Source organism: Somniosus microcephalus, unplaced genomic scaffold (assembly GCF_052327205.1).
Source record: "Somniosus microcephalus isolate GS21.2 unplaced genomic scaffold, FLI_Smic_1.0 unresolved_chr1, whole genome shotgun sequence".
Taxonomy (NCBI): Eukaryota; Metazoa; Chordata; class Chondrichthyes; order Squaliformes; family Somniosidae; genus Somniosus; species Somniosus microcephalus.
Genome location: NW_028225179.1, coordinates 147,652,247 through 147,723,758, shown reverse-complemented (window position 1 = coordinate 147,723,758; position 71,512 = coordinate 147,652,247). Strand labels below are relative to the sequence as shown.

At 51.3% G+C, this 71,512-nt stretch overlaps 1 protein-coding gene across 1 annotated transcript; it reads left to right on the top strand.

The window, feature by feature from the left end:
- Positions 1-13,729: 13,729 nt before the first annotated feature.
- Positions 13,730-63,825, top strand: LOC147096223 (lymphotoxin-alpha-like). Its single transcript, XM_085973797.1, has 5 exons — positions 13,730-13,843; positions 30,498-30,546; positions 54,670-54,756; positions 58,839-58,898; positions 63,416-63,825. The coding sequence occupies exons 1-5, from the start codon at positions 13,730-13,732 to the stop codon at positions 63,823-63,825; spliced, it is 720 nt and encodes a 239-aa protein (XP_085829923.1).
- The last annotated feature ends 7,687 nt before the right edge of the window (positions 63,826-71,512 follow it).

The following is a 71,512-nucleotide window of genomic DNA, read 5'->3' as shown; positions in this document are numbered from 1 at the left end:
ATAAGAAGTAGGAGCAGGAGTAGGCCATACGGCCCCTCTGGCCTGCTCTGCCATTCAATAGGATCATGGCTGATCTGAACCTAGACTCACATCTAATTCCCTGCCCTCTCCCCTTAACCCCTTATTCCCTTATCAGCTAGGAAACTGTCTATCTCCGTTTTAAATTTATTTAATGTTGCAGCTTCCACAGCTCTCTGGGGTAGCAAATTCCATAGATTTACTACCCTCTGAGTGAAGAAGTTTCTCCTCATCTCAGTTTTGAAAGGGCAGCCCCTTATTCTAAGATTATGCCCCCTAGTTCTTATTAAATCCGTGTGTTAATGGAGACACGGAATGCAGGAGATGGTTTAACAAGTCTTTACTGAATGGAGACAATCTGGAAACTGAAACTACAGAAGCCTGCCAGGGCCTTTTATACAGGGATGGTCTCTGCCGGTACTGCAGTCTGAGACCAGTTATTCCCTTAAAGGTACATACACAACAATTCCTCCCCTTTTAGATAAACAGTACATAACATTCATTTAACAACTAAATAATAACTAATTACAATTACAATTACGGTTGCTAGATACATTAGTTGAAGTTAAGCAATTATAAGTTCAGTCTTTGAGGAGGCTTCCTGATTCTGTCTGGATAACGCCTCTTTGGGATATCAGGTTCTTCTGGCAAGGTTGAGTCGGGATCAATGTTGTTGTTTAGTTCATCTGCTTCCAATATCACCGATTCTGCGGTAGATGCATTTGGTACGTCGGTTTCATCGCCAGGTGTATCAGATCGTGGTGTGGAGTTGACGTTTTCCAGTGACTCTAGAATCTGGTCAGCATGGCGTCTTACAATGTTCTCTCCAACGTCCACGGTATACATGAGAGGTCCTTGTCGTGTACAAATCGTTCCTGGCTGCCATTTCTCTGTGCGGTAGTCCCGGGCCAAAACTGGTTGACCTATCTTAAAACTCCTGGTCGGTCTTTCATTCATACTCTGAAACTGCCTGTTCTCCACATCTCTTCTGATGTTCGGCTTAACCAAATCCAAGCGGCATCGTAGTCTTCGATTGAAGAACATCATGGCAGGAGTTTGGTTGGTAACCGCATGTGTCGCATTCCGGTAGGCAAACAAGAAGTTGTCCACCTTTTGTTGTAGGGGTATATCTTCATTACACATTGCCTTGATAGACTTCTTGAATGTTTGAACAAACCTCTCGGCCAATCCATTAGTGGCTGGATGATATGGGGCAGATGTGTAATGCTTAACACCATTGTTCTTTAAGAACCTCCGGAACTCTTCAGACACAAACTGTGGTCCATTGTCAGAGCAAATCTGTTCAGGCAGCCCATTCCTGGCGAATATGGTTCGTAAGACTGTGATAGTTTTTTCTGTGGTGGTTGAGGACATTTTTATTACCTCTGGCCACTTTGAATGTGCATCCACCGCAATTAAAAACATCGAGTCCATGAAGGGACCAGCAAAATCAATGTGCACCCTTTGCCATGGAGACGAGGGCCACTCCCATGGATGTAGAGGGGCTTGTGGTGGGGCGTTTTGGACCTTCTGGCATCCTGTACAGCTCTTGGTCATCTCTTCGATTTCTCTATCGATTCCCGGCCACCACACAAATGCTCTGGCTAAGTTCTTCATTTTGACCCCTCCCAGATGACCCTCATGAAGCTCATTGAGCACTCTATCTTCAATTTGGGTGGAATTACTACTCTGGATCCACACATCAAGGTTCCTCTGCACACTGACAGCTGTTCTCTTCTCGGCGAGAATGCTGGCAGCAGTGGTTCGCCATGTGCTGGCCATCCCTTCACCGTTAAATCATAGACCCGGGATAGTGTCGGGTCAGTTCGTGTTTCCTTTTCTATGTTTGCATTCGTCACAGGGAGACATTCGACTATGGTCGAGTGGAATATCTCCATTGGATCCACTGCAAGTTCTTCTTCCACCGTCGGCAACGGTAGGTGCGACAATCCATCAGCATTCCCATGCTGTTTAGTTCCTTTGTACTCGATGTCATATTGGTGTGCCCCTAGGAAAAGGGACCACCTCTGTAGCCGTTGTGCTGTCATTATCGGTACGCCCTTCTGAGGGTTGAAAATGGAGACAAGAGGTTGATGATCAGTTAGTAGAGTAAATTTTTGACCGTGCAGGTAGTGATTGAACTTCTTCACCCCCCACACTAGGCTGAGGGCCTCTCTGTCAATCTGGGCGTAGTTACGCTCGGCTGAAGTTAACGAGCGTGACGCAAAAGCTATCGGCCTCTCTAAACCATCAAGGAATTTATGTGACAGTACCGCCCCAATGCCATAGGGAGACGCATCACACGCCAGTCTTATCGGTAGTGATGGATTGTGGTGAGCCAATACTTCTCTTGAAGTGATTAAGTCCTTACTCTTCTGAAAGGCCTGCTTACAGTCATTGCTCCATTTCCATGCTACTCCCGTTCATAGTAGGGCGTTCAGTGGGTGCAGAATTGTGGACAAATTCGGTAAAAACTTATGGTAGTAATTCACCAATCCGAGGAGTGACCTCAGTTGCGTCACATTTTCAGGCGCTGGGGCCTTAACAACCGCTTCAATTTTGTCAGGGGACTTATGTAACCCCTCTTCATCAATCACGTGGCCACAATACGATATCTGTATCTTAAAAAACTCGCACTTGGGGCGGTTGGCTCGGAGCCTATGTTCACGTAGTCTAGTGAGCACCTGTTCTAGGTTGTTAAGGTGTTCATTGTCATCTTCACCTGTCACTAGGATGTCGTCCAAGTAACACTGAGTCCCCGGAATCCCTTGCAGGACGTGTTCCATCGCTCTTTGCCATATCGCCGGAGCTGATGCTACTCCGAATACCAATCGATGATACTGGTAAAGACCTTTGTGAGTGTTTATTGTGAGATACTTCCTAGAGGATTCTTCAACCTCCATCTGCAAATACGCTTGTGCTAGGTCAATTTTTGTAAAACGCTTCCCTCCACATAGTGAGGCGAAGATGTCTTCTATCCTTGGAAGAGGATATTGTACTGTGTGAAGGACTGGGTTCACCGTCACCTTGAAGTCCCCACAGATGCGAACCTTCCTTGGCTCCTCAGACTTATTGTTTAACGTTTTCTTCATGACAGGAACGATGGGTGTTGCCCACTCGCTCCAGTCTACCTTAGACAACATGCCTGCATTCTCCAGATTCTCCAGCTCTGCCTCGATGGCTGGGCGAATTGCATATGGTACCAGTCTTGCTTTGAAAAACTTGGGAATTGCATTCTCTTCTATTTTTATCGAGGCGGTTACGCCTTTAAGAGTGCCCATTTCTTGTTGAAATACCTCTTCGGCGTCAGCTAAGATTGTTGACAATCGTCCAGGAGTGACGTCGTCATCCTTTTTACCAGCCACCGTCAGTGCCTGAATGGAGTGCCAGTCTAAACTTATCTTTCTGATCCATTCACGTCCCAAAAACGGTGGTCCACCATCTTGCAGAATGTAGAGATACAATTTCCGTATTTTCTTGCCGTTGTATTCGACAGGCACCCTTATTTTTCCTCTGGGGTATACTTTTTGCCCCGTATACGTCCTCAAGACAATGGATGTCTCTCTCAAGGGTATGTGTGAGAATAGCCGCTCGTAGTCTCGTCGATTCATGACGGTTAGAGCTGATCCTGTATCCAATTCCATTTTGACTTGAGACCCTGCTATCGTGAGGGTGACCCAAATGGTTCGGTGATCCTCTTTTGCGATTACATTGTGAAGTTTGAGACAGCTTAGTCTCTTGTTTCCGGATTCACTATCGCTCATCTGGTCTTCGGAACTACTGTCCGTCATCTTTTGTACTTTCCTGTACGGTTCCTTAGTAGCCTTTTTGTTGTCGCTGGTCTTCTTCTCAGACCTGCAAACTCGTGCAATGTGTCCCATCTTTCCGCATTGCCTGCATATTTTGTCCTTGGACCAACAGTCCTTCTGGTCATGGGTTGTTCTGCCGCAGCGATAACGTTTTGCAAATCTCCGTGTCATTTCATGGGTGCCGTATTCCTGTGGCTTTTGTTGTTTCACACAGAATCACAGAAACCCCACAGTGCAGATAGAGGCCATTTCGGCCCATCGAGCCTGCACCGACACATATCCCACCCGATCCCCGTAACCCCTACACCAACACATATCCCACCCTATCTCCGTAACCCCACGTATTTAATCCCCCTAACACTAAGGGTCAATTTATCATAGCCAATCATCCTAACCCGCACATCTTTGGACTGTGGGAGGAAACCGGAGCACCCGGAGGAAACCCACGCAAACACGGGGAGAATGTGCAAACTCCACACAGTCACCCGAGGCCGGATTCGAACCCAGGTCCCTGGCTGCTGCTTCGTACGACACTGCCATGCTGAAAGCCTTATCTAGCGTCAGCTCTTTCTCTGAGAGTAACTTCTTCAGGGTTCCTTCACTCAGGAGTCCACAGACAAATTTGTCCCGTAGGGTATCTGCCAGTCCTGCTCCGAACTGGCAGTGCTTTGATAGCTTGCATAGTTCTGTAAGGTAATCAGCATTGCTCTCATCTTTATGCAGAGTTCTCCTGTGGAATTTAAATCTTTCTGCTATCAGCAGCGGTGCAGGGTTTAGGTGTTCCTGTAGGGTAGCAACAATTTCATTAAAACTCTTCGCCTTCAGTTTGGCTGGAGTAATCAGGTCCCGCAATAGGCCGTACGTTCTTGCACCCATTAAGTTTAGCAGTACCGATGCCTTTTTTTCATCGGCTATTTTGTTTGCCTCGCAATATACCTCGACTCTTTCCACATACGTGGTCCAGTCTTCTATTGCATTATCAAAGACAGTGATATAGCCAGTCTTCGGCATCTTGGAAATCTAAAATGGCGCCTCCCGCGCTTTGCCTTCTTCCACGATTTAACAAAATGGCGCCTCCCACGCTTTGCCTTCTTCCCCACTGGATTATGATGGCGACTCCCGTGCTTTGCCTTCTTCCCCGCTGTTGCTAGCGCTGCTTTCCGCGGTTTCCGTGGCAACCTGCAGCTCCTCGCGGCTTTCTGCACGTTTAATATTTTTTTTATTTTATTATTTTCCCGTTGTGGAACAACCCTGTGGGACTCTTGCCTCCCTCTTCTCGGGTCTGTACGTTGCCCGGCTTCGTAGCACCGGCCGCGCCCTGTGTGCTCCACCATCTCTCTCTCTCCTCTTCCCGACAACGCTGCTCGGCCCCGTTGCAAGCCACCCGCTCGAGTTCTAGACCGCCGCAGCCCAGGAAGGATCAGTGTACTACCTGCCACCAGCCCGATTAGCTGAAGCACCATCGACAGGAACCAAGCCCCGCTCTCGACAGCCTCTCCTGCAAATCTTCAACTCCGCTGACTCAGGGGCGGATGCCCACGGTCGACGCCCGTTTCTGCTGCTTCTTTCTTCCTTCTGGCCTCGACCTCTGCTCACTTCGCTTCAGGGATGGATCCCATGAGGTGGTGCAGACTGTAGGTAAGTTCGTATCTGCTCGTCGCCAATATTATGTCCGTGTATAATTGAGACATGGACAGCAGGAGTTGATTATAACAAGCCTTTACTGAATGGAGACAATCGGGATCTGAAACTACAGAAGGCTGCTAGCGCCTTTTATACAGGGGTGGTCACTGCCGGTACTGCAGTCTGAGACCAGTTATTCCCTTAAAGGTACATACACAACAATATCGTCCTCAATATAAACTGGCAGGTTCAAGAGTGAGACCACCACCTCTTCCGAATATAGCAGAGATACCTCCAAGAACTTATCTCCAACCTTCAAACTCAGTAAAAGTCACAGAATCACAGAATCACAGAAACCCCACAGTGCAGATAGAGGCCATTTCGGCCCATCGAGCCTGCACCGTCACATATCCCACCCGATCCCCATAACCCCTACACCAACACATATCCCACCCTATCCCCGTAACCCCACATATTTTAATCCCCCTAACACTAAGGGTCAATTTATCATAGCCAATCAACCTAACCCGCACATCTTTGGTCTTTCCATCTCCTCTTGGCCACTGACCATCACCTCGAACCCAACATTTGGCTTTGGTCGGCAGGCAAAGCAGCTTCCCTCGCTGCAGTCCTCATGTACCGCCTGGATATTATCTCAGGCTCGTATCTCCTTATCCTCGCACTGAACCACCACCGTGTTTTTTTTTCCAAACCTCCTGGGGTCCCGGTCCAAATCTTTGGGCCTTTTTCTCTCCCTTCCCCCAACATTTTCTCCCCTGATTAAATTCATCCTGGGGACATTGTCCTCTGAGGGGCCCAGCACTCCGAGCCCCTCAGCAGCCATGTGGCTGCTGTTTAAGGACCAAAAAGGCCATAAAACCTGAAAAGAAAACCACCAACATTTTACAAACTCACTCCAACTCCATCCAGTAACCAAGCACCCAGCAGCACCTGCTCACTTCTCACCTCTCCCACCTGGAGAGTGCTACCCACTGAGCCACTGGCTGACACTGTGGGGGTGACTTTCACTCAGAAGTCAGGAAGGAGGTGGGACGACAACTTTCGGGGTTGTAGTCCCGCCTCCATCGAGATGCGGCCAATCCACGCGATTTTGACTTGATTGACCTTGTTGAGCCCGCCCAGTGGGCTCAGCAGGCCAATTAAGGGCCACCTGGCAATAGGTGATGTCACAGACTGAAATTTCATCTGTCAAGATGTTTTGACAGATGAAATATCAGCGTTTCACAGCTGTTTGAAGCTGTCAAACACTGACAGTCTTACTTCTAGCCTGAGTCCTTCTACACAGACTCAGTTAGAAATCTCTCCGGCACAGAAAGCTGCAGGCTGTCACTTTTAACAGTTCGCAGCCATTCTGCTTTCTGTGCCGGTTACATGATGGACTCCCGAAACCTAGAGGAAGGAAGGCTGAAAAGGTACGTACAGGTAATTTAAACTTCTTTACACACTTTAGACACACCAAACACACTTACCTTTGCACTCATGTACCCATCACTCACCTGAACACCGACATCTCGACCCCTCCAAGTCCTTCAAACCGACGGCCCGACTCCTCTAACTTGCCGTGGTTTGGAGCTGTCGGGAATCCCACACTTGAAGCTTTAAAATAGGGATTAGGCTAAAAACTGCCTGTTAACTACCTGTTAACAGGCAGTTAATTGTCACAAATCCCTTCCTGCCTCGGGTAGGCGGGTCCCAGTGCGGGGCGGGTACCCGCCTACCTTGAAACTTACACGGAGGCGGGTTGGGGGCGGGATGAGGTCGGGACGAGGTCGGGACCCCCGAATTTGGGACTTTAACCCCCCCGCACACCTCCAATCCCACTGCATGGGTCAGTTAAAATCGAGGCCTATGTGACTGTGACCGTGGTAAACTATCACAAATTGGCTGCCGCATTTCCAACATTACAACAGTGGCTACACTCGGGAACAGAAAGTAATTCATTGGATGTGAGGGATGTGAAGGACACTACATGAAGGCAAGGTCTTCCTTTCCCCCCTGGAAGGTGCATGTTTATGGCTGTTGTGTAATGACAGGGTCCGCGGTGGGTGGCGGGGGGCGGGGGGGGGGGGGTGGTGGAACAGGGTGGGGGCGATATCACCCCATGGCGGAATAGCTTGGCAAAATATGATTGCCCAGGCTTTCAAATAAAGATGTACAAAGTAGAGGAGAGTGACGAGGCTGGGTGGATCTGGACCCCAGCAGCAAGCAGCGAGGAGGGGGTGGGCGGTGGAAACTTGACAAACCATTCGTCAGCTGGCTCCATGCTAGGCCACTGGGCTGCCAGGGGAGAAGGTGAGGCAGTGGTTTCTGCTGACAGGCGCGATGCGTTCTTTACTTTTCATGTGGTCTGTGGTGGGACCGATTGACTCTGCTGGAACTTCCACTTGTGAGGTGCAAAAGCTAACGATGATGCTTAAACGAGAAAATTGAAAGTGGTCGTCATTTTAGTAATCTCTCGCAGAAGCAATTTTAGTTGCAACTTTTCAGTGTTTTGGTGAAATCAACATAGCAGAAAGAGACAGGGTAATTACAGGTCAATATAGGGATTTATACACAGAAACAGGAATAATTACAGTCAATATAGGGATTTATACACAGAGACAGGGAATAATTACAGTCAATATAGGGATTTATACACAGAGACAGGGAATAATTACAATCAATAGAAACATAGAAACATAGAAGATAGGAGCAGGAGTAGGCCATTCGGCCCCTCGAGCCTGCGCCACCATTCAACGAGATCATGGCTGATCATCCAAATTCAGTACCCTGTCCCTACCTTCTCCCCATATCCCTTAATCCCTTTAGCCTTAAGAAATATATCCAACTCCTTCTTGAATATATTTAATGAATTGGCCTCCACTGCCTTCTGTGGTAGAGAATTCCACAGGTTCACCACTCTCTGGGTGAAGAAATTCCTCCTAATCTCTGTCCTAAATGGCTTACCCCTTATCCTTAGACTGTGACCCCTGGTTCTGGACTCCCCGGCCATCGGGAACATCCTTCCTGCATCTAGTCTGTCTAGTCATGTTCGAATTTTATAAGTTTCAATGATATAGGGATTTATACAGAGACGGGAATAATAAAAAATAAGTTGTATTTTTACAGCACCTTTCATGACCTCAGGATGTCCCAAAGCGCTTTACTGCCAATGAAGTACTTTTGAAGTATGGTCACTGTTATAATGTAGGAAACGCAGCTGCCAATTTGCACACAGCAAGCTCCCACAAACTGCATTGTGATAAATGACCGGAAAATCAGTCTTTAGTGATGCCTGTTGAAGGATAGATACTGTCCAGGACAACGGGGATACCTCCCCTGCTCCTCTTCTCAAATAGTGACCGTGGGATCTTTTCCGTCCACCTGAGAGGGCAGACGGGGGCCTCGGTTTAACATCTCATCCGAAAGACGACACCTCCGACAGTGCAGAGCATTCCCTCAGCACTGGCACTGGGAGCGTCGGCCTGGATTTTGTGCTCAGATGCCCAGAGGGCGATTTGAACCCGCAACCGTCTGATTCAGAGGCAGAAGAAGTGCTTAGTCATGATGCTCTGGCTATCGTGGTGTGTGAGGCGGGCTTGATGGATCAGTTGATCTTCTCCTGCCCGTCAATTTTATATGTTCGTGGTGTGTGCAGTGCCCTGGGGTGCCGTAGGCTTGGCATACAGGAAATAGGCCTCATGATCTCCAAGCTGCAGCCATTCACCATCTCCTAATTTATTTCAAGCTAACTTCCTTTTAACAGTTCTAGCCACGGTTTGAAAAATAACTTTTCCTGGTCCTCTGGATTTTTTTTTGAAGAAGGTTTCTCTGTTTCCTGCAGTACTTTTTAAAAAATTCCAAGAAAGTTTTCAGCACACGATCCACATATTTAAATGAAACAGTAGGATTTCCCCATGGTTTTAGCAGAAGAGCGGGGGAGCTCTGCTTTTGAGGCTTACTGCACGCAACCTTGTGGAGGGAGCTGATTGTCCGGTCCCTGGGACTATTGGAGCGCCCGGGTGCAAAGAAGGAAAAAGAAAGACTTCCAAAGTGCATGAACATGTTGTCGCCTCCTAAATCCGTGCCCATCTTTCCCGCAACACCGAGTTTGAATCCCTCCAATCGGGTTTCTGCCCCTGCCACAGTACTCGTCGTACGTGTCTTCACACTGTTCCCTTTGGGGAACTGTATGAAGTGGTGGAAGGATTTCTGGCCGCGATTAACGCTCCTTCCGTGACCGTAACCATCTTTGTACCAGCCATTAGGGTGGTTAGTCCTATGGCGGGAGGGTTTTACGGGCTCCCACAACCCATACGAGGGGGGGGGGGCCACCCACACCCACGGATGCAAGTATCCCGCTGGATGTCAACCCAGAATTTAGAGCCGGAGCTCCGACTCCACTTGCCGGGACTGTCTGGAGCGGGGTTCGAAACCCTACGCCTTCTGGCCCAGCGGCGGGGATGCTACCGCTACGCCAAAGGCCCACTCCGCCACAGTACTGAAACAGCCCTTATCGAACTCACAAATAAAAGAATGTACTTGCATTTATATAGCACCTCAGGATGCCCCAAAGCACTTTACAGCCAATGAAGTACTTTTGAAGTGGAGTCACTGTTGTAATGTGGGAAACGCGGCAGCCAATTTGTGCACAGCAAGCTCCCACAGACAGTAATGTGATGATGACCAGATAATCTGTTTCAGTGATGTTGATTGAGGGATAAATATTGGTCAGGACACCGGGGATAACTCCCCCTGCTCTTCTGCGAAATAGTGTCGCGGGATCTTTTACGTCCACCTGAGAGAGCAGACGGGGGCCTCGGTTTCACGTCTCATTCAAAAGACGGCACCTCCGACAGTGCAGCACTCCTTCAGTGCTGAACTGGGAGCGTCAGGCTGGATTTTTGTGCTCAAGTCCCTGGAGTGGGACTATGAACCCACGACCTTCGAGACTCGCAGAGGTGAGAGTGCTGCCCACTGAGCCACAGCTGAGACTGCCGCACAAGCAAGAGAAGCAGGCAGCTGGGGGATTGCACTCCCTTCAGCAGACCTGCCTGATTTTCCGTGCTTTCGAATTAGCGGGTAGAGTAATGTGCGAGCTCCGTTAGGGGCGCGGGCTTCCCCCCCCCGTCCACCCCTCCGCTCGATATTCCTGTATCCACTGCGCCTTTAACGCAGAAAGGAGATTCTTAAAGCTGGCAAGCGAGGCGGAGAGGATGAGGGAAGGGGATTCCAGAGCTTAGGGCCCAGGCGGCTGAAGGCGCGACGGCCGATGGTGGAGCCATTAAAATCGGGGACGCGCGAGAGACCAGAATTGGAGGAGCGCAGAGATCTCGGAGGGGTGTTGAGCTGGAGGAGGTTACAATAGATGGGGAGGGGGGGGCAAGGCCATGGAGGGTTTTGAACACAAGGATGAGAATTTTAAAACTGAGGCATTGCCGGACTGGGAGCCAATGTAGGTCAGCGAGCACAGCGGGTGGGGGTGTGGGGGTGGTGTTGATGGACAAACAGGACTCGGTGCGAGCTCGGACACGGGCAGCAGAGTTTCGGATGAGCTCGAGTTTACGGAGGGTGGAAGCTGGGATGCCGGCCTAGGAGAGCGTTGTCCCAGTGGATCAATGACCTACTGGCTCTGACTGCCGAGGCTCACACCTCAGTAATGGCCACAGGTGGGGGCGAAGGGGGGAGGTACCCAGATTGAGAAAATCCTCTAGGAGAGGTGTCATGGTCACGGGATAAAACAGGACTTGCCATCCCGAATTGGATAGGCGGCGAACCCTAACTTGGCGGGCGCTGCCGGTCCTTGATCCTGGTGCACAGTACGTGGCCTGCGTCACCAGTGCAGGTGGTGTTGAAAACACCTGTTGCCATGCCAACCAATATTACAACAACAACAGCTTGCATTCATACGGCGCCTTTAATGTAGCAAAACGTCCCGATGTGCTTTACAGGGGCGGAGTCAATCAAAATTTGACACCGAGACACATAAGGAGCTATTTGGCAGGTGCCCAAAAGCTTGATCAAAGAGGTAGGTTTTAAGGAGCATCTTAAAGGAGGAGAGAGCGTTAGAGAGGTTTAGGGAGGGAATTCCAGAGCTTAGGGCCAAAACCGAGGGTAAGTTATTGGGTTAAATTTCGGGAGGCCGCCGTGCCATCATCTGGTGCTTGGCACCGGGCCAACGCATCATCAGAAACGAGCGGGCAGCTCACCCCCTGTTATCCAGAATGCATTGGCCACACCCGAGACTCCCACTGTTTGCAAAGTCTCTCCATTATCCCTGCCCGTCTAGTGAAATCCCTGCCGAGGGCATGACAGAAAAGGGATTTATCGTTCCGCCAGCCTTGGGAGAGACCAACTACTTCTGAAATTTGGGGGGGTAAATTTAACCTAACCTTACTTGTTCCTACCCATCAAGTCCCAAGCCTGTTTTACACCTTCCCCTGCGCCCCCCCCGTTTTTACAGTCCGCTGACTAACGGAGTGTGAGGGTGGGTGGGGTGTAAAGCAGGCATCTGACACGAACCCACTGGGTGGATTAGTTTAAAATGACCTCCCCTCTACCCCCTCCCCCCCCCCCCGCCCCACTGTGTGGGTAATTTTCACCCAACTCCCCAGGCGGGAATCCCACGGGATCGGATTTATATCACTCTCCGTTGAGAGTAAAATTGGGGCGGGGGTTGGGGGAGGGTCAAACCAGATCCCATCAGTTTTCCGAGGGGCGGAATAGGTTAAAATTGTGCCCAATATTGATTTCAGTGGAGATAAAATTCGGGGGACGGCAGGTTTCTACAGCGGGCGGACAATCCGCAGGGCCAAGGTGGCGATGTGATCATTTCCCTCAAGTCTTTCCACAAAGGCAGATTGCCATATCTACCAACAGGGTGCGCTGGTTTGGGAGCGGGAGCTGGAGCCCTGGGTGAACTAGCTCTTGAGGTGCCGACAGCAAAGCTCAGCTGGGTCGACACAGGCCAGGGATGGCGCCTTGGTTGTAGGCCTCAGGACGACACTAGGCTATACACAGAGTACACCCAGCCTTTTATAATAAATAATTTTTGGAGGGGATTTACCCTTTTCTTTCCCCTCTGCCAGCGAGTGTGGCAGTGAGTCATGTCAATGGGTTCAAAGTGGTGAAGGGTCAGTTTTGGAATGACATCAGTAATCCTTCACATAAAGAGCGCGCAACACATGGAACGGACCTTTGAAGTGTGGTCGCTGTTGTAATGTAGGGAAGCTGCGGCAGCCGATTTGTGCACCGCAAGATCCCACAAGCAGCAACGTAATAATGACCTGATCATCTGATTTTTTTTTCACTGCCGTTGATTGAGGGATAAATTTGGCCCCAGGATACCGGGGCGAATCCCCCCCCCTCTCCCCCCTGCTCTTCTAGGAAATTGGGATTTTTTACGTCCACCTGAGAGGGCAGACGGGGGGCCTCGGTTTAACATCTGGTCCGAAAGGCGGCACCTCCGACAGCGCGGCGCTCCCTCAGCACTGGCACTGGGAGTGTCATGCATGGATTACGTGCTCGAGTCTCTGGATTGGGGCTTGAACCCCCGGCCTTCTGACTCCGAGGCAAGACTCTGCAAAAATGGTACGCAGAGGGTTAACAAAACAATTTGATAAAAAACCTCCCTGCAGCAAGTGACAGGAGTATGTGTGTGTGTGTGTTTTTTTTACTAGTGATTTATAATACTTTTCCTCTACCGCTTGCGTGGGCACGTACCTACCTTCCCCTCTACTAGCTTCAAAGCATTCGATCAATTATTCAAATCGTCGAGACCGCATTTGACCCAACACTTCACCCACATGCGAGGGAGAGGCCGGCACTGAGTTAACTTTTTTGTTTAAATGGGCTGGTGTCAAACAAATAAATGTCAAAACAAGGGACCGACTGTCTGCTTGTTAGAGAACATCCACGGCCCACTTTGAACTAGTCCCCTCCTACTGGGGAAATCCATAGCTCGGTTTAACTGGGGGAATTCAGTACAGACAGCAGCGCTTGTGTGCTCAGGAACATCATTACTGCCACAGGCTAGCTGGACCGGGAGCTTCTTCTCAAACTCTCTGTCAGTCCTGTCGAGCAATCCTCTGAGCCGTGGCTGGCGGGGGAGTTGGGGGGGGACGGGGGGCACGCTCGGGTCAGCGGGGCGGTGCCCGGTGTACGTGAGGAGAGTTGACACCCGCAACCGCTTTCCTCCCCCCTCCCAAACTCCCCTCTCTCCCTCTGCCCCCTCCCTCCCTCTCCCGCCAGCCTCTTGCCGCCCTGGCACCCTTGGTGTAATGGCGCAGCCCAGGTCGAAGACGGTGGTGGCGCTGAGCCTGTGGTGTGCCGGGCTGACCGTGGGTATTCTCGGGATCGCCTGTTACCTCGTGGCCACCAGCAGCTGGAGAAAGGTAAGCGGACTTTCTGTTACTTTTCTCTTCGGGTGAAAGCGTTCCCCCCCACTTTATTCCCCCACCACCCCCTTCTCCCCACTCTTCGCCCAACTGGATAAAAGGCCATCCGCCAGAGTCCCCCGCCACCAAATTATTTCCACCTCCACTTCCAAGTGAATCCCGGGAAAGGGAAGGCTTGCATTTCTATCGCGCCTTTCCCGACCTCAGGACGTCCCAGAGCGCTTTACAGCCAATGAAGTCGTTTATTTGAAGTGCGGTCACTGTTGTAATATAGGAAACGCACAGCAAGATCCCACAAACGGCAATGTGATAACGACCAGATAATCTGTTTTAGTGATGTTGATTGAGGGATAAATATTGGTCACAGGACATCAGGGAGAACTCCTCCTGCTCTTCTCCGCAAATAGTGGCCGCGGGATCTTTCACATCCCACCTTAGAGGGCAGGCGGGGGCCTCGAGGTTTAACATCTCATCCGAAAGACAGTGCAGCACTCCCTCAGTACTGCACCTGGAATGGCAGCCTAGATTTTGCCCTTGAAGCTCTAGGAGTGGGACTATGAACCCACGACCTTCTGACTCACAGAGGTGAGAGTGCTACCCACTGAGCCACAGCCGACGCCGTAAGGTGCGAGTCTGGGCTGCATGGGGGGGATGATCGAAGCTTCACCGGCTCGCCGGAAGGCGGACAGCTGAATACTATGGGATGGGTCAGGTGCCTCTGCCCTGGCCTGTATGATGAGGTGAGGGAGGTGGCGGGGGGTGGGGGGGAATTGCGAGGGAACAACGCTACAGATGTAGAGCGGGACCTCATGACGCCCCGTGCCACTGTGTGCTAGACGTGTCGGAAAATGGCAGTTGCGTTGTGCGCGGTTTTCCATGGGGAGGCTGCTTCAGAAAATTCCATTCGTACAATCCACCTGGCGCCGGAACTGAACACCACGTGGAGCGCAGGATTCCCCACTCTGGCTGGACGTGTTCCTGGAGGATTCATTGCAGAACCCCGTCCAGTCAAACAGCCTTTATTCCCCATCGCCCATGTTGTGAAAAATAATAAACAAAATATTTATAGAAGATTTTTCTTTTCTTTAAAAAAATTCTCAGCCTTGTTTTCAAATCCCTCCATGGCCTCGCCCCTCCCTATCTCTGTAACCTCCCTTCAGCCCCACAACCCCCCGGGATATCTGCGCTCCTCTAATTCTGCCCTCTTGAGCATCCCTGATTATAATCGCTCCACCATTGGTGGCCGTGCCTTCTGCTGCCTGGGCCCTAAGTTGTGGAATTCCCTCCCTAAACCTCTCCGCCTCTCTACCTCTCTTTAAGACGCTCCTTAAAACCTACCTCTTTGTCCAAGCTTTTCCTCATCTGTCCTACTATTTCCTCACGTGGCTCGGTGTCAAATCATGCCTGATAATCGCTCCTGTGAGGTGCCTCGAGACGTTTCACTACGTTAAAGGCGCTGTATAAATGCAAGTTGTTGTTGTTGCAAATGATGCAAACGCACATTTTGTTTAAGGCCCCCGTGAATTTTCTCACAGCAGTGTCCAGGAGATTAATTCCTGGGGGGTTGGAAACCCTCTAATGGAGTCGAGTTTTTGCACAGAGTAATGGTCCTGGTGTGTGTATAAGGCCTTAGTTACACTGCAGCTAGCAGTCTGAGAAGGAGCCTCGGCAGATCCTAGTTATACTGCAGGCCGGCCCGAAACTGCCCACTGAGGTGGCACAGCGGCCACTCCGAGTTCCACAATCTGGCACCTAGCCATTAACACCAGCAGAGGACTGGGTGCTGTCTCTCTCTCTCTCACACACGCAAATTCCTGAAAGTCTCCGGGTGAAACAAAAAAGTTTTTTAAAAATTCCCAGCATCTGCAATGAGCTTCACCCATAAGCTGCAGGCTGATCTCGAGTTACTCCCCAGCCTGTATGAACTCAAAGTGCGAGATTAACTCCTGGAGTGGGGAGGCCCTCGGCATGTTTTCTTTATTGTGTTCGGGCGTTAGATCAGGATCGGAGGACTGAGCTATTCCACTCTTTTAAGCATCAACCTTTTAATCTATTTCTTTGTCGATCTATCTATCATCTATCTATCTATCTATCTATCTGTCTATCATCTATCTATCTATCTATCTATCTATCTATCTATATATCCATCTATCTCTCTATCTATCTATTGCTCTCTTTATCCATCTCTATCTATCTATCTATCATCTATCTATCTATCTATATATCCATCTTTCTATCTATCTATTGCTCTCTCTATCCATCTCTCTCTCTATCCATCTCTCTATCTCTCTATCTATCCATCTCTATCTATCTATCTATATCTATCTACTATCTATCTATCGCTCTCTCTATCCATCTCTCTCTCTAGCTCTCTGTCTATCTCTCTATCTATCCATCTATCTCTCTATCTATCCATCTATCTATCTAGTTATCTATCTATCTAGCTATCTATCTCTACCTATCTCTATCTCTCTATCTATCTATCTATCCATCTCTATCTATCGCTCTATCTATCTATATCTATCGCTCTATCTATATATCTCTCTATATCTCTCTCTATCTATTGGTCTATCTCTCTATCTATCTATCGCTCTATCTATCTATCTCTATCTATCTATCTATCGCTCTATCTACCTATCTCTCACTCTCTCTCTACCGATCAATCTATCTATCTATCTATATATCTATCTATCTATCCATCCATCCATTCATCCATCTATCTATCTCTCTATATCTCTCTCCATCTATCTATCTATCTATCTATCTATCTATCTATCTATCTATCTATCTATCGCTCTCTCTATCTATCTATCGCTCTCTCTATCCATCTCTCTCTCTATCCATCTATCTCTCTATCTCTCTATCTATCTCTCTATCTCTCTATCTATCCATCTCTATCTATCTATCTATCGCTCTCTATCTATCGCTCTCTCTATCGCTCTCTCTATCCATCTCTCTCTCTATCTCGCTATCTATCTATCCATCTATCTCTCTATCGCTCTATCTATCCATCTATCTATCAAGCTATCTATCTATCTAGCTATCTCTCTATCTATCTCTCTATCTATCTATCCATCTCTATCTAACTATCGCTCTATCTATCGCTCTATCTATATATATCTCTAGATCTCTCTTTCTATCTCTCTATCTATCTATTGCTCTATCTATCGCTCTATCTATCTATCTCTCACTCTCTCTCTACCTATCAATCTATCTCTCTCTCTATCTATCTATATATCTATCTATCCATCCATTCATCCATCTATCTATCTCTCTATATCTCTCTCCATCTATCTATCTATCTCTCTATCTATCTATCTATCTATGCATCCATCTATCTATCTCTCTATATCTCTCCATCTATCTATCTATCTATCCATTATCCATCTATCTATCTATATCTCTCTCCATCTATCTATCTATCTATCTATCTATCTATCTATCTATCTATCTATCTATCTATCTATCTATCTATCTATCTATCCATTATCCATCTATCTATCTCTCTATATCTCTCTCTATCTATCTATCTATCTATCCCTCTACCTATCTATCTTAGTGTCTGTACTTGTCTATCTACCTTTCTCTCCCTCGCACTCTAACTCTAATCTTTCTATTAGTGTGACCTACATTTAACCCAGTTTTGGTGCCTGTGATTATTGTTACATAATGAAGTGTAACTACTTCCTAATATGTGGCCTGTAAAGTGACACAGCCAGGAGAGAGGGGAGATGATGAAAAGCAAGGGGAAGTCTGATTTTCACACAGATAATAACCGTGTGTGTCATCAGCCTCAGTGACACGGGTAACAGGCAGGCTACAGCTAGAGGCTCACGTACGGACTGCTGCTGCAGGTATGGCAGGTCTGTCCAATATGCAGTCTCCTTTCCACTTGGGTGATGTCTAAGTGGCATAACTGAATGTTACTGCTGTACAGACCCCCCAGCTGGAGCACTGTGTTCAGTTCTGGGAACCGCACCTCAGGAAGGATAGATTGGCCTTGGAGGCCGTGCAGAGCAGATTCACCAGAACGATACCGGGGATAAAAGGGTTAAATGATGAGGAACGGTTGCTTAGGCTAGGCTCGTATTCCCTCGATTGTAGAAGATTAAGGAGTGATCTAATTGAGCTGTTTATGATGATTAAAGCAGTTGATAGGGTGGATAGAGAGAAACTATTTCCTCTGGAAGGGGAAGTCCAGAACAAGTGGGCAGAACCTTAAAATTAGAGCCTGGCCGTTCAGGGGTGATGTCAGGAAGCACGTCTTCACACAAAGGGTAGTGGAAATCTGGGACTCTCGCCCCCAAACAGCTGTGGGGGCTGGGGGGTCAATTGAAAATTTCAAAACTGAGATTGATAGATTTTTGTTGGGTAAGGGTATTAATAGATATGGAACCAAGGCGGGTAAATGGAGTTAAGATACAGATCAACCGTGATCTCATTGAAGGGACAGACTCGAGGGGCTGAATGGCCTCCTCCTGTTCCTATGTTGTAATGACGCAAAGTGAGTACCCCCTTATCTGTTGTATTTTCCGGTACCTTTTAGTGTTTTTTTTATTGTTGGGTTGAGGTACTTGAGGGAAAATAATGCATTTTTGACTCCATTGTTGGCACCCAGTGTCAGTTTTGCACACTCCCAGGTCAGGTACAACCCAGTAAGATGCAGCATGAAGTTTAGTCTGGGCAATTTACTCACCCTGCAGCATGCCACGAGACTAAACAGGATATTAATACATATCCTTTATATCCGAGGGAGGAAACTAAAGATAGAAAGAAGCAGAATGAGAGAGAGAGAGAGAGAGGAAACTGGGGACAGCAGGAAAGAGAAAGTGTGTAGAGAGCGTAAAACAGACCAGTGAAAGGGTGAGAGAGCGAAACAGAGAAAGAAGAGTGGAAGTGACGTGCTGGGGTAAAGCAGAGAAGAGAGAGGCGGAGAGTGAAAAACAGAAAGGAGAGTGGGAAGAAGCAACGTGCTGCAGTAAACAGAGAGAAGAGAGAGAGGCGTAGCTCGAGAGGCAGAGAAAGGAGAGCGGGCAGAAGCAGGTAGAAAGAGAGGAGAAAGAGAGCAAGGAGGGGCTAGGCAAATAAACAAGAAGACAGAGGGGGAGCCACAGAGAGAGAGAAGAAAGAACGGCGAGAGGAAAGAGAGATTGAGGGGTGAGCGAGGAGAGAGAGAGCGAGAAAGGCACTTGTCTGGTGGGAGGGTCCCGATTCCCGTCTCTCCCAATCCCTCGCTGTTCCACTTCCCACCCCCATCCCATGCTGGGTCAAGGGACAACGGTTAATTCTACCAAGGAAAGATGGCTCCCAATTATTTCCCATCAGGCGGTTGAGACATGCTATTCCTTGAAGGCAGCGAATAATACACAAATCTCTCCAGACTTTGATGTGCTCCGTTTTTTTTTTAAGTTTAGTGTCTGTAAGATTTGAAAAGCTTTATTTCAACACCACTGGATCTGCACGAAACCAGTCTTACAGCCTCGACAAATCGCCCAACCTCCTTCAAACACCTCTAGAGGATATTGTGGTTTTACTGCCTCACAACATCCCCCTGAAGCACATAAAAACAGTCAAGGAATGAGTGTAGGCCATTCAGCCCATCAAAACACTGCCTCCCACTACTCGAACTCTCTCAGTCCAGGATCAAACTCTCATTTGAACACCCCTATGGCATAGGAACAGAGGAACAGAAGGAGGCCATTCAGCTCCTCGAGCCTGTTCCAACATCCGTCGCTGACCTGTGACATAGCTCCATCTATCCACCTTAGCTCCATGTCCCTCAATACCCTTGGCTCGCAAAAAATCGATCGCTCTCAGATTTAGAACTATGAATTGAGCTAGCATCTATTGCTTTTTGTGAGTGAGTGTTCCACACTTCTACCACCCTTTGTGTGAAGAAGTTTTTCAATGTGCTGGATTAGTAATATAGAATGAGCACAAAAGTAGAGGTGTAGAGAATGTTACCTGGGCTGGAGCGCTTCAGCTATGTAGAGAAACTGGACAGGCTGGGGTTGTTTTCCTCGGAGCAGAGAAGGCTGAGGGGGGACCTGATTGAGGTTTCCAAAATTATGAGGGGCATATATAGGGTAGATAGAAAGGAACTTTTCCCCTTAGTAGAGGGGTCAATATCCAGGGGGCATAGTTTCAAGGTAAGGGGCAGGAGGTTTAGAGGGATTTGAGGGAACACTTTTTCACCCAGAGGGTGGTTGGAATCTGGAACTCACTGCCTGAAAGGGTGGCAGAGGCAGGAACCCTCACAACATTCAAGGAGCATTTAGACGAGCACTTGAAACGCCAGAGCATACAAGGCTACGGACCAAGTGCTGGAAAATGGGATTAGAATAGACAGGGCTTGATGGCCGGCGTGGACACGATGGGCCGAAGGGCCTCTTTCTGTGCTGTATAACTCTATGACTCTAAGTTATGTTGAACCTTTATAAAGCACTGGTTAGGCCACAACTGGAGTATTGCATCCAGTTCTGGTCACCACACTTTAGGAAGGATGTGAAAGCCCTTGAGAGGGTGCAGAGGAGATTTGCAAGAATGGTTCCGGGGATGGGGGATCTTAGCTACAAGGACAGGTTGGAGATGCTGGATTTGTTTTCATTAGAGCAAAGAAGGTTGAGGGGTGATTTGATAGAGGTGTACAAGATTATGACGGGTTTGGATAGGCTAGACGGGGAAAGGCTGTTCCCACTAGTTGATGGTACAAGGACTAGGGGACACAGATTTAAGGTTTAGGGCAAGAGATACCAGCTAAAGTAATTTCCAGCTAAAGTAATGCACCAGGGAGTTTTATGTGGATGTTGTGGATTCCCTGCAGAGGAGCTTTACACTATGAGGGACACCTGACTCATCACTGCGTGCCGTGCTCCAGTAAGCAAAGCCGGGTCCCCACTCCTCCTACATGAGAGGGCGCTGTTGGAATTAAAGCAGGCCTCCAGCAATGGGCCGGTTCCGTGTCTGGGAGAAATGAGCCGTTTTCAGCCTTGAGTTCCAGCCCCTCCCCCCGCACCCCCCCGCAAGCCTGATCCCTGTTCCTGGGACTAGGGACAGGGTCACTGGCAAGGCTTGGAAGCTAAACAGAGCCAGGCCTGGTTAGTACCTGGAGGGGTGACCATCAGGGAAGACCAGGTGCAGAAGGTCACGGAAGGAGCCCCGAGGAGGGGCGGTTGGTGAGAAGGTCACGGAAGGAGCCCCGGGAGGGGCGGCTGGTGAGCAGGCCCGGGCGTTGGGCTGATGATTGTCGGACAGGAGGAATAGTGGAAATGGAATGGCGGCGCGCACAGACGCAGCGGCTTTGCTTCTCCCAAGACGGTGCTATTTACGTTTAATGTTAATGTTATTTGTACTGGACTTATGGGAGCTTGCAAGATCACATTTCGTTGTTCATGTACTTGTGCATTGTACAATGAAAATAAAGTTGAATTATTATTATTAGTTGGTAACTTAATACATCTGAGGCTCCAGAGGGAGCAGCCTGCCTTCCTGATCCTGGCACTGTCAAGATAGGGAGAGAGGGGAACCTTTGTAAAGTACATTCCCGTCTCTGTCTCTCCACTGGTCTTTGTGTCTCCTTCTCTTCACCTTTATTTCTTCTTCTCGATCTTTCTCTCCGGGTCTGTCCTTCCCTCTGTCTCCCTTGCCATGTATTTCGCTGTCGCTGTTGCCGCCCTTTGTCAGCCTCTGTTTTTAATCCCTGCATTCTGTCTGTCCCTGTCTCTGTCATAGGAACAGAGGAACAGGAGGAGGCCATCAGCCCCCCGAGCCTGTTCCACCATTCAATGAGATCATGGCTGATTTGTGACCTAACTCCATATACCCACCTTTAGCCCATATTCCTTAATAGCTTTGGTTAACAAAAATCTATCAATCTTCGATTTAAAATTAACAACTGATCTAGCATCAATCGCTGTGTGTGAAAAAGAGTTCCAAACTTCTACCACCCTTTGTGTGTAGAAACATAGAAGATAGGAGCAGGAGTAGGCCATTCGGCCCCTCGAGCCTGCTCCGCCATTCAGTGAGATCATGGCTGATCATCCAAATTCAGTACCCGGTCCCTGCTTTCTCCCCATATCCCTTGATTCCCTTTAGCCTTAAGAAATATATCCAACTCCTTCTTGAATATATTTAATGAATTGGCCTCCACTGCCTTCTGTGGTAGAAAATTCCACAGGTTCACCACTCTCTGGGTGAAGAAATTCCTCCTCATCTCTGTCCTAAATGGCTTACCCCTTATCCTTAGACTGTGACCCCTGGTTATGATGGGGGATGGGGGATTTTAGCTACAAGGACAGGTTGGAGAAGCTGGATTTGTTTTCATTAGAGCAAAGGAGGTTGAGGGTAGATTTGATAGAAGTGTACAAGATTATGACGGGTTTGGATAGACTAGACGAGGAAAGGCAGTTACCACTAGTTGATGGTACAAGGACTAGGGGACAAAGATTTAGGCCTGGAAATTCACTATAGCCCCATCTGGGGCGCCAGCCTCGCCAGGGCGCTAAAAGTAGCGCCCCGGACGCAGTCGCAGTTGCCCAGCGGAAATTCAGTTTGAGCGCCCCAGAGGGAAGCGCGGCGCTATGGGAGGCGCCCCGCATCCCTCTTGGGGCGCTGCAACTGAATATCGCTGCGCAACGTGCCGCAGTGCCACACGCTGCGGCACGGCGCTCTGCGGTACTGCAGGCCTTCCTCCCCTTCTTAAAGGGGAGGGGCCTTGTGCAGCGCGATCGAGGATCGCGAGTGCCAGCAAAAGAGGCCGGCACCGAGGAGAAGTGCCGGGCTCTTGGAACACAGCCGGCACTCCGCGGGGGGTGGGGGGGGCTCAGGAGGCCGGGGCCGGCACCTCTCCTTTAATTAGTGCCTCTACCGCCGCAGGTAGGCCCCCTGAACCGGTCGCACATTGCGTCCGGCGTTAAAGCAGGGGGCGCAACTAAATATGATGTCATCGGTGGCGGTGCAGCGCTAACGGCTAGCGCCGCCATTAGCGTCCTGTTGAATGTAGCGGGAGGCGTGGCCAGTGGCTTCCAACCCACTTAGCGCCCTCTTAAGGTGCTAATGGGTGGCGCAGCCCACTGAATTTCTAGGCCTTAAGGTTTAGGGCAAAAGATACAGGGGGAACGTGAGGAAAAACTTCTTTACACAGCAAGTGGTGAGGACCTGGAACTCACTGCTGACGGAAGTGGTGGAAGTGGAGACACTCAATGTTTTCAAGGGGAGACTGGATAGGCACTGGAGGGAAATAAACTTACAGGGCTACGGGGATAGAGCGGGGGAATGGGACTGACTGGATTGCTCTACAGAGAGCCGGCACGAACTCACGAAGGCTGTTATGACTCTATGACATGTTAAAAATATTTGGATATAATTCCTCTGCTAACTATAAGTGTTAACCATTGAATTAAGCATAGCTCTGCTTAAATTAGCAGGCAAGGGAATTTCCTACAAGTGAGGTAACACATTGATTAGAACGGTGGTGGATGCTTACAGCACAGAGTAGGCCACTCAGCCCATCGGGTTGGTGCTGGCTCTTTACTTGAGCGATCCACAATTAATCACATCGCCCTGGCCTCTCCCTCAAGCCCCTGCATGTTAAACGTTTATCCGCATGCCCCTTCACAGATTCTGTTGTGCCTGTATTGACTGCTCCATGTGGCAAACTTTTCTACACCCTTAATTACTCTCTGGGCAGACAGTGGCAATTTAAATTAATGGATGGGAAACCATGTCGCTTTCACTCATCCCTTCCCGATTTCCCTGAATTCCCTGCACCCAATCTATCCAATAGCCCCAGGGCAAGACCAGTACATTTGGGCCTAGTGTCTTAGGCTCTCGACTAGGACATTCAGGCCCAGTGTGTTAGGCTGTAGACTAGGAGATTCAGACCTAGTGTCTTAGGCTCTAGACTAGGACATTCAGGCCCAGTGTCTTAGGCTCTAGACTAGGACTTCAAGCCTATTGCCTTAGGCTGTAGATTGGAGGATCAGGCCCAGTGTCTTAGGCTCTAGACTAGGAGGTTCTGGTCTAATGCCTTAGGCTGTAGACTAGGAGATTTGGGCCTAGTGTCTTAGGCTCTAGACTAGGAGGTTCGGGCCTAGTGTCTTAGGCTCTAGACTAGGAGGTGCGGGCCTAGTGTCTTCGGCTCTGCCACCTTAACTTTGCAGCTTATTGCGATCGCCGCCATTATCTTTTCTTTTCTTCGAGGTAAGCGGCTCTTGGGTCGAGATGAGGCAGATGAGGGGCGAGTGCAGAACATTCGCTGCATTTAACTGGGAGCCAAGGTTTGCTTGGAGCCCATACACCATCGACCAGTTTGACAGGCTCCTCCCAGTGCCAATGCGGGGCGGTGGATGCACAGCTCACCCTGTCTTGTCTGCCGTAGTTCTGTGGTTACAATGGGCAGCTGTCCAAGTTCAAACTGCGCTGCGGGGATGATGCTGTGGCTGTTACCAGCCCACTGCAGGCCTTCAGCCTTCATGAAAAGCATCTACACTTTGCAGAAGAGGTTCTCAGTCCCCACTGGTTCATTTCCTGCATTTTATTTAATCTATCTTTATCTCTCTTTTATCTGTCAAGGCCTTGGCGAGGGTGCAGAAGAGGTTTACTAGAAAGGCACTAGGGACGAAAAACTTCAGTTACGTGGAGAGACTGGAGAAGCTGAGGTTGTTCTCCTTAGAGCAGAGAAGGTTAAGAGGAGATTTGACAGACGTGTTCAAAACCCTGAAGGCTTTTGATAGAGTAAATAAGGAGAAACTGTTTCCTGTGGCGGAAGGGTTGGTCACCAAAGGTGATTGATAAAAGAACCAGAGGCGAAATGAGGAAACATTTTTTACACAGCGAGTTGTTGTGATCTGGAATGCGCTGCCTGAAAGGGCGGTGGAAGCAGATTCAATGGTAACATTCCAAAGAGAATTGGATAAATACTTGAAAGGGAAAAATTGCCCATCTATGGGGAACAAGCACGGGGAGTGGGATAGCCCTGCCAAAGAGCCGTCACAGGCACGATGGGCCGAGTGGCCTCCTTCTCACAGAAATCACAGAAACCCCACAGTGCAGATAGAGGCCATTTCGGCCCATCAAGCCTGCACTGCCACATATCCCACCCGATCCCCGTAACCCCTACACCAACACATATCCCACCCTATCCCCATAACCCCACGTATTTAATCCCCCCCTAACACTAAGGGTCAATTTATCATAGCCAATCAACCTAACCGCACATCTTTGGACTGTGGGAGGAAACCAGAGCACCCGGAGGAAACCCACACAAACACGGGGAGAATGTGCAAACTCCACACAGACAGTCACCCGCGGCCAGATTCGAACACGGGTCCCTGGCGCTGTGAGGCAACAGTGCTAACCACTATGCCACCGTGCTTCTGTGCTGTATCATTCTATAATTCTATATATATCTCTATTGATCTCTATTTCTCTCTCTTTACATCTCTCTCTTTCACTAACTATCTCTCCACCTGTCCATAGATATTCCCTTATCTACCACATTAGTTATATCTTGAAAAAATTCAAATAGCTTCATTAGACAAGACTGACCCTTTACAAAATCCATAATGACGCTCTCTGATCAGTTCATTATTGTTCAAGAGCTCACTCATCCTGGCCCTAATTACAGATTCTAGCGACTTCCCCACAACCGGCGTCAGACTAATAGGCCTGTAATTTCCCAACATTTCCTAACTTCTCTCCTGAAAGGCCTAGCTCTAATTTCCTAGTCTGTCTCTCCCGCCCTTCTTAAATAATGGAATGCCATTGTCAATTTTCCAATCCAAGGGGACAATTCCTGAATCAAGAGAGTTTTAGAAGATCATAGGAACATAGAAACAGGAGGCAGCCATTCAGCCCCTCGAGCCTGTTCCGACATTCAATGAGATCATGGCTGATCTGCTACCTAACTCCACATACCCGCCTTTGTCCCATATCGATTAATACCTTGGGTTAACAAAAATCTATCGATCTCAGATTTAAAATTACCAACTGATCTAGCATCAGTTGCCATTTGCGGAAGAGAGTTCCAAACTTCGACCACCCTTTGTGTGTAGAAGTGTTTCCTAATTTCACTCCTGAAAGGTCTGGCTCTAATTTTTAGACTGTGTCCCCTAGTCCTAGAATCCCCAACCAGCGTATCATGACTAAGAGGCTACAATTTCCTCACCTATTTCTTTTAATACCCTACAGTGGGAACCATCAGGTCCTGGAAATTTAGTCTCATTATTTTCTCCATTGCCCTTTTATTTTACTAACATTTTCTCTGTTAGATTTTCCAGCTAAAGTAATGCACCAGGGAGTTTTATGTGGATGTTGTGGATTCCCTGCAGAGGAGCTTTACACTATGAGGGACACCTGACTCATCACTGCGTGCCGTGCTCCAGTAAGCACAGCCGGGTCCCCACTCCTCCTACATGAGAGGGCGCTGTTGGAATTAAAGCAGGCCTCCAGCAATGGGCCTCTTCCGTGTCTGGGAGAAATGAGCCGTTTTCAGCCTTGAGTTCCAGCCCCTCACCCCCTCCCCCCCCCCCCCATCCTGATCCCAGTTGGTAACTTAATACATCTGAGGCTCCAGAGGGAGCAGCCTGCCTTCCTGATCCTGGCACTGTCAAGATAGGGAGAGAGGGGGACCTCTGTAAAGTACATTCCCGTCTCTGTCTCTCCACTGGTCTTTGTGTCTCCTTCTCTTCACCTTTATTTCTTCTTCTCGATCTTTCTCTCCGGGTCTGTCCTTCCCTCTGTCTCCCTTGCCATGTATTTCTCTGTCGCTGTTGCCGCCCTTTGTCAGCCTCTGTTTTTAATCCCTGCATTCTGTCTGTCTCTGTCTCTGTCATAGGAACAGAGGAACAGGAGGAGGCCATTCAGCCCCCCGAGCCTGTTCCGCCATTCAATGAGATCATGGCTGATTTGTGACCTAACTCCACATACCCACCTTTAGCCCATATTCCTTAATAGCTTTGGTTAACAAAAATCTATCAATCTTCGATTTAAAATTAACAATTGATCTAGCATCAATCGCTGTCTGTGAAAAAGAGTCCCAAACTTCTACCACCCTTTGTGTGTAGAAGTGTTTCCTAACCCCTGAAAGGCCTGGCTCTAATTTTTAGACTGTGCCCCCCTAGTCCAAGACTCCCCAACCAGCGGGAATATCTACCCTATCTGTTCCCCTTAATACCTTGATAACTTCAATCAGATCACCCCTTAACCTTCTAAATTATAGGGAATACAACTCTAATTTGTGTAATCTCTCTTCGTAATTTAACCCTTGGAGTCCGGGTATCATTCTGGTAAACCTACGCTGCTCTCCCTGCAAGGCCAATATATCCTTCCTACGGTGTGGTGCCCAGAACTGCTCCCAGTACTCCAGGTGTGGCCTAACCAGGGCTTTGTCCAGCTGCAGCATAACGTCTACCCCCTTGTATTCTAGTCCTCTAGATATAAAGATCAGCATTCCATTAGCCTTTTTCATTATTTTCTGTACCTGTTCATGGCATTTTAACGATCTATGTACCTGTTTTTCTATCTCTAGAGCCCCGATCTAGCCTTGCCCACCTGGCAGGAACGGATCGGGTTCCAGTCGGGTGTCTGTTTTACACCCCACCCGATTTTGCTCCCCACTGATGACCTCAGATTTGGTTAAAATTTCTGTAGCTGTCTGCTTGTGTTTTTCACCACCTCTCTGTCCTTCTATTTCCCTCTGTCTGTCCGCCTCTCTTTCCTACCGCCTCCCTCTCTCTTTCTCCCTTCCTCTCTGTCTCTCCTTTATCTCTTCGTCAGCCTTGGCTCAGTAGGTAGCACTCTCGCCTCTGAGTCAGAAAGTTGTGGGTTTAAGTCCCATCCAGCTGTAAATTCAGGCTGACTTTCCCAGTGCAGTACTGAGGGAGCGCTGCACTGTCGGAGGTGCCGTCTTTCGGATGAGGCGTTAAACTGAGGCCTCGTCTGTTCTCTCAGGTGGATGTAAAAGATCCCATGGCACTGTTTTGAAGAAGAGCAGGGGAGTCCTCCCTGGTGCCCTGGCCCATATTTGTCCCTCAACTAACATCACTATAAGCAGATTATCTGATCATTACCACATTGCTGTTTATGGGATCTTGCTGTGTGCAAATTGGCTGACGGGTATATTGCAACAGTGACTACACTTCAAAAAGTACTTCATTGGCTGTAAAGCACTTTGGGACATCTTGAGATGGTGAAAGGTGCTACAGAAATGTTCTTTCTTTCTTTGTCTCTCTCTCTCTCTCTCTCTTTGTCTCTTGTCCGTCCCTCTCAGTCTCAATTCTTGTTCTCCAAAAAATGAATTCACTGCATGAATAACTTGAAACATTTCAACACCATTCTTTCTCTCTCCTTCTTCCTTCCTTCCTTCCTTCGTTTATTGCTTTCTTTCTCTCGGTCCCTGTTTGGCACTCTCCTGCCCCGCACTCTGTAATCTCCTTCAGCCCTCACTATCTGAGTAAACAAACGCTGACGGTTGGGAAATTTCCGATCAAACTGAAAGCTGAGATTAGGGAAGCTGCTGGTGCTGCGGTTTCTTCGCTATTATCGCTCATCATTTGGAGAAGGAGCGGGGACAGTCTCCACTGTGTCGCCCGCCTACTTACAACCACTTAGGGAGGGCTCCTCACCATAAGTTGAACTCTGAAAGCCTTGGTTGAGGGAGGTTTTATCATGGACGGCACAACGAATCCTGGGGCCAATATTTCTCCCTCAACCAGCATCACCACAACAGATTTATCTGGTCATTATCACATTGCTGGTTGCGGGATCATAGAAACATAGAACCATAGGAAGTTACAGCACAGAAGGAGGCCATTTCGGCCCATCGTGTCCGCGCCGGCCAATGAAGAGCTATCCAGCCTAATCCCACTTCCCAGCTCTTGGTCCGTAGCCCTGCAGGTTACAGTATCCCAAGTGCACATCCAAGTACTTTTTAAATGTGGTTAGGGTTCCTGCCTCTACCACCCTTTCAGGCAGTGAGTTCCAGACCCCCACAACCCTCTAGGTGAAGAAATTTCCCCTCAAATCCCCTCTAAACCTTCCCCCAATTACTTTAACTCTGTGCCCCCTGGTTTTTGACCCCTCTACTAAGAGAAATAAGTCCTTTCTATCCACTTTATCTAGGTTCCTCATAATTTTATACACCTCAATAAGTTCTCCCCTCAGTCTCCTCTGTTCCAAGGAAAACAGACCCAGCCTATCCAGTCTTTCCTCATCGCTAAGATTCTCTACTCCCGGCAACATTCTTGTAAATCTCTTCTGTACCCTCTCGAGTGCAATCACATCTTTCCTGTAATGTGGTGACCAGAACTGCACACAGTACTCTAGCTGAGGCCTAACTGGTGTTTTATACAGTTGAAGCATAACCCCCTGCTCTTGTATTCTGTGCCACAGCTAATAAAGGCAAGCATTCCGTATGCCTTCTTAAACATCTTATCTACCTGGCCTGCTATCTCAGGGATCTGTGGACATGCACTCCAAGGTCTCTTTGTTCCTCTACACTACTCAGTGTCCTACCATTTAATGTGTGTTCCCTTTCCTTGTTAGCCCTCCCCAAATGCATGACCTCACACTTCTCCGGATTGAATTCCATTTGCCACTGTTCTGCCCAGCTGAGCAATTTATGGATCTTGCTGTGCGCACTTTAGCTGCCGCCTTTCCCTACCTTACAACAGTGGCTACACTTCAAAAAGTGCTTCATTGGTTGTAAAGCGTCCTGAGGTCATGAAGGGCGCTGTATGTAGATCCAAGTCCAGAACAAGGGGGGCATAGCCTTAAAATTAGAGCCAGGCCGTTCAGTGGTGATGTCAGAAAGCATTTCTTCACACAAAGGGCAGTGGAAATCTGGAACTCTCTCCCCCCAAAAAGCTGTTGAGGCGGGGGGGGGGGCGGGGTGGTCAATGTAAAATTTCAAAACTGAGATTGATAGGTTTTCATTGGGCACGGAGAATCAAGGGATATGGGGATTGGGCAGGAAAGTGGAGTTGAGGTCAAAGATCAGCCATGATCTCATTGAATGGCGGAGCACGCTTGAGGGGCCATATGACCGACTCCTACTCCTACTTCTTATGTTCGTATGGAAGGGTATCAAGGGATATGGAGCCAAGGCTGGTAGATGGAATTAAGATTTCGATCAACCATGATCTAATTGAATGGCACAACTGGCTCGAGGGGCTGATGCCGTCCTCCTGTTCCTATGATATCAAGGTCGTGTGTCAAGAAGGACATACCATTACAACCCCTAGAGCACATGTAGATATTGGGTGAAGTGAGTCAACTCGGATATGTGCAAGGGGCATGTGAGCTGCCAATGGCAGTAACTGATGCCACTGAAGCCAGGAGTGTATCTAAAGCATGACCACCACCCCCCCACCCTCCCCCAATCTTGTTTTTTTAATTGGTTCATCTGGGTTCTTGAGACAGTGAGTAAAGTGTTGTTATCTTGAATCAGCCACGACCCTCCTGACTCAGAGGCGAGAGGGCTTGACACACAGTGAGCCACGGCTGACACTATTCTAGGTTTGATGCGCCGCAGCCGTGGATGGGGTTGACCGAGGCCCTTGCCAGTGACAGATGGCAAGCGGCTGTCCTTACTCAACCTGAGCCTCGGCCCAAAGAGGCCTCGGGCTTTTACTTTTTTTTCTCCCACACACAGGGCCGTGAGCTCAGCGGAGAAATTCAGAAGCTGTTTGAGGAGCTCTTGGGTACTTTCTGCTATCAGTTGGATCCGGTGGAATATGCCCTTTAATTAGTCACTCTCTGGTCCGGGAATTCCAGCTCTTTGAGAGTCGCCTGCTTCTATTAAGCATCCAGGGCAACAGGAGGGGGTGGGGTGGAATTAGATGGATACACTCGACCCTCTATTTTCACCAGGGAGATGAAAATGAGCCCACCTGGCCCATTGAGGACCACAAGGCAGGTTACACAGAAATAACAAACACAAACAGGCCATTCGGCCCAACAGGTCCATGTCGGTGTTTATGCTCCACACGAGCCTCCTCTCACCCTACTTCATGTCAAGTTTTTCAGCATATCCTCCGATTCCTTTCTCCCTCATGTGTTTATTTAGTTTCCCCTTAAATGCATCGATACAACACGCCTCAGCCACTGCTTGCAGAAGCGAGTTCCACATTCTAACCGCTGACTGGGTAAGATCTCGCATCTCGGTTTGGTACTGAGGCAAAGGAGCAGATTTATCTCTTCCGGTGCCTGGGCAACTGGACAACCAGTGTGCAGCGAACACAGAAAAATCAGGCAGGAGGCGAGCACTCAATATACCCAAACGGGGTGGGGGGGGGGCAGGAAATCTACCCAGCTTGGTAAACATCCATATCCCCAAACAAAAGCCAATGAGAGAGAATCAGGCTCCACGTCACACTGCGGATGAGTATTCACCCACACTGCAGCCAGTGTCACTGATTGTATCGGCACTGAAGTTAGTCAAACCTCACTTCACTCTCCCACCATTAATTCTGCCATTGTTGTTAGTTTTATACATTCACACCCTTCCCTGGGAGAATAGGGAATGGGTTGTGCATTAGTGATGGAGGAGCTGGTATCTGAGAGTGGGACAGGCTGTGTGTTAGTGATGGAGGAGCTGGTATCGGAGAGTGGGACAGACTGTGTGTTAGTGATGGAGGAGCTGGTATCGGAGAGTGGGACAGGCTGTGTGTTAGTGATGGAGGAGCTGGTATCGGAGAGTGGGACAGGCTGTGAATGTGTTAGTGATGGAGGAGCTGGTATCGGAGAGTGGGACAGGCTGTGTGTTAGTGATGGAGGAGCTGGTATCGGAGAGTGGGACAGGCTGTGTGTTAGTGATGGAAGAGCTGGTATTGGAGAGTGGGACAGGCGGTGTGTTAGTGATGGAGGAGCTGGTATCGGAGAGTGGGACAGGCTGTGTGTTAGTGATGGAGGAGCTGGTATCGGAGAGTGGGACAGGCTGTGTGTTAGTGATGGAGGAGCTGGTATCGGAGAGTGGGACAGTCTGTGTGTTAGTGATGGAGGAGCTGGTATCGGAGAGTGGGACAGGCTGTGTGTTAGTGATGGAAGAGCTGGTATTGGAGAGTGGGACAGGCTGTGTGTTAGTGATGGAGGAGCTGGTATCGGAGAGTGGGACAGGCTGTGTGTTAGTGATGGAGGAGCTGGTATCGGAGAGTGGGACAGGCTGTGTGTTAGTGATGGAGGAGCTGGTATCAGAGAGTGGGACAGGCTGTGTGTTAGTGATGGAGGAGCTGGTATCGGAGAGTGGGACAGGCTGTGTGTTAGTGATGGAGGAGCTGGTATCGGAGAGTGGGACAGGCTGTGTGTTAGTGATGGAGGAGCTGGTATCTGAGTGTGGGACAGACTGTGTGTTAGTGATGGAGGAGCTGGTATCGGAGAGTGGGACAGGCTGTGTGTTAGTGATGGAAGAGCTGGTATTGGAGAGTGGGACAGGCGGTGTGTTAGTGATGGAGGAGCTGGTATTGGAGAGTGGGACAGGCGGTGTGTTAGTGATGGAGGAGCTGGTATCGGAGAGTGGGACAGGCTGTGTGTTAGTGATGGAGGAGCTGGTATCAGAGAGTGGGACAGGCTGTGTGTTAGTGATGGAGGAGCTGGTATCTGAGAGTGGGACAGGCTGTGTGTTAGTGATGGAGGAGCTGGTATCGGAGAGTGGGACAGGTGGTGTGTTAGTGATGGAGGAGCTGGTATCAGAGAGTGGGACAGGCGGTGTGTTAGTGATGGAGGAGCTGGTATCTGAGAGTGGGACAGGCTGTGTGTTAGTGATGGAGGAGCTGGTATCGGAGAGTGGGATAATCTGTGTGTTAGTAATGGAGGAGCTGGTATCTGAGAGTGGGACAGGCTGTGTGTTAGTGATGGAGGAGCTGGTATCGAAGAGTGGGACAGGCTGTGTGTTAGTGATGGAGGAGCTGGTATCTGAGAGTGGGACAGGCTGTGTGTTAGTGATGGAGGAGCTGGTATCTGAGAGTGGGACAGGCTGTGTGTTAGTGATGGAGGAGCTGCTATCGGAGAGTGGGATAGTCTGTGTGTTAGTGATGGAGGAGCTGGTATCTGAGAGTGGGACAGGCTGTGTGTTAGTGATGGAGGAGCTGGTATCTGAGAGTGGGACAGGCTGTGTGTTAGTGATGGAGGAGCTGGTATCTGAGAGTGGGACAAGCTGTGTGTTAGTGATGGAGGAGCTGGTGTCGGAGAGTGGGACAGTCTGTGTGTTAGTGATGGAGGAGCTGGTATCTGAGAGTGGGACAGGCTGTGTGTTAGTGATGGAGGAGCTGGTATCTGAGAGTGGGACAGGCGGTGTGTTACTGATGGAGGAGCTGGTATCTGAGAGTGGGACAGGCTGTGTGTTAGTGATGGAGGAGCTGGTATCGAAGAGTGGGACAGGCTGTGTGTTAGTAATGGAGGAGCTGGTATCGGAGAGTGGGACAGGCTGTGTGTTAGTGATGGAGGAGCTGGTATCTGAGAGTGGGACAGGCGGTGTGTGGGTGATGGAGGAGCTGGTATCTGAGAGTGGGACAGGCTGTGTGTTAGTGATGGAGGAGCTGGTATCGGAGAGTGGGATAGTCTGTGTGTTAGTGCTGGAGGAGCTGGTATCGGAGAGTGGGACAGGCTGTGTGTTAGTGATGGAGGAGCTGGTATCTGAGAGTGGGACAGGCTGTGTGTTGGTGATGGAGGAGCTGGTATTGGAGAGTGGGACAGGCTGTATGTTAGTGATGGAGGAGCTGGTATCTGAGAGTGGGACAGGCTGTGTGTTAGTGATGGAGGAGCTGGTATCGGAGAGTGGGACAGGCTGTGTGTTAGTGATGGAGGAAGCTGGTATCTGAGAGTGGGACAGTCTGTGTGTTAGTGATGGAGGAGCTGGTATCGGAGAGTGGGACAGGCTGTATGTTAGTGATGGAGGAGCTGGTATTGGAGAGTGGGACAGGCTGTGTGTTAGTGATGGAGGAGCTGGTATCGGAGAGTGGGACAGGCTGTGTGTTAGTGATGGAGGAGCTGGTATCTGAGAGTGGGACAGGCTGTGTGTTAGTGATGGAGGAGCTGGTATCGGAGAGTGGGACAGGCTGTGTGTTAGTGATGGAGGAGCTGGTATCTGAGAGTGGGACAGGCTGTGTGTTAGTGATGGAGGAGCTGGTATCGGAGAGTGGGACAGGCTGTGTGTTAGTGATGGAGGAGCTGGTATCGGAGAGTGGGACAGGCTGTGTGTTAGTGACGAAGGAGCTGGTATCGGAGAGTGGGACAGGCTGTGTATTACTGATGGAGGAGCTGGTATCTGAGAGTGGGACAGGCTGTGTGTGGGTGATGGAGGAGCTGGTATCGGAGAGTGGGACAGGCTGTGTGTGGGTGATGGAGGAGCTGGTATCTGAGAGTGGGACAGGCTGTGTTTTAGTGATGGAGGAGCTGGTATCTGAGAGTGGGACAGGCTGTGTGTTAGTGATGGAGGAGCTGGTATCAGAGAGTGGGACAGGCTGTGTGTTACTGATGGAAGAGCTGGTATCTGAGAGTGGGACAGGCTGTGTGTTAGTGATGGAGGAGCTGGTATCGGAGAGTGGGACAGGCTGTGTGTGGGTGATGGAGGAGCTGGTATCTGAGAGTGGGACAGGCTCTGTGTTAGTGATGGAGGAGCTGGTATCTGAGAGTGGGACAGGCTGTGTGTTAGTGATGGAGGAGCTGGTATCTGAGAGTGGGACAGGCTGTGTGTTAGTGATGGAGGAGCTGGTATCGGAGAGTGGGACAGGCTGTGTGTTAGCATTGGAGGAGCTGGTATCTGAGAGTGGGACAGTCTGTGTGTTAGTGATGGAGGAGCTGGTATCTGAGAGTGGGTCAGGCTGTTTGTTAGTGATGGAGGAGCTGGTATCGGAGAGTGGGACAGGCTGTGTGTTAATGATGGAGGAGCTGGTATCGGAGAGTGGGACAGGCTGTGTGTTAGCATTGGAGGAGCTGGTATCTGAGAGTGGGACAGTCTGTGTGTTAGTGATGGAGGAGCTGGTATCAGAGAGTGGGACAGGCTGTGTGTTCGTGATGGAGGAGCTGGTATCTGAGAGTGGGTCAGGCTGTTTGTTAGTGATGGAGGAGCTGGTATCGGAGAGTGGGACAGGCTGTGTGTTAATGATGGAGGAGCTGGTATCGGAGAGTGGGACAGGCTGTGTGTTAGTGATGGAGGAGCTGGTATCGGAGAGCGGGACAGGCTGTGTGTTAGTGATGGAGGATCTGGTATCTGAGAGTGGGACAGGCTGTGTGTTAGTGATGGAGGAGCTGGTATCGGAGAGTGGGACAGACTGTGTGTTAGTGATGGAGGAGCTGGTCTCTGAGAGTGGGACAGGCTGTGTGTTAGTGATGGAGGAGCTGGTATCTGAGAGTGGGACAGGCTGTGTGTTAGTGATGGAGGAGTTGGTGTCGGAGAGTGGGACAGGCTGTGTGTTAGTGATGGAGGAGCTGGTATCAGAGAGTGGGACAGTCTGTGTGTTAGTGATGGAGGAGCTGGTATCTGAGAGTGGGACAGTCTGTGTGTTAGTGATGGAGGAGCTGGTATCAGAGAGTGGGTCAGGCTGTGTGTTAGTGATGGAGGAGCTGGTATCGGAGAGTGGGACAGGCTGTGTGTGTGTTAGTGATGGAGGAGCTGGTATCAGAGAGTGGGACAGGCTGTGTGTTAGTGATGGAGGAGCTGGTATCGGAGAGTTGGACAGGCTGTGTGTTAGTGATGGAGGAGCTGGTATCTGAGAGTGGGATAGGCTGTGTGTTAGTGATGGAGGAGCTGGTATCTGAGATTGGGACAGGCTGTGTGTTATCACAGAATCACAGAAACCCCACAGTGCAGATAGAGGCCATTTCGGCCCATCGAGCCTGTACCGACACATATCCCACCTGATCCCCGTAACCCCTACACCAACACATATCCCACCCTATCCCTATAACCCCACGTATTTAATCCCCCTAACACTAAGGGTCAATTTATCATAGCCAATCAACCTAAAGCACAGATCTTTGGACTGTGGGAGGAAACCGGAGCACCCGTAGAAAACCCCCGCAAACACAGGGAGAATGTGCAAACTCCACACAGTCGCCCGAGGCCGGATTCGAACCCGGGTCTTCTGGCGCTGTGAGGCAACAGTGCTAACCACTATGCCACCGTTAGTGATGGAGGAGCTGGTATCGGAAAGTGCGACTTGGGAAGGCTGTTAGTGATGCACGAACATTGATGGAAATAGCTGTCAGTCAAATTAAGCCGCTGCAAAAAAATCCTAATTCGCGACAAAACTGTCCACGTCAGTCAGAGAGACTGCACAAGGGAGGGTTTGAGAACTGGTAGGGCAGTATTAGTTGGAGGTGTTCTTATGATGGCTGGATTCTGGACTTTCGCTAGGGGCTTTACACCAGAGCAGGCAGTGTTTTCCGAAACCTGTGAGTTCCTGATGCTGCCGAATGTCGCAAAACGTTCCTTTTACCTTCGACTCTGCTCCGCTTTGCTCATCAGAAAAATTCACCATAAAACTCCAAACCCTTGTCTATCGTTTCAAATGAAACTGTGTGGGATGCTGAGGCCATTTAAAAGGGAAGACACTTTGGCTTTGTTTCAGGACGCGCTCTCACAGGCAATGGCTGGGGCCCCTATTCTCCTCTGCCTGGGGTTTCCCCTGTGGGGTTGTGAATGTCAGAGGGATATTTCCTCTGTTTCAGCGCATTGTTTCTAAGTATAGACGTCTGCCTCTCCACAATTTCGCCGCTCAGCTGTATCGAAGCTGGTGCCGGGTCCTCCTCCACTCCCAAATCCAACGGCGTTTTTCCAAATTCATCCTGGGGATGTGCGCGTCGCTGGCAAGGAAGGCATTTATTGCCTCGCTCCCTCCGCACCCCCCCCACCCACCCCAGTTGCCGCTAATACAATCGAGTGGCTTGCTGGGCCACTTCGGAGGGCAGTTAAGAGCCAGCCACGTTTGGGGTGTGGAACTGGAGTCACATGTAGGCCCAGACCGGGTAAGGACGGCTTCCCTAAAGGACATGAGTGAACCAGTTGGGATTTGCAATGACAATCCGACAGCTTCGTGGCCCCTTTTGTACTGATACCAGCTTTTTATCCCCAGATTCTCCAGACTGCCAATGCTGGTGACTTGAACTGCCGTTCACTGGGTTCTCAGTCCAGGCCTCTGGATTACTGGTCCAGTGGCCGAACCACTCCGCTCGGGTGCCACGGGTCATTGGCATAAAAGGGGCAGGCGCCCCATGCCATTTCATAGTACTTGAAGCTAGTTTTCTCATCAACCCCTTTCCTGATGGCGCTGGTTCTTGCTGGGCTAAGGTTCCCGTAACCAGGAAGTAATGAACCCAAATGGCCACTCTTCACGTGCAGCCTGGACTGTTGGCCGTTCTCTCACAACCAGGCTGTCATCGAGTCTTCACTTGAGGATTCCCAACCCTCCAGGATTGGGCTGGAGTCTCCAGGAATTGCAGATTAGCTTCCGGGGCCACTGCAGCGAGCAACACCCAGGGAGAAAAAATTCGCAGGAGCTTTCGAGAAAAATCGTGCGCTTTTCTTTTCAGTTTCTTTGAACACCTTCGTTGCTTCGTCATAAAAATATTTGGTGATGAGAAATGTTGTTTGACTGAGAGTCAAGAATGGCCCAATCGGGTAACAAAGAGCCTGTTCGCTTTAACGTGGGGGGGCGGGGCTTCGCGAGGATGGACGTGTCGGGTGAAAAATGGCGGGAGAAGTGGGGGGCGGGGTATGGCGAGGATGGACGTGTCGGGTGACCAATGGCGGGAGACCTGGGGGCGGGGCATCGCGAGCATGGACATGTCGGGTGACCAATGGCGGGAGACCTGGGGGGCATAGCGAGGATGGACGTGTCGGGTGACCAATGGCGGGAGACGTGGGGGGTGGGGTATGGTGAGGATGGACGTGTCGGGTGACCAATGGCGGGAGACCTGGTGGGCGGGGTATGGCGAGGATGGACGTGTCGGGTGACCAATGGCAGGAGACATGGGGGGCGGGGTATCGTGAGGATGGACGTGTCGGGTGACCAATGGCGGGAGACGTGGGGGGCGGGGTATGGCGAGGATGGACGTGTCGGGTGACCAATGGCGGGAGACGTGGGGGGCGGGGTATCGCGAGGATGGACGTGTTGGACGACCAATGGCGGGAGACGGGGGCGGGGTATCGCGAAGATGACGTGTCGGGTGACCAATGGCGGGAGACGTGGGGGGCGGGGTATCGCGAGGATGGATGTGTCGGGCGACCAATGGCGGGAGACGTGGGGGGCGGGGTATCGCGAGGATGGACGTGTCGGGCGACCAATGGCGGGAGATGTGGGGGGGCGGGGCATCGCGAGGATGGCCGTGTCGGGCGACCAATGATGGGAGACGTGGGGGGCGGTGTCAGGTGACCAAAGGCGGGAGACGTTGGGGGCGGAGCATCGCGAGGATGGACGTGTCGGGCGACCAATGGCGGGAGACGTGGGGGGCGGAGCATCGCGAGGATGGATGTGTCGGGTGACCAATGGCGGGAGACGTGGGGGCGGAGCATCGCGAGGATGGACGTGTCGAGCGACCAATGGCAGGAGACGTGGGGGGCGGGGTATCGCGAGGATGGACGTGTCAGGTGACCAATGGCGGGAGATGTGGGGACGGGGTATTGTGAGGATGGACATATCGGGTGACCAATTGCGGGAGACGTGGCGGGTGGAGCATCGTGAGGATGGACGTGTCGGGCGACCAATGGCGGGAGACGTGGGGGGCGGAGCATCGCGAGGATGGACGTGTCGGGTGACCAATGGCGGGAGACGTGGTGGGGGCGGAGCATCGCGAGGATGGACGTGTTGGGCGACCAATGGCGGGAGACGTGGGGGGCGGGGTATCGCGAGGATGGACGTGTCGTGTGACCAATGGCGGGAGACGTGGGGGGCGGGGCATCGCGAGGATGGACGTGTCGGGCGACCAATGGCGGGAGACGTGGGGGGCGGGGCATCGCGAGGATGGACGTGTCGGGCGACCAATGGCGGGAGACGTGGGGGGCGGGGCATCGCGAGGATGGACGTGTCGGGCGACCAATGGCGGGAGACGTGAGGGGCGGAGCATCGCGAGGATGAACGTTTCAGGTGACCAATGGCGGGAGACGTGAGGGGCGGAGCATCGCGAGGATGAACGTGTCGGACGACCAATGGCGGGAGACGTGAGGGGCGGGGCATCGCGAGGATGGATGTGTCGGACGACCAATGGCGGGAGACGTGGGGGGCGAGGCATCGCGAGGATGGACATGTCAGACGACCAATGGCGGGAGACGTGAGGGGCGGGGCATCGCGAGGATGGATGTGTCAGGTGACCAATGGCGGGAGACGTGAGGGGCAGAGCTTCGCGAGGATGAACGTGTCGGACGACCAATGGCGGGAGACGTGGTGGGCAGAGCATCGCGAGGATGGACGTGTCGGGTGACCAATGGCGGGAGACGTGGGGGGCGGAGCATCGCGAGGATGGCCGTGTCGGGCGACCAATGGCGGGAGACGTGGGGGGGGCGGAGCATCGCGAGGATGGACGTGTCGGGCGACCAATGGCGGGAGACGTGGGGGGGCGGAGCATCGCGAGGATGGACGTGTCGGGCGACCAATGGCGGGAGACGTGGGGGGCGGAGCACCGCGAGGATGGATGTGTCGGGTGACCAATGGCGGGAGACGTGGGGGGGCGGAGCATCGTGAGGATGGATGTGTCAGGTGACCAATGGCGGGAGACGTGGGGGGGCGGAGCATCGCGAGGATGGACGTGTCGGGTGACCAATGGCGGGAGACGTGGGGGGGCGGAGCATCGTGAGGATGGATGTGTCAGGTGACCAATGGCGGGAGACGTGGGGGGGCGGAGCATCGCGAGGATGGACGTGTCGGGTGACCAATGGCGGGAGACGTGGGGGGGGCGGAGCATCGCGAGGATGGACGTGTCGGGCGACCAATGGCGGGAGACGTGGGGGGCGGAGCATCGCGAGGATGGACGTGTCGGGCGACCAATGGCGGGAGACGTGGTGGGCAGAGCATCGCGAGGATGGACGTGTCGGGCGACCAATGGCGGGAGACGTGGGGGCAGGGCATCGCGAGGATGGACGTGTCGGGTGACCAATGGCGGGAGACGTGAGGGGCGGAGCATCGCGAGGATGGATGTGTCGGGCGACCAATGGTGGGAGACGTGAGGGGTGGAGCATCGCGAGGATGGACATATCGGGCAACCAATGGTGGGAGACGTGGGGGTGGGGTATCGCGGGGATGAATGTGTCGGGTGACCAATGGCGGGAGATGTGGGGGCAGGGCATCGCGAGGATGGACGTGTCGGGCGACCAATGGTGGGAGACGTGGGGGGCGAGGCACCGCGAGGATGGACGTGTCGGGCGACCAATTGTGGTAGACGTGGGGGGCGGGGCACCGCGATGATTGGATATGTCGGGTGACCAATGGTGGGAGACGTGAGGGGTGGAGCATCGCGAGGATGGATGTGTCGGGTGACCAATGGTGGGAGACGTGAGGGCGGGGCATCGCGAGGATGGACATGTCAGGCGACCAATGGCAGGAGACGTGAGGGCGGGGCGAATGGAGGCAGCAGGTCATGTGATCAAACCTCCAGGAATAGGCCCAACCAGAGTCGGCAACCCCAATTCACCCGCGTGCCCAGGCTGAGGTCCGCTGAACTCAGCCCAGGACGGGAACCGAACCTGGGACCTTGTGATCCGAACAGTTCAGCCCAGCACCAGGCTCTGCCTTAACTTGCTAGGCCCCACGGGAGACCCTATTGGTAGATCCATCCTGTACCTTCTTCGCAGATCCTGTAACCTCTCACATGGTCTTACAGCACTGAAACAGGCCATTCGGCCCATGTCGGTGTTTGTGCTCTACACGAACCTCCTTCCACCTTTCTTCATCTCACCCCATCAACATATTCCTTTCTCGCTCTTGTGTTCCCCTTATACGCATCTTACACTATTTGCCTCAACCACTCCTTATGCTAGCGAATTCCACATTCTCACCACTCTCTGAGCAACAAAGTTTCTCCTGAATTCACTATTGGATTTATTAGTGACTATTTTGTATTTACGGCCCCGAGTTCTGGTCTCCCCCACAAGTGGAAACATCTTCCCTGCGCCTACCCTATTGAACCCTTTCATAATCTTAAAACCTCTATCGGGTCACCCCTCAGCCTTTTCTTTTCTAGAGAATAGAGCCCCAGCCCGTCCAATCTTTTCTGCTCGGTATATACTCTCAGTTCTGGCAACTTCCTTATAAATCTTTTTTGCACCTTCTCCAGTGTCTCTAAATTCCTCTCACAGTACCCCAAGTGTGGTCCAACCAGGGTTCGATACAAGTTTAACATCATTTCCCTGCTTTTCAATTCTATCCCTCTAGAAATGAACCCCAGTGCTTGGGTTGCATTTTTATGGCCTTATTAACCTGCATCGCTACGTTTAGTGATTTGTGTGTCCATACCCCCCAGATCCCACTACCCTATTTAGATTCTTATTTTCCAAGGAGTATGTGGCCTCCTTGTTCTACCTCTCTCTCTAGAATCACAGCAAAAAAACCCTTTTACATTTGTGCTTAGTGTCTGTCAGGTTTTGGGATTCTATTGTCATTCATTTTTACTGCCGGAGGCCAACCCTATCGACCCATGGAAATGTGGGTCAGCAATTCCATCACCAGGATAAGAAAGAAAGACTTGCATTCTATAGCAACTCTCACGACCTCAGGACATCCCAAAGCGCTTTACAGCCAATGTAGCACTTTTGAAGTGTAGTCACTGTCGTAATGTGGGAAAACGCGGCAGCCAATTTGCGCACAGCAAGCTCCCACAAACAGCAATGTGATAATGGCCAGAAAATCTGATTTAGTGATGTTGGTTAAGGGACAAATATTGGCCCCAGGATACATAGAAACATAGAAGATAGGAGCAGGAGTAGGCCATTCGGCCCCTCGAGCCTGCTCCGCCATTTAATGAGATCATGGCTGATCATCCAAATTCAGTACCCCGTCCCTGCTTTCTCCACATATCCCTTGATCCCTTTAGCCTTAAGAAATATATCTAACTCCTTCTTGAATATATTTAATGAATTGGCCTCCACTACCTTCTGTGGTAGAGAATTCCACAGGTTCACCACTCTCTGGGTGAAGAAATTCCTCCTAATCTCTGTCCTAAATGGCTTACCCCTTATCTTTAGACTGTGACCCCTGGTTCTGGACTCCCCTGCCATCGGGAACATCCTTCCTGCATCTAGTCTGTCTAGCCCTGTTAGAATTTTATAAGTTTCAATGAGATCCCCTCTCATTCTTCTAAACTCCAGCGAGTATAAGTCCAATCGACCCAATCTCTCCTCATACATCCCTGTAGTTCAAATGACTACAAAGGAGCTAACAGCAAACAAATGATGTGTAGAGTATCATATTGCACTGTTGTTTAAGGGCAATGCCCAGTTCAGTTTAGCACAGCCAGTCATTGAGTCTGAGGATGTATTTAGAGGCCCTCCCACTCTTCCTCAGTGGCCTAACATGACTCATCTCTGTGCTGTACTTGGTCAAATGGTGAACCCGCACCTGTGGGAGTTTCCACTGGTCGTAGAAAGTGACGCATCGGTCGGCAGCATCCTTTAAGCTTCGCTGGCAAGACACCTCAAGTAGCAGGTCGCACGCGGAGCACTTGCAAGTCAAGTCATTCTGGTACAGAAGTGACAGATAGCGGAAGAGATGCTACAACAGGGCTTGAGCTGCAGCAGCCCACTTACCCCCTTGAGCTCATCAATGCTGTCAGACTCTAATCTGGTGACACTATCTCCAGTATCTGCAGGAAATGCCATCGATGGAGTGCACTCACCATTTTGTTGTGGGGGAGAGTAACCCTCTAGCATTATTCAACTGAATAAAATTGCCACGACCAGGCAGCTTGCAACAGGTTTCTATTTCAGTCTGTGTCTACCCCCTTCTCCACTCCTTCAGTGTCTGTGTCTACCCCTCCCTCTCCACTCCTTCAGTGTCTGTGTCTACCCCTCCCTCTCCACTCCTTCAGTGTCTCTGTCTACCCCTCCCTCTCCACTCCTTCAGTGTCTGTGTCTACCCCTCCCTCTCCACTCCTTCAGTGTCTCTGTCTACCCCTCCCTCTCCACTCCTTCAGTGTCTGTGTCTACCCCTCCCTCTCCACTCCTTCAGTGTCTCTGTCTACCCCTCCCTCTCCACTCCTTCAGTGTCTGTGTCTACCCCTCCCTCTCCACTCCTTCAGTGTCTCTGTCAACCCCTCCCTCTCCACTCCTTCAGTGTCTCTGTCAACCCCTCCCTCTCCACTCCTTCAGTGTCTCTGTCTACTCCCTCTCCACTCCTTCAGTGTCTGTGTCTACTCCTCCCTCTCCACTCCTTCAGTGACTGTGTCTACCACTCCCTCTCCACTCCTTCAGTGTCTGTGTCTACCACCCCTCTCCACTCCTTCAGTGTCTGTGTCTACTCCCACTCCACTCCTTCAGTGTCTGTGTCTACCCCTCCCTCTCCACTCCTTCAGTGTCTGTGTCTACCCCTCCCTCTCCACTCCTTCAGTGTCTGTGTCTACTCCCACTCCACTCCTTCAGTGTCTGTGTCTACCACCCCTCTCCACTCCTTCAGTGTCTGTGTCTACCCCTCCCTCTCCACTCCTTCACTGTCTGTGTCTACTCCCACTCCACTCCTTCAGTGTCTGTGTCTACCCCTCCCTCTCCACTCCTTCAGTGTCTGTGTCTACCCCTCCCACTCCACTCCTTCAGTGTCTGTGTCTACCCCTCCCTCTCCACTCCTTCAGTGTCTGTGTCTACCCCTCCCACTCCACTCCTTCAGTGTCTGTGTCTACTCCTCCCTCTCCACCCCTTCAGTGTCTGTGTCTACCGCCCCTCTCCACTCCTTCAGTGTCTGTGTCTACTCCCACTCCACTCCTTCAGTGTCTGTGTCTACCCCTCCCTCTCCACTCCTTCAGTGTCTGTGTCTACCCCTCCCTCTCCACTCCTTCAGTGTCTGTGTCTACCCCTCCCTCTCCACTCCTTCAGTGTCTGTGTCTACTCCCACTCCACTCCTTCAGTGTCTGTGTCTACCACCCCTCTCCACTCCTTCAGTGTCTGTGTCTACCCCTCCCTCTCCACTCCTTCACTGTCTGTGTCTACTCCCACTCCACTCCTTCAGTGTCTGTGTCTACCCCTCCCTCTCCACTCCTTCAGTGTCTGTGTCTACCCCTCCCACTCCACTCCTTCAGTGTCTGTGTCTACCCCTCCCTCTCCACTCCTTCAGTGTCTGTGTCTACCCCTCCCACTCCACTCCTTCAGTGTCTGTGTCTACTCCTCCCTCTCCACCCCTTCAGTGTCTGTGTCTACCGCCCCTCTCCACTCCTTCAGTGTCTCTGTCTACCACCCCTCTCCACTCCTTCAGTGTCTGTGTCTACCCCTCCCTCTCCACCCCTTCAGTGTCTGTGTCTACCGCCCCTCTCCACTCCTTCAGTGTCTCTGTCTACCACCCCACTCCACTCCTTCAGTGTCTGTGTCTACCACCCCTCTCCACTCCTTCAGTGTCTGTGTCTACCCCTCCCTCTCCACTCCTTCAGTGTCTGTGTCTACCCCTCCCACTCCACTCCTTCAGTGTCTGTGTCTACTCCTCCCTCTCCACTCCTTCAGTGTCTCTGTCTACCCCTCCCTCTCCACTCCTTCAGTGTCTCTGTCTACCCCTCCCACTCCACTCCTTCAGTGTCTGTGTCTACCCCTCCCTCTCCACTCCTTCAGTGTCTCTGTCTACCCCTCCCTCTCCACTCCTTCAGTGTCTCTGTCTACCCCTCCCACTCCACTCCTTCAGTGTCTGTGTCTACCCCTCCCTCTCCACTCCTTCAGTGTCTGTGTCTACTCCTCCCTCTCCACTCCTTCAGTGTCTCTGTCTACCCCTCCCACTCCACTCCTTCAGTGTCTCTGTCTACCCCTCCCTCTCCACTCCTTCAGTGTCTCTGTCTACCACTCCCACTCCACTCCTTCAGTGTCTGTGTCTACCCCTCCCACTCCACTCCTTCAGTGTAAACTAAGACAAGAGTATATATAAACAAGGCGAAAATATATTTATAAACTCAGGGATATACCTGTTTATACACTGTATGAATGGAACCGCGTTTATGTGTTCAACCATAAATGTATTTTGATGCTTTGGCAACATAAGATGTACCTTATCATGCCAATAAAGCGATTTGTATTGTATTGTATTGTATTGTCTGTGTCTACTCCTCGCTCTCCACTCCTTCAGTGTCTGTGTCTACCCCTCCCTCTCCACTCCTTCAGTGTCTGTGTCTACCACTCCCACTCCACTCCTTCAGTGTCTGTGTCTACCACCCCTCTCCACTCCTTCAGTGTCTGTGTCTACCCCTCCCTCTCCACTCCTTCAGTGTCTGTGTCTACTCCTCCCTCTCCACTCCTTCAGTGTCTGTGTCTACCCCTCCCTCTCCACTCCTTCAGTGTCTGTGTCTACTCCTCCCTCTCCACTCCTTCAGTGTCTGTGTCTACTCCTCCCTCTCCACTCCTTCAGTGTCTGTGTCTACCGCCCCTCTCCACTCCTTTAGTGTCTGTGTCTACCCCTCCCTCTCCACTCCTTCAGTGTCTCTGTCTACCCCTCCCTCTCCACTCCTTCAGTGTCTGTGTCTACCCCTCCCACTCCACTCCTTCAGTGTCTCTGTCTACCCCTCCCTCTCCACTCCTTCAGTGTCTGTGTCTACCCCTCCCTCTCCACTCCTTCAGTGTCTCTGTCTACCCCTCCCTCTCCACTCCTTCAGTGTCTCTGTCTACCCCTCCCTCTCCACTCCTTCAGTGTCTGTGTCTACCACCCCTCTCCACTCCTTCAGTGTCTGTGTCTACCCCTCCCACTCCACTCCTTCACTGTTTGTGTCTAACCCCCTCTGCACTCCTTCAGTGTCTCTGTCTGTCCCTCCAACTCCAATCCTTCAGTGTCTCTGTCCCTCCATCTCCAATCCTTCAGAGTGTCCAACTCTCCCTATCCAATCCTTCAACGTATCTAAGCCTCCCCCTCCTATCCTTCAGTCTGTCCATCTCTCCCTTGCGAATCCTTCAACGAGTCTATCCCTCCATCTCCATTCCCACAGTCTATCTCTCCCTCTCAAATCCTTCAATATGCCTATCCCTCTATCTCCAATCCTTCAGTCTCTCTATCTCAAACCCTTCAGTTGTCCATCCCTACATCTCCGATTCTTCAGTGTCACTATCTCTCCCTCTCTCATCCCTCACTGTGTCTATCCCTCGCTCCCCAATCCCTCATTGTCTCTATCTATCTCTCTCTCATCCCTCACTGTGTCTATCTCTCTCTCTCCAATCCCTCATTGTCTCTATCCCTCTCTCTCCAATCCCTCACTGTCTCTATCCCTCTCTCTCCAATCCCTCATTGTCTCTATCCCTCTCTCCAATCGCTCACTATCTCTATCCCTCTCTCTCCAATCCCTCATTGTCTCTATCCCTCTCTCTCTGATACCTCACTGTCTCTATCTCTCTCTCCAATCCCTCACTGTCTCTATCTCTCTCTCTCCAATCCCTCACTGTCTCTATCTCTCTCTCTCCAATCCCTCACTGTCTCTATCTCTCTCTCCAATCCCTCACTGTCTCTATCTCTCTCTCTAACCACTCACTCTCTCTATCTCTCTCGCCAATCCCTCACTGTCTCTATCTCTCTCTCCAATCCCTCACTGTTTCTATCTCTCTCTCCAATCCCTCACTGTCTCTCTCTCTCTCTCTAACCCCTCACTCTCTCTATCTCTCTCTCCAATCCCTCACTGTCTCTATCCCTCTCTCTCCAATCCCTCACTGTCTCTATCTCTCTCTCTCCAATCCCTCACTGTCACTATCTCTCTCTCTCTAATCCCTCACTGTCTCTATCTTTCTCTCTCCAATCCCTCACTGTCTCTATCCCTCTTTCCAATCCCTCACTGTCTCTATCTCTCTCTCCAATCCCTCACTGTCTCTATCTCTCTCTCCAATCACTCACTGTCTCTATCTCTCTCTCTCTCCAATCCCTCACTGTCTCTATCCCTCTCTCTCTAATCACTCACTGTCTCTATCCCTCTCTCTCCAATCCCTCACTGTCTCTATCTCTCTCTCCAATCCCTCACTGTCCCTATCTCTCTCTCTCCAATCCCTCATTGTCTCTATCCCTCTCTCTCCAATCCCTCACTGTCTCTATCCCTCTCTCTCCAATCCCTCATTGTCTCTATCCCTCTCTCCAATCGCTCACTATCTCTATCCCTCTCTCTCCAATCCCTCACTGTCTCTATCCCTCTCTCTCTGATACCTCACTGTCTCTATCTCTCTCTCCAATCCCTCACTGTCTCTATCTCTCTCTCTCCAATCCCTCACTGTCTCTATCTCTCTCTCTCCAATCCCTCACTGTCTCTATCTCTCTCTCCAATCCCTCACTGTCTCTATCTCTCTCTCTAACCCCTCACTCTCTCTATCTCTCTCGCCAATCCCTCACTGTCTCTATCTCTCTCTCCAATCCCTCACTGTCTCTATCTCTCTCTCTAACCCCTCACTGTCTCTATCTCTCTCTCCAATCCCTCACTGTCTCTATCTCTCTCTCTAACCCCTCACTCTCTCTATCTCTCTCTCCAATCCCTCACTGTCTCTATCTCTCTCTCTCCAATCCCTCACTGTCACTATCTCTCTCTCTAATCCCTCACTGTCTCTATCTTTCTCTCTCCAATCCCTCACTGTCTCTATCCCTCTCTCTCCAATCCCTCACTGTCTCTATCTCTCTCTCCAATCACTCACTGTCTCTATCTCTCTCTCTCTCCAATCCCTCACTGTCTCTATCCCTCTCTCTCTAATCACTCACTGTCTCTATCCCTCTCTCTCCAATCCCTCACTGTCTCTATCTCTCTCTCCAATCCCTCACTGTCTCTATCTCTCTCTCTCCAATCCCTCACTGTCTCTATCTCTCTCTCCAATCCCTCACTGTCTCTATCCCTCTCTCTCTAATCCCTCACTGTCTCTATCTCTCTCTCTCCAATCCCTCACTGTCTCTATCCCTCTCTCTCCAATCCCTCACTGTCTCTATCTCTCTCTCTAATCCCTCACTGTCTCTATCTCTCTCTCCAATCACTCACTGTCTCTATCTCTCTCTCCAATCCCTCACTGTCTCTATCCCTCTCTCCAATCGCTCACTATCTCTATCACTCTCTCTCCAATCTCTCACTGTCTCTATCCCTCTCTCTCCAATCCATCACTGTCTCTATCTCTCTCTCCAATCCCCCACTGTCTCTATCTCTCTCTCTCCAATCCCTCACTGTCTCTATCTCTCTCTCCAATCCCTCACTGTCTCTGTCCCTCTCTCTCCAATCCATCACTGTCTCCATCCCTCTCTCTGATACCTCACTGTCTCTATCTCTCTCCAATTCCTCACTGTCTTTATCTCTCTCTCTCCAATCCCTCACTGTCTCTACCTCTCTCTCTCCAATCCCTCACTGTCTCTCTCTCTCTCTCCAATCCCTCACTGTCTCTATCTCTCTCTCCAATCCCTCACTGTCTCTATCTCTCTCTCCAATCCCTCACTGTCTCTATCTCTCCAATCCCTCACTGTCTCTATCTCTCTCTCTCCAATCTCTCACTGTCTCTATCTCTCTCTCCAATCCCTCACTGTCTCTATCCCTCTCTCTTCAATCCCTCACTGTCTCTATCTCTCTCTCCAATCCCTCACTGTCTCTATCTCTCTCTCTCCAATCCCTCACTGTCTCTATCTCTCTCTCCAATCCCTCACTGTCTCTATCCCTCTCTCTCTCCAATCCCTCAGTCTCTATCCCTCTCTCTCTCCAATCCCTCAGTCTCTATCTCTCTCTCTCTAATCCCTCACTGTCTCTATCACTCTCTCTCCAATCTCTCACTGTCTCTATCTCTCTCTCCAATCCCTCAGTGCCTGTACCGCTCTCTCTCCAATCCCTCAGTGCCTGTATCGCTCTCTCTCCAATCCCTCAGTGCCTGTACCGCTCTCTCTCCAATCCCTCAGTGCCTGTACCGCTCTCTCTCCAATCCCTCAGTGCCTGTACCGCTCTCTCTCCAATCCCTCAGTGTGTCTCCTCTTAGTTATTTTTACAGCTTCTCAGTACGGATTGTGATTTATTAACCTAGAAATGAAGATAATTAGATTACGTGAACATGTTTACAGCCAATGAAGTATTTTTGCAGTGCAGTCACTGTTGTAATGTGGGAAACACGGGTGCCAATTTGCGCACAGCAAGCTCCCACAAACAGCAAAGTGATAATGAGCAGATAATCTGTTTAAGTGATGTTGACTGAGGGATAAATATGGGCCCAGGACACCGGGAATAACTCCCCTGCTCTTCTTAGTGCCATGGCAGTGTTAATGTCCACCTGAGAGGGCAGACAGGGCCTTGGTTTAAAGACGGCACCTCCGACAGTGCAGCACTCCCTCAGTAATGCACTGGAGAGTCAGCCCAGATTTTTGTGCTGGTCTCTGCAGTGAGACTTGGATCCACAACATTCTGACTCAGAGGTGAGGGTGCTGCCCACTGAGCCACAGCTGACAAGTAGACAAGCAGATTTTTTAATGCTAAGTACCAGACTCCACAATGCATGGCCAATAACTCAATGTTCTTTCCTCTCCAGAACTGTAAGCCAGACAAACAGTGCAAAGGTAAGCCATCTCATGTGGTGTGTCTCTCCATGCTGACTCTTGCCTCATTGACCATGGATGGGGTGTTACCCAGAGTCGAGATTGAAGAAAAGAAGACCTTTAGGTCAGAGTGTCCTTTCCCCCTCTGGGACTGGGTGGTGCAGTGGGTCAGACACTGTCCTTTCTCCCTCTGGAACTGGGTGGTGCAGTGGGTCAGACACTGTCCTTTCCCCCTCTGGGACTGGGTGGTGCAGTGGGCCAGACTCTGACGTTTCACCCTCTGGGACTGGGTGGTGCAGTGGGTCAGACACTGCCCTTTCCCCTCTGGAACTGGGTGGTGCAGTGTGTCAGACACTGTCCTTTCCCCCTCTGGGACTGGATTGTGCAGTGGGTCAGACACTGTCCTTTCCCCCTCTGGGCCTGGATGGTGCAGTGGGTCAGACACTGTCCTTTCACCCTCTGGGACTGGGTGGTGCAGTGGGTCAGACACTGTCCTTTCCCCCTCTGGGACTGGGCGGTGCAGTGGGTCAGACACTGTCCGTTCACCCTCTGGGACTGGGTGGTGCAGTGGGTCAGACACTGTCCTTTCCCCCTCTGGGACTGGATTGTGCAGTGGGTCAGACACTGTCCTTTCCCCCTCTGGAACTGGGTGGTGCAGTGGGTCAGACACTGTCCTTTCCCCCTCTGGAACTGGGTGGTGCAGTGTGTCAGACACTGTCCTTTCCCCCTCTGGGACTGGATTGTGCAGTGGGTCAGACACTGTCCTTTCCCCCTCTGGGACTGGGCGGTGCAGTGGGTCAGACACTGTCCTTTCACCCTCTGGAACTGGGTGGTGCAGTGGGCCAGACTCTGTCCTTTCACCCTCTGGGACTGGGTGGTGCAGTGGGTCAGACACTGTCCTTTCCTACTCTGGGACTGGGTGGTGCAGTGGGTCAGACACTGTCCTTTCACCGTCTGGGACTGGGCAGTGCAGTGGGTCAGACACTGTCCTTTCACCCTCTGGGACTGGGTGGTGCAGTGGGTCAGACACTGTCCTTTCCCCCTCTGGGACTGGGTGGTGCAGTGTGTCAGACACTGTCCTTTCACCCTCTGGGACTGGGTGGTGCAGTGGGTCAGACACCCTCCTTTCCCCCTCTGGGACTGGGTGGTGCAGTGGGTCAGACACTGTCCTTTCACCCTCTGGGACTGGGTGGTGCAGTGGGTCAGACACTGTCCTTTCCCCCTCTGGAACTGGGCGGTGCAATGGGTCAGACATTGTCCTTTCCCCCTCTGGAACTGGGTGGTGCAGTGTGTCAGACACTGTCCTTTCCCCCTCTGGGACTGGGTGGTGCAGTGTGTCAGACACTGTCCTTTCCCCCTCTGGGACTGGGCGGTGCAGTGGGTCAGACACTGTCCTTTTCCCCTCTGGGACTGGGTGGTGCAGTGGGTCAGACACTGTACTTTCACCCTCTGGGACTGGGCGGTGCAGTGTGTCAGACACTGTCCTTTCACCCTCTGGGACTGGGCAGTGCAGTGGGTCAGACACTGTCCTTTCCCCCTCTGGGACTGGGCGGTGCAGTGGGTCAGACACTGTCCTTTCACCCTCTGGGACTGGGTGGTGCAGTGGGTCAGACACTGTCCTTTCACCCTCTGGGACTGGGCGGTGCAGTGTGTCAGACACTGTCCTTTCACCCTCTGGGACTGGGCGGTGCAGTGTGTCAGACACTGTCCTTTCCCCCTCTGGGACTGAGCGGTGCAGTGGGTCAGACACTGTCCTTTCCCCCTCTGGGACTGGGTGGTGCAGTGGGTCAGACACTGTCCTTTCACCCTCTGGGACTGGGCGGTGCAGTGGGTCAGACACTGTTCTTTCCCCCTCTGGGACTGGGCGGTGCAGTGGGTCAGACACTGTCCTTTCCCCCTCTGGGACTGAGTGGTGCAGTGGGTCAGACACTGTCCTTTCCCCCTCTGGGACTGGACGGTGAAGTGGGTCAGACACTGTCCTTTCCCCCTCTGGGACTGGGTGTTGCAGTGGGTCAGACACTGTCCTTTCACCCTCTGGGACTGAGTGGTGCAGTGGGTCAGACACTGTCCTTTCCCCCTCTGGGACTGGGTGGTGCAGTGGGTCAGACACTGTCCTTTCCCCCTCTGGGACTGGGTGGTGCAGTGGGTCAGACACTGTCCTTTCCCACTCTGGAACTGGGTGGTGCAGTGGGTCAGACACTGTCCTTTCCCCTTCTGGAACTGGGTGGTGCAGTGGGTCAGACACTGTCCTTTCCCCCTCTGGGACTGGGTGGTGCAGTGGGTCAGACACTGTCCTTTCACCCTCTGGGACTGAGTGGTGCAGTGGGTCAGACACTGTCCTTTCCCCCTCTGGGACTGGGTGGTGCAGTGGGTCAGACACTGTCCTTTCCCCCTCTGGGACTGGGTGGTGCAGTGGGTCAGACACTGTTCTTTCCCCCTCTGGGACTGGGTGGTGCAGTGGGTCAGACACTGTCCTTTCCTCCTCTGGGACTGGGTGGTGCAGTGGGTCAGACACTGTCCTTTCCTCCTCTGGGACTGAGTGGTGCAGTGATTCAGACACTGGCCTTTCCCCCTTGGGACTGAGTGGTGCAGTGGGTCAGACACTGGCCTTTCCCCCTCTGAGACTGATTGGTGCTGTGGGTCAGACTCTGTCCTTTCCCCCTCTGGGACTGGGTGGTGCAGTGGGTCAGACACTGGCCTTTCCCTCTCTGGGACTGGGCGGTGCAGTGGGTCAGACACTGTCCTTTCCCCCTCTGGGACTGGGTGGTGCGGTGGGTCAGACTCTGTCCTTTCCCCCTCTGGGACTGGGTGGTGCAGTGGGTCAGACACTGTCCTTTCACCCTCTGGGACTGGGTGGTGCGGTGGGTCAGACACTGTCCTTTCCCCTCTGGGACTGGGTGGTGCAGTGGTTCAGACACTGTCCTTTGACCCTCTGGGACTGGGTGGTGCAGTGGGTCAGACACTGTCCTTTCACCCTCTGGGACTGAGTGGTGCAGTGGGTCAGACACTGTCCTTTCCCCCTCTGGGACCGGGTGGTGCAGTGGGTCAGACACTGTCCTTTCCCCCTCTGGGACTGGGTGGTGCAGTGGGTCAGACACTGTCCTTTCCCACTCTGGGACTTGGTGGTGCAGTGGGTCAGACACTGTCCTTTCCCCCTCTGGGACTGGGTGGTGCAGTGGGTCAGACACTGACCTTTCACCCTCTGAGACTGGGTGGTGCAGTGGGTCAGACACTGTCCTTTCCCCCTCTGGGACTGGGTGGTGCAGTGGGTCAGACACTGTCCTTTCCCCTTCTGGAACTGGGTGGTGCGGTGGGTCAAACAATGTCCTTTCCCCCTCTGGGACTGGGTGGTGCAGTAGCTCAGACACTGTCCTTTCCTCCTCTGGGACTGGGTGGTGCAGTGGGTCAGACACTGTCCTTTCCCACTCTGGGACTGGGTGGTGCAGTGGGTCAGACACTGTCCTTTCCCCCTCTGGGACTGGGTGGTGCAGTGGGTCAGACACTGACCTTTCACCCTCTGAGACTGGGCGGTGCAGTGGGTCAAACACTGTCCCTTCCCTCTCTGGGACTGGGTGGTGCAATGGGTCAGACACTGTCCTTTCCCCCTCTGGGACTGGGTGGTGCAGTGGGTCAGACACTGTTCTTTCACCTTCTGGGACTGGGTGGTGCAATGGGTCAGACACTGTCCTTTCCCCCTCTGGGACTGGGTGGTGCAGTTGGTCAGACACTGTCCTTTCCCCCTCTGGGACTGGGTAGTGCAGTGGGTCAGACACTGGCCTTTCCCCCTCTGGGACTGGGTGGTGCAATGGGTCAGACACTGTCCTTTCCCCCTCTGGGACTGGGTGGTGCAGTTGGTCAGACACTGTCCTTTCCCCCTCTGGGACTGGGTGGTGCAGTTGGTCAGACACTGTCCTTTCCCCCTCTGGGACTGGGTGGTGCAATGGGTCAGACACTGTCCTTTCCCCCTCTGGGACTGGGTGGTGCAGTTGGTCAGACACTGTCCTTTCCCCCTCTGGGACTGGGTGGTGCAATGGGTCAGACACTGTCCTTTCTCCCTCTGGGACTGGGTGGTGCAGTGGGTCAGACACTGTCCTTTCCTCCTCTGGGACTGAGTGCTGCAGTGAGTCAGACACTGGCCTTTCCCCCTTGGGACTGAGTGGTGCAGTGGGTCAGACACTGGCCTTTCCCCCTCTGAGACTGATTGGTGCTGTGGGTCAGACTCTGTCCTTTCCACCTCTGGGACAGGGAGGTACGGTGGGTCAGACATTGTCCTTTCCCCTCTGGGACTGGACGGTGCAGTGGGCCAGACACTGTCCTTTGACCCTCTGGGACTGGGTGGTGCAGTGGGTCAGACACTGTCCTTTCCCCCTCTGGGACTGAGTGGTGCAGTGGGTCAGACACTGTCCTTTCCCCCTCTGGGACTGGGTGGTGCAGTGGGTCAGACACTGTCCTTTACCCCTCTGGGACTGGGTGGTGCAGTGGGTCAGACACTGTCCTTTCCCCCTCTGGGACTAGACGTTGCAGTGGGTCAGACACTGTCCTTTCCCCCTCTGGGACTGGGCGGTGCAGTGGGCCAGACATTGTCCTTTCACCCTCTGGGACTGAGTGGTGCTGTGGGTCAGACACTGTCCTTTCACCCTCTGGGACTAGACGGTGCGGTGGGCCAGACATTGTCCTTTCACCCTCTGGGACTGGGTGGTGCAGTGGGTCAGACACTGTCCTTTCCCCTCTGGGACTGGGTGGTGCAGTGGTTCAGACACTGTCCTTTCCCCGCTGGGACCGGACGGTGCAGTGGGCCAGACACTGTCCTTTGACCCTCTGGGACTGGGTGGTGCAGTGGGTCAGACACTGTCCTTTCCCCCTCTGGGACTGAGTGGTGCAGTGGGTCAGACACTGTCCTTTCCCCCTCTGGGACTGGATGGTGCAGTGGGTCAGACACTGTCCTTTCCCCCTCTGGGACTGGGTGGTGCAGTGGGTCAGACACTGTCCTTTCCCCCTCTGGGACTAGACGGTGCAGTGGGTCAGACACTGTCCTTTCACCCTCTGGGACTAGACGGTGCAGTGGGTCAGACACTGTCCTTTCCCCTCTGGGACTGGGTTCTACCAAGGAACTACAGTGCTGGTACAGTGCTTCACCTATCATTGTTCAGGATCATAAGGCGTTGCTCGGATTTCCATGATGCTGATTGTCTTACACTTCTGCAGTGGAACCAAGGAAGACAACATCGGAGTCAACTCACATCCCCCCCTTCAGCAGTCAGGAGCCCACCAACTATGTGTCACCTGATGAAGGTAAGCCTATCGCCAATTCTTCAGCTTCATTAGCTCAGAGCTCTGAGGGAGTTTTCTTTGGTCAAGAGACCCTTGTCGAAGGGCTAAGGCCCACTTGCAGGACATGGCCAAATAATAGGACACTCAGTCATATATTTTGTCAGACACTGTCCCTTCCTCCTCTGTGACTGGGTGGTGCAGTGGGTCAGACACTGTCCTTTCCCCCTCTGGGACTGTGTGGTGCGGTGGGTCACACACTGTCCTTTCACCCTCTGGGACTGGATGGTGCGGTGGGTCAGACACTGTCCTTTCACCCTCTGGGACTGAGCGGTGCAGTGGGTCAGACACTGTCCTTTCACCCCTCTGGGACTGGGTGGTGCAGAGGATCAGACACTGTCCTTTCCCCCTCTGGGACTGGGTGGTGCAGTGGGTCAGACACTGTCCTTTCATACTCTGGGACTGGGTGGTGCAGTGGGTCAGACACTGTCCTTTCCCTCTCTGGGACAGGGTGGTGCAGTGGATCAGACACTGTCCTTTCCCCCTCTGGCACTGGGTGGTGCAGTGGGTCAGACACTGTCCTTTCCCCCTCTGGGACTGTGTGGTGCAGTGGGTCAGACACTGTCCTTTCCCCCTCTGGGACTGTGTGGTGCAGTGGGTCAGACACTGTCCTTTCCCCCTCTGGCACTGGGTGGTGCAGTGGGTCAGACACTGTCCTTTCCCTCTCTGGGACTGGGCGGTGCAGTGGGTCAGACACTGTCCTTTCCCTCTCTGGGACTGGGTGCTGCAGTGGGTCAGACACTGTCCTTTCACACTCTGGGACTGGGTGGTACAGTGGGTCAGACACTGTCCTTTCCCTCTCTGGGTCTGGGTGATGCAGTGGGTCAGACTCTGTCCTTTCCCCCTCTGGGACTGGGTGTTGAGACCCTTTCCTCTAATACGATAGCAAAATACTGCAGATGTTGGAAATCCGAAATAACAACAGAAAATGCTGGAAAAACTCAGCAGGTCAGGCAACATCCGTGGAGAGAAATTTGAGTTGACCTTTCGGGTTGGACCCTTGTCCAACCCGAAACGTCAACTCAAATTTCTCTCCACGGATGTTGCCTGACCTGCTGAGTTTTTCCAGCATTTTCTGTTGTTATTTCCCTTTCCTCTAATGTCTGGCACTGGGTTGGAATGGAGCTCAGATTGCTGCGATGAAGTTGCTCCAGTAGACAAGTGATGACACATTTTGCAACAGTCAATCTCAGTTGGGTCACAGCCAACTGTGTGAGCGATGGTGCCATTTGGTGGCAGCCATTGGTACTACTCCAATAATGCCTCCAATAGTGTGATAGCACATAGTACTTACATATTATTTACAACACAGAAACAGGCCATTCAGACAAATGCGTCCATGCCTGTGTTTATTCTCCCCACGAGCCTCCTCCCACCCGTCTTCATCTCACCTTATCAGCATACCCTTCTATTCCTTTCTCCCTCACGTGTTTATCCAGCTTCCTCCTTGTGGTAGCGAGTTCCACATTCTCACCACTCCCTGGGTAAAGACGTTTCTCCTCAATTCAATTCAATTCAATTTCATTTGTCATATATGCAGCAAACGTGTGTACTGCACAATGAAATGTAGATTTTTACGAGTCCTCCCAACATTGGAATAAATATGGCATAGCAATGATAAAAATACTAATAGAAATACAGTAATAATAAATAAAACAACAGTAATAAATAATAATAAATTATTCATTCATGAGTCTTATGGCCTGGGGGTAGAAGCTGTTTCGAAACCTGCTGGTACGAGACCGTATGCTTCGGTATCTCTTATCGGACGGGAGCAGGGCGAAGAGGTTGTGGCTGGGGTGGCTCGCATCTTTGATGATTCTCAGGGCCTTCCCCTGGCACCTCTCGGGGTAGATATCCTGCACAGCACGTAGTTTAATTCCTATAGTATGTTGTGCAGCTTTCACCACCATCTGTAGAGCCTTGCGGTCTATGGCGGAACTCCCTGTTGGATCTATCAGTGATTATCTTATATTTATGGCCTCTAGTTCTGGTCTTGCCTGCAAGTGGAATCATCTTCTCTACGTCTATCCCATCAAACCCTTTCATAATCTTAAAGACCTCTATCAGGTCTTCTCTTTTCTAGATAAAAGAGCCCCAGCCTGTTCACTCTTTCCAGATCGGTACAGCCTCTCAGTTCTGGTATCATTTTGATATGGATGGTGTACATGTGAGACTGGCATCAATTTAAGTAGCGCTGCTCAGACAGCTATTCCACTTAACACCCATATATACCCACCTCAGTTCATAATTTAAATATCAGTCCATCTAAATATATTGGCTGGTTACCCAGTATGCAATGTACTTTTGCCTACATAACGACAGTAACAGCACTTCCAAAGTAATACATTGGACTCATTGGGGGAGAAATTTGGTATCGCCCCATTTGGGGCGCAATTATCGGCCGGGCACAAAGTTTAGCGCCTGGCGTTAATTATCGCCTCTGACTGCAAACTTGGCTTTTATCGCCCCTGGAGGTGATTGGAGCGCTAAATCAGGCGCTTCATACCTGTCTTAAGGCGCTAACGCTGAGGAGCGAGGCGCTACCTCAGAGCGCGGGTGAAGCTCAGGCGATGTCAGTCAGCAATGGAACACAGACACACTGGCGCCAGCCAGTTCTTAAAGGGAGGGTCGATCTTGCTCTCCATCCACACCCTGCTCATTGTAGCCTTGAATCGCAGCCTGGAGAGACCTGCACATCAAATCTGCTGGAAAGAACAATGGAGAGGCCCAGGGAAAGAGCTCAGAGTGCAGCCCCCGAGTCTCTTCTAAATCGATGCAAGGAAGGGCAAATCAAAGTGAACCTGCAAAGTGCTGCTCAGTACCCAAAACTGCTCAACACAGCGTTGAATATCTCCAGAAGTCTCTCTCTCACTCAGAATGCGTGGTGCAAAAATGTCGCCGACAACAAAAGGCAGGAAGCGGTCGCCTTTTTAAAGTCCCTTCCCGACTGCAAAACGTTCCCCTCAACCTGTCGTTGCTAGCGGCAGGCGGTAAGGCAGGGGGCACCACTCAATATCCAGTCTGGGGCGCTACCGGGGCATTGCACGCTTGACTGACATCACGATCTGCGGGTGCAGGAGATCGTGGCGGTAGTGTTCAGCACCGCTGCAAGATGTCTGGTTAATTTAGCGAGCGGCGCAAACATCGCCGCACACGGGCGCTAGTTGCTTTGCGCCTCATTAGCGCCCTCTTAAGGCGCTAACGGGAGGCGCAAACCAACTGAATTTTTCCCCCATTGGTTTTGGGATGTCGCGAGGAGGTGATGCCAACTCTGTGTTTCATTCTTCCCATTTCCGCCCTACTTTCTGTTTTCTCCTTCTCTCACTCTCTCTTTCTTCCTTCTCTTCTTTGCCTGACTGACGACGTTTTCGCCTGCACCAGAAAGCAGGAGATGGCGATGAAGACAGGAGACATCCCGAAATATCGTAGCGACACTGAAGATGTTCCTATTGAACCTTCTCGGCTCTCCAGTTCGGACAAAGGGACTTAATAATTAGAAAGTAGCCAAAATTATTGGGAATGTCGACACATACTGTATGAGACAATGAAATCCTCAATCAGGAAGACAGGAAATCCCAGTGTTCCATGTCACATTCCTTCCCAATACAGAAAGGTTCACAGTCGGAATTACGGCCGAATGTAAAACTCAAATTAAATCTGACATGCTCCTTTATGTTTATCATTTTTATTTTAAAGCAGTTGTATTGATTTCTTTGTGAGTTCAATGACGAGACATTTATGAAAGAGAATGTCTTTTAATCTAAAGTCTGTTCAACTCTTTATACAGCATTTCAGGAGACATCAAGTTAGTGATGCATCTAGAACGAAACTGAAACTAAACTCCTCTGCCTTGCTTGTCTCGGTCACATGCCCTCTGCTGGTCAGGCACAAGCAATCAATACATGCAAACATGCTCTTAAGGCATCATAATCAAACAGGCAAATACCATCTCTATTTGCTGATATCATTACAGCAGTTGGCCTGGGTGATGTGATAAAATGTATCAATTTCTCTAAATTAATTGATTGTCTGTTTCTCTACAGATAAACGTGGACACGCTGGTCACAATTGCAACATTTCGCTGCCAATAGCTCATCTCGTAGGTAAATATCTCGCTCTCTGATACCAGCTCCTCCATCACTAACACACAGCCTGTCCCACTCTCCAATACCAGCTCCTCTATCACTAACACACAGCCTGTCCCACTCTCTGATACCAGCTCCTCCATCACTAACACACAGCCTGTCCCACTCTCAGATACCAGCTCCTCCATCACTAACACACAGCCTGTCCCACTCTCAGATACCAGCTCCTCCATCACCCACACAGCCTGTCCCACTCTCTGATACCAGCTCCTCCATCACCAACACACAGGCTGTCCCACTCTCAGATACCAGCTCCTCCATCACTAACACACAGCCTGTCCCACTCTCAGATACCAGCTCCTCCATCACTAACACACAGCCTGTCCCACTCTCAGATACCAGCTCCTCCATCACTAACACACAGCCTGTCCCACTCTCAGATACCAGCTCCTCCATCACTAACACACAGCCTGTCCCACTCTCAGATACCAGCTCCTCCATCACCCACACACAGCCTGTCCCACTCTCAGATACCAGCTCCTCCATCACTAACACACAGCCTGTCCCACTCTCAGATACCAGCTCCTCCATCACCCACACACAGCCTGTCCCACTCTCAGATAACAGCTCCTCCATCACTAACACACACCCTGCCCCACTCTCTGATACCAGCTCCTCCATCACTAACACACCGCCTGTCCCACTCTCCGATACCAGCTCCTCCATCACTAACACACAACCTGTCCCACTCTCAAATACCAGCTCCTCCATCACTAACACACAGCCTGTCCCACTCTCCGATACCAGCTCCTCCATCACTAACACACAGCCTGTCCCACTCTCAGATACCAGCTCCTCCATCACTAACACACAGCCTGTCCCACTCTCTGATACCAGCTCCTCCATCACTAACACACAGCCTGTCCAACTCTCAGATACCAGCTCCTCCATCACTAACACACAGCCTGTCCCACTCTCAGATACCAGCTCCTCCATCACTAACACACAGCCTGTCCCACTCTCAAATACCAGCTCCTCCATCACTAACACACAGCCTGTCCCACTCTCCGATACCAGCTCCTCCATCACTAACACACAGCCTGTCCCACTCTCAGATACCAGCTCCTCCATCACTAACACACAGCCTGTCCCACTCTCCGATACCAGCTCCTCCATCACTAACACACAGCCTGTCCCACTCTCCGATACCAGCTCCTCCATCACTAACACACAGCCTGTCCCACTCTCCGATACCAGCTCCTCCATCACTAACACACAGACTGTCCCACTCTCCGATACCAGCTCCTCCATCACTAACACACAGCCTGTCCAACTCTCAGATACCAGCTCCTCCATCACTAACACACAGCCTGTCCCACTCTCCGATACCAGCTCCTCCATCACTAACACACAGCCTGTCCCACTCTCAGATACCAGCTCCTCCATCACTAACACACAGCCTGTCCCACTCTCCGATACCAGCTCCTCCATCACTAACACACAGCCTGTCCCACTCTCAGATACCAGCTCCTCCATCACTAACACACAGCCTGTCCCACTCTCAGATACCAGCTCCTCCATCACTAACACACAGCCTGTCCCACACTCAGATACCAGCTCTTCCATCACTAACACACAGCCTGTCCCACTCTCCGATACCAGCTCCTCCATCACTAACACACAGCCTGTCCCACTCTCCGATACCAGCTGCTCCATCACTAACACACACAGCCTGTCCCACTCTCCAATACCAGCTCCTCCATCACTAACACACAGACTGTCCCACTCTCAGATACCAGCTCTTCCATCACTAACACACAGCCTGTCCCACTCTTCGATACCAGCTCCTCCATCACTAACACACAGCCTGTCTCACTCTCAGATACCAGCTCCTCCATCACTAACACACAGCCTGTCCCACTCTTCGATACCAGCTCCTCCATCATTAACACACAGCCTGTCCCACTCTCTGATACCAGCTCCTCCATCACTAACACACAGCCTGTCCCACTCTCAGATACCAGCTCCTCCATCACCAACACACAGCCTGTCCCACTCTCAGATACCAGCTCCTCCATCACTAACACACAGCCTGTCGCACTCTCAGATACCAGCTCCTCCATCACTAACACACAGCCTGTCCCACTCTCCGATACCAGCTCCTCCATCACGAACACAGAGCCTGTCCCACTCTCCGATACCAGCTCCTCCATCACTAACACACAGACTGTCCCACTCTCTGATGCCAGCTCCTCCATCACTAACACGCAGCCTGTTCCACTCTCAGATACCAGCTCCTCCCTCTATATTGTGTAGCTGCTGTGACGCTCTCTCCCTGTTTTGATGCAGTCGAGCATGTGAGCAGTGAGTTGCCAACTTGAATGGAATTTTGACATTTGTGACATCATAGGAACATACTAACAGGAGGAGGCCATTCAGCCCCTCTAGCCTGTTCCGCCATTCAATGACATCATGGCTGATCTGTGACTTAATTCCATCTACCTGCCTTTGCCCCATATCCTTAATCGCTATGGTGAACAGAAGTCTATCAATCTATCTATCTCAGTGATTTCCACCCTTTGCTTGAAGTGTTTCCTAACTTTGCTCCTGAAAGGTCTGGCTCTAATTTTTAGATTATGCCCCCTAGTCCTAGACTCCCCAACCAGCGAGAATAATTTCTCTATATCTACTCTTTCAGTTCCCCTTAATATCTTGAAATCACCCCTTAACCTTCTAAATTCCAGGGAATACAACCCTAGTTTGTGTAATCTCTCCTCATCATTTAACCCTTGGAGTTCAGGCATCATTCTGATGAACCTGCGATGCGTTCCCTTCAAGGCCAATATATTCTTCATAAGGTGTGGTGCCCAGAACTGAACACAGTGCTCCAGGGGTGGTCAACAAGGCTTTTCACAAGTAATATGTTCCGATATCATATTTCTTTGGTTTGGTACCTTCTCCCATTCTCTCCTCTGAAGGTGCTGACTCCCCGCTGGGGTTCACTGAGACAGCTGGTAGCTCTCCTCCCAGGCCAGGCCCCTAAGCACTGTTCTTGGTCTGACTGATATCGTGAGACCGCCCCTCCCCAATTAGAATATGCGCATGATTGAGCAGGATCGGGCAGGTCTGTCCCTCGCGGTGTTGCGCTCAGGCCGTGATTGGACACTTTGGCTCTCGGTGCATGCTGGGAGGGATATTTGGAAATTCAGACCCCCCTCCCACCCCTCCCCCCACCTTTTGTACCCCTCCTCCCTCTGACCCTAGCCACGAAATCACAAGTGTGGGAGTGTGGAATCTCCTGGTGCAAGGAGGGGGGAATTCCCAGCCCTCGTCCTCTAGACATCGCACATGCATCATAGAATCACACAGCACAGAAGGAGGCCATTCAGCCCATCATGCCTGTGCCGGCTCTTTGAAGGAGTGATTCAATTAGTCCCACTCCCCCCTGCTCTCTCCCCGTAGCCCTGCAAATTTCTCCTCTTCTGATATACATCCAATTCCCTTTTGAAAGTTATTATTGAATCAGCTTCCACCGCCCTTCCAGGTAGTGCATTCCAGATCGCAACAACTCGCCGCATAAAAAACATCCTCCTCATCGCTCCCATGTTTCTTTAGCCAATTATCTTAAATCTGTGACCTCTGGTTTCCGACCCCCCCCCCACCAGTGGAAAGAGTTTCTCCTTATTTACTCGATCGATTTTGAACGCCTCTAGTAAATCTCCCCTTACCCGTCTTTGCTCCAAGGAGAACAACCCCAGCTCCTCCAGTCTCTCCACACAAATGAAGTCTTTCATCCCCGGTACCATTCTAGTAAATCTCTTCTGCACCCTCTCATAGAAACATAGAAGATAGGAGCAGGAGTAGGCCATTCGGCCCCTCGAGCCTGCTCCATTTAATGAGGTCATGGCTAATCATCCAAATTCAGTACCCTGTCCCTGCTTTCTCCCCATACCCCTTGATCCCTTTAGCCTCAAGAAATATATCTAACTCCTTCTTGAATATATTTAATGAATTGGCCTCTACTGCCTTCTGTGGAAGAGAATTCCACAGGTTCACCACTCTCTGGGTGAAGAAATTCCTCATCTCTGTCCTAAATGGCTTACCCCTTATACTTAGACTGTGACCCGTGGTTCTGGACTCCCTGACCATCAGGAACATCCTTCCTGCATCTAGTCTGTCCAGTCCTGTCAGAATTTTATAAATTTCAATGAGATCCCCTCTCATTCATCTAAACTCCAGCGAGTATAAGCCCAATCGACCCAATCTCTCCTCATACATCATTCCTGCCATCCCAGGTATCAGCCTGGTGAATCTTTGCTGCACTTCTTCCATGGCAAGAACATCCTTCCTCAGATAAGGCGACCAAAACTGCACACAATACTCTCCAAGCCTTTGACATCCTTCCGATAGTGAAGGGTGGGCTTTTAGGAGCAAGGTCCAGGAGCGACCATTGGCGCGGTTGAATTATGTCCATCGTACATATCAACTAAAAGAAAGGTCCAGTTTGAAGCCTGTCTCTCTTGTCCTTGTTCCAGCCAACAACGACGGTTCGGATGAGTTTTGGAAACACTCCAGTCGGGAGTCCATTCTCAGGCACATGGCGTACAGGAACGGGACCATCGTCATTCCCGAGCGAGGTTATTACTACGTCTACTCCCAGGTGGCATTCGTAGGGACCAACTGCAGCGCCGATTCGCTGGTGCTGGAGAGCCTAGTCCTCTACCAGTCGCCTTCCTACAACATGGACCGCATCATGGAACTCATGGTGACCACCGAGTCCGTCTGCGAGAGCGCCAAAGCCAAGCTGAAGTGGCAGCGCTCGTTGCGCCAGGGGGGGGTGTTCCGCCTCGAGGAGAACACCCGCCTCTCCGTGAAGACCAGGCCTCGGCATAAGGTTGAGTCGGAACACCACAAGACCTACTTCGGAGCTTTCAAACTCCAGTGATGGGCCCTCCACACGATGGTGGCGGGGTGGGGGGGGGGGGGGGGAGGGCGGGTCGAGGATGGCTGCTTTAAGGGGCACGTCTGCTCGCACGCCCCAACGTGACCGAAAAGACACTGGCCAAAGGGGAACCGGCGCTGGTCCTGACTGTTCGACGTGCAGTGACTGCCAGCGAGGCTCCTTTAACTGACAGAAGGTGGCTAATTAGCCTAACATTAAAGGGGATGTGGCCCCTCCCACCCCGCCGCAATAAACAAGACTTCAAGAATGGCCGGAGCGCACTGGAATTTCCACTCCCCCTTTTAAAGGAGGTTGTCTGGGATCCTGGCCAGATCATGGGCTTTGGGACTGAATGCACCATCTGTGATCTGCTTTGATCAGGGGTCCCAGCACAGTGGTGTTGCTTCGTGTCACCGACAAGCAGTGGGAATGTGACCTTACAGGACTCATTAGGTCCAACCATAACTTGTTGGCCTGACCTTGGGGAAACAGCAGGAAAAGCAACAAGAGAGGTGTTCCTGTGAACTTATTGCACCAGCATAACTCTTTTACGATCGATGAAGAACATTTCAAGATGTGGCACTGCACTTTCAGTGTAACCCTTGTCTCCTGATACAGTGAAACTTGTCTAATAATCAGCTTCTTTACCCAGAGGCGAGAATGTGGCGCTCGCTACCACGTGGAATGGTTGAGGGGAATAGCATGGATGCCTTTAAGGGGAAGCTAAGTAAACACATGAGGGAGAAAGGAAGAGAAGGATCTGCTGATAGGGTTGGTTGAAGTTGGGTGGGAGGAGGCTCGTGTGGAGCATAAACACCGGCACAGACCAGTTGGGCCGAATGTATTGATGCAGTTTCTCCTCTGATGAAGATGCAGCCACCTTGATGGGGCAGAGTAACACAGGCGTTAAGCATTGCTCTCCCCCAATAACTTGCTCCTTCTCTTTGTGTGAATCTGGGCAGTGAGAGTCGGCAGACTATTGGCTCATGGGGGGGGTGGTGGCCGTGGGTGAGCCTGACCCAGGCCACATCGTTTTGTTCCACCCTCCCCCGCCCCTCTCGTCCTAGCCTAGTGTCTCAGAGGGCCCCCAGTCTCTACCATTGCTCGGGCTAAGATCATCCAACACACAGCACAGACTAGGGGGAGAGCCAACCTGGGACTTCTGGCCTGTTGAGGTCCTGGTCCACACCACTCGTTGCACTAAGCCTTCCATTATAAGTTGGAGCCACTGCAGTACATTTCTCAGGCGTGCGAACTGCGCTCTTGTCCGGGGTGCGACCAGACTGCCAGAGGCAGGCAAAGGGGCCGGGAATTTTTGCAGGAGCTGCTCCCACTCCCTCGGCGTAACTTTGGCAGAAGTGCGGCAGAACTCCCACTAAACGATGGATCGCGGCGCACTCCTAGGCGTAGCTAGGGTGGCAGAGTGGGAAGCAGTTCCCAGGAAATTCCCTACCCTAAGGTAACGTCTAATGTCACCTCTCCTCTGTCTAACGCTGGTGAATCGGGCCAGTGATGGAACACATTAATCTTCAGATATCTAGCCCCGGATTCCCCCGGACGATACCGGGGTGAAACGGGTTAAACTATGAGGACAGGTTACATAGACTAGGCTCGTATTCCCTCGAGTGTAGAACATTAAGGGGTGATCTAATTGAGGTGTTCAAGATGATTAAAGGAGTTGAGAGGGTGGATAGATATTTCTTCTGGTGGGAGAGTCCAGAACAAGGGGGCAGAACCTTAAAATGAAAGCCAGGCCATTCAGGGGTGACGTCAGGAAGCACTTCTTCACACAAAGGGTTCGTGGAAATCTGGAACTCACTCCCCCGAAAAACCCATGAGGCTGGGGGTCAACTGAAAATTTCACAACTGAGGTTGATAGATTTTTGTTAGGCATGGGTATTAAGGGTTACGGAACCAAGGCGAGTAAACAAAGCTAAGATAAGATCAGCCATGATCCAATTGAATGGCGGAACAGGCTCAAGGGGCTGAATGGCCTCCTCCTGTTCCTGTGATTGGCTGAGAGACCAGCCTGTGAAGCTTACGGTCAGCCAATGAGTGACCACTTTTTTCCCCTCGAAGGGGATCCTGCCTCAAAAAGTGGACGGCCAGACAGGAAATAAAATAATATTTAAAGATGACTGGTTGTCGAGAAGTACAATGGAATGGTTAGATTAGGTAAGAATAAAATAAATAGAATAATAGTAAAAATGGAGATGGAAAAGAATGAAGAAGAATAAAGGGGGAAATAAAAGAAAGATAAATAAGCACAGAAGGATCAAACTTTTGTTTTTGAAAATTAGTGTTTCATTTAGTAATTTAGTTTAATATTGCAGTAATAAAGCTACTCCTGACACTTGTATGACCTCACGACTGTAGGGTCGATGTGTGAGCAGAAAATCAAATGGCAGGGAATTCCAGTAATGCCGCAATTTCCTGGAGCTTGAAAAAGGAACTTGCAGTTGTGAGGGTTACGTTGTAATGTTACTTATTTATTTTACGCCATAGACTGACACACTTGGGGACTGACAATCTGCTGGTGACACACGGCGGGGCTGGGGGAGGTCCGTAGGGTGGGGGGGGGGCGTCACCAACCCTCCAAGGATTGGCCTGGAGTCTCCAGGAATTGAAGGTTGATCTCCAGGGCACTGCGGCGAGCAACGCTCGGGAGAAAAAAAAAAATAATCGGGACATTTAAAGAAAAAACTGCATGCTTTTTTTTCCACAGAAATAATTCTTTGAACGTTTCTGCTTATTGGTTAGAAACAGACATCGGAGATGGAGTGGGGGTGGGGGGGGGGGGAGGGAATTGGCTGTTTGACTGAGGTTGGGAATCATTCAATGGCGTAAGGAAGTGTCTGCTCGCTTCCCGCTTGGCCAGGGGAAGGTGGGGCTTCGTGAGGATGGGCGTGGCGGGCGACCAATGATGCGAGGATGAGGGCGGGGCAGTGGGAGCGGGGAGGGTCATGTGACACGCCCAACCAGAGTTGGCGACCACTACCTCCGCACCAGTAACGGAAGTCTCTCACCTCCCCGCACCCCCATGTCCCCATCCACTCACGGTTTGAGGGAGTCGGGCATGCCCTTTCCGTTCGGACTTTTGCTTAAGTTAATGGCCAGAAGTCTCTTATGGTAAATTTTTTGAGCGTAAATCGCTGACCACTCTCCCCTCCCCCCAGCCCCTCACATCCTCCGCTGCCCCGGGAGACAGGAATATGGCGTGACTTTCGCCCCCCCCCTGCCGGGCTTGGCACCGATCCCGCTGAACGTTCAGAAATCAGCCTCCGGGTCGAGTGTTTTGTTTTGTTGGGGGCTCGCCCCCCACCCCACCCCCACCCGCGCCCCCCACCCCCACCCGCGCCCCCCTCCCCCACCCCCCACCGATTGTTGCCTGGGAGTTTGGATCCCTTACAGCAGCTTAAAGGGGCAGGCCTCCTCAGACAAGGACTAAATATCTCGGCCCCTTCCCCTGTACCGCTGGAAATGTCCGCCACTGTGGCAGTGATTTAATCTCAACCGCCCAGCGGAGAAATTCATGGAATCGGGCGCAACGCTGGTGAAGCTGAGTGATATCAGGCGCGGGTGTAAAACTGGCATTCCACCCAATCCCATGGGACTCCCTCCTGGAGAGCTCAGTTAAAATTATGCGCCCCCCCCCAACCCCACCCCACAGTGTATCTGTCAGTCTCTGAAACCAAACACTCGCCAATACAGTGGAGGGAAATATCCCTGAGTGAATTGTCATGAGCCGCTGAATGCAGACGTGTTCATTGTCGTTGTGGTGTTGAATCGGCCCATGAGTCATGTTCTAACAGCACGGAACTACCAGTCTCTCAGCTTTATTTATTTCACATGTGCTTTTATTATTTTAAGTTATTTTGAAAGTCATTCTCGTTCGGTGATGTTTTGAAAAGGGCCTTTCATGTTGCAGCTCATGGTGTGTTTGCTGTGCTATTTATGTTCATGTCAGGAATCCCACTGGTTCTGTACAAGGGATCGCTCAGGTCTGTGAATATTGGAGTCCAGTGTTGTACTTCTCACTGAAGCTCGTTACATTAAAGAGGTACAACAGCCTTTCCTTTGTGCATTATTTTCCATTCTTCCAATAATCTGCCCTTGCCAACATCTCATTGCGGTTTGTGGGACCTTGCTTTACACAAATTGACTGTGTGTGTTTGTGTGTGTATGTGCGTGTTTGCCTGTATGTGTGCATGTGCGAGTGTGTGTCTGCAAGTGTGCATGCATGTTTCTGAATGTGTGTGTGTTTATGTGTGTTTTTGCACGCGTGAATGTGTGCATGTGTGTGCGTGTAGGTGTGGCTGTGTGTATGTGTGTATTTGAGTTTATATGCATGTGCGTGTGTGTATGCATGTGTGCTTGTGTTTTTGCATGTGTGTGAAAATGTGTGTGTCTGTATGTGTGTATATGTGCACGTACATGTGTGTGTATGTGTGTGTGTATGTATGTGTGTACGTGTGTGTGTATATGTGTGTGAATGTATGTGCACATGTGTGTGCGCATGTGTATTTATTTGTGCGTGTGTATTTATTTGTGTCCGTATATGTGCATGTACAAGTGTGAGCGTGTATGTGTGTACACGTACGCGTGTGTGTGTTTGTATGTGTGTGTATGTGTATGTGTGTGTGTGTGTGTTTGTATGTGTGTGTATGTGTATGTGTGTGTGTGTGTGTTTGTATGTGTGTGTGTGTGTGTGTGTGTGTTTGTATGTGTGTGTGTGCGTGTGTTCTGGGATTGACTGTGTTTCTCCTCTGTGTCGGACTAACCCACTGACCCTCACTTGCTGGGACTGCACGTAGAGAAGGCCCATGTGAGGGAGGAACTGGAGGACAATCAGAGTCCACGAAACCATCATGGTTCCACACAGCTGGAGACAGTGCTTTCAGAAGAATAGGGGGGGGAGGGGGGGTGGTGAACAAGAGCAGGAGATCAAAACTCACCCAGCCACAGGGAAACTGGAGAGACGATCTAAATCCGAGGGAATGGAATGGGGAAGGGGAAAAAAAAACAGTGAAGATAAAAAGTGAAAGGGAAACCGGAGGGGGAAACCCCAAAGATTTGTGGTCTGGGATCGAGCCAAACGAGCCTTGGCATTCCAGAGCGGGAAAGTCCCTGCTCGGAAAATGGCTTGGCACGTTGCCGCTGCCCCTCCCCCATCACAACAGTCTCTGTAATCAGATCTGGCGCTCGGCTGCGATTGGCAGGGCTGCCTGCCACAGTGTGTCAACGGGTTCCGGCGGAGGGGCAATGGCTCCCCCCTTTGGCGTGCGAGCGGGCGGAGGTGTGGCGGGGGAGGGGAGGGGTGGGTAGTGTAGGGCAGAACTCCTGGCCTCTAACTTGGCCCGGCCTGGAGCGCGAGCCTAAATCGTCGCGACGGGCCCCTTTAAATATCCCGGGTCGCGGCGGGAAGCACGAGCCGGAGGCCCAGGTCCAGGCAACAAAACAAGGCCCAGTTATATATCTATATATATAGATATTGTGTTCCCAGGAGCAGCCTGTGTAGCCTCTCCTACTTCTTGAATCAGTTGCCCTTTGCCTCCTTCCACTGCAGAGGCTGCGGACAGGACCAACTGCTGCTCTCAGTAGGTGCTGGTGCTACTGGGCTTAGCGGAGGCTCCTCAAGGGGCAATTCCTGGAGTAGGCCGAGATTGCCCCATAGAACGTTACTGGGGTGGGCAGAAGAAGCACCTGCCCTCTCTGGGCACAGGAACAACTTTCTTTTTAATTGGTTCTTGGGATGTGGCAAGGGCCGGCATTTATTGCCCATCCCTAATTGCCCCTTGAGAAGGTGCTGGTGAGCCGCCTTCTTGAACCGCTGCAGTCCGTGTGGTGAAGGTGCTCCCACAGTGTTGTTAGCGAGGGAGTTCCAGGATTTTGACACAGCGACAATGAAGGAACGGGCGATTTATGTCGAAGTCACGATGGTGTGTGACTTGGAGGGAAACTAGGAGGTGGTGGTGTTCCCATGCGCCTTCTGCCCTTGTCCTCCTAGGTGGTAGAGGTTATGTTTCTGGGAAGGTGCTGCCGAAGTCGCCTTGGTGAGTTGCGGCAGTGCCTCCTGTAGATAGTATGCAGCCTTAGGGGGAGAAATTCGGTATCGCCCCGTTTGGGGTGCAATTATCGGCCGGGCGCAAAGTTTAGCGCCTGGCGCAAATTATCGCCTCCGACAGCAAACTTGGCTTCTATCGCCCCTGGAGGTGATTGGAGCGCTAAATCAGGCGCTACACACCTCTCTTAAGGCGCAAAGGCCGAGGAGCGAGGCGCTACCTCAGAGCGCTGGCGACGCTCAGGTGATGTCAGTCAGCAATGGAACACAGACACAATGGCGCCGGCCAGTTCTTAAAGGGGAGGGTCGATCTTGCTCTCCATCCACATCCTGTTCATTGCAGCCTTGAATCTCGGCCTGGAGAGACCTGTACATCAAATCTGCTGGAAAGAACAATGGAGAGGCCCAGGGAAAGAGATCAGAGTGCAACCCCCACAGTCTTCTAAATCGATACAAGGGCAAATCAAAATAAACCTGCAAAGTGCTGTTCAGTACCCAAAACTCCTTCACACAGCGTTGAATCTCTCCAGAAGTCTCTCTCTCTCTCTCAGAATGCGTGGTGCAAAAATGTCGCCGACAAGAAAAGGCAGGAAGCGGTCGCCTTTAAATAGCGCTCCCCCAGTCCCTTTCTGACTGCAAAACGTTCCCCTCAACCTGTCGTTGCTAGCGGCAGGCGGTAAGGCAGGGGGCGCCACTCAATATCCGGTCCATGGTGCTACCGGGGCATTGCACGCTCGACTGACATCACGATCTGCAGGCGCAGGAGATTGTGGTGGTAGTGTTTAGCACCACCGCAAAATGTCTGGTCAATTTTGCGGGTGGCGCAAACATCGCCGTGCCCGGGCGCTATTTGTTTTGCGCCCCACTAGCGCCCCCTTAGGGCGCTAACGGCAGGTGCAAAGCAACCAAATTTTTCCCTCATATTTTTCCCTCATTCATTGGTGGGGAAAGGGGTAGATTTAATTATCACTTCAAATTGCGCTGCCCACACCACACCACCACCCCGCCCCCCCCCCACAACCCCCCAATCCAAATTCCTCACCCCAGGGCATCCTCGTGTCTCATAAGCCTTTTCGTTCTCTTTCTAAAACAGAATCCTTATCTCAGGACATGCTACCTTAGATCGGCAATACATCCTCCATGGTAGACTCCTGGAGATAACTGTGTAGAATGATACTGAGCTTCTCTCATTCATTGTCATGACAGCTGGGTATTCCATTGATATCAGCTGTGACCACACTTCAAAAGTGCTTCATTGGCTGTGAGGTGCTTTGGGACGTCCCGAGGTTGTGAAAGGTGCTCTTGAAACGCAAGTTCCTTCTTTCTTGCTTCAATTTTAAAATTCTCATCCTTGTTTTCAACTCGCTCCATGGCCTCGCCTCCCCTCCCTATCTCTGTAATCTCCTCCAGCCCTACAACTCTCCGAGATATCTGCGCTCCTCCAATTCGGCCCTTTTGAGCATCCCCGATTTTAATCGCTCCGCCATTGGCGGCCGTGCCTTCCGCTGCCTCGGCCCTAAGCTCTGGAATTCCCTGCTGCACTGTCGCAGGTGCCGTCTTTTGGATGAGACGTTAAACCGAGGCCCCGTCTGCTCTCTCAGGTGGACGTAAAAGATCCCATGGCCATTA

What these genes read in the sequence shown, in the direction of transcription:
- LOC147096223 (XM_085973797.1), top strand. Translation starts at nt 13,730, where the DNA reads ATGGCGCAGCCCAGGTCGAAGACGGTGGTGGCGCTGAGCCTGTGGTGT. An exon ending in CCACCAGCAGCTGGAGAAAG is followed by an intron (nt 13,844 to 30,497) that starts GTAAGCGGACTT and finishes TCCCACACACAG; the next exon opens with GGCCGTGAGCTCAGCGGAGA. An exon ending in GCTGTTTGAGGAGCTCTTGG is followed by an intron (nt 30,547 to 54,669) that starts GTACTTTCTGCT and finishes ACACTTCTGCAG; the next exon opens with TGGAACCAAGGAAGACAACA.